Here is a 69,807-nt window from a genome sequence, read left to right on the forward strand (position 1 = left end):
GTATGTGGTTCTGCTGTAAGACCTTAGAAACCTGTGAACCTCTTTTAACTGTTCTTCTGTGAGTACCTTTGTACAAACAGAGCTAGAGCTAGTGTAAGAGGGGGCGTATCTATGGAAAACAATCAATTAATTGATAGGACTAGAACAGTATGTTCATACGCAAATATATGAGGCCAGTTTTGGCCTTTTATTAAAGTCATAATTTGAGATTTTCGTAAGTAGTTTATGGCTTTAGTATCGTGTTCACATTGTAGACTAACTGCCACTGGCAGTTATGTGAATCTCATCGGCCACATGTGCTTGATACAAACAATACGGGGACACACTCTTAAAAATGTTGCTCCATGGAGCTACAGCATAGAGGTGGTCATAAACTCCACAGGTTACCTTTGAGCATAAAATACATAAGTTCCTGTGCAGACGCCAGAATCCTGTGGTCTAAGTGTTGCTTGAGAGGCCTTTTGAATCTCACCAATAACAGCATTGACCTTTCCTTTATTCCCTTCACTTCCTCCCAGGCCCCATGGTGAATGCAGCAGCCCCCTCCAACGCACCCCAAAAGCTGATTCCCCCTCAGCCCACTGGCCGACCCTCTCCTGCCCCCCCCTCGGTCCCCCCTGCTGCCTCCCCAGTAATGCCTCCACAGACCCAATCCCCCGGCCAGCCGGCACAGCCTACTCCCATGATGCCTTACCACGCCAAGCAGAACCGCATTACCCCCATTCAGAAACCCTGCGGCCTCGACCCAGTGGAGATACTGCAGGAGAGGGAGTACAGGTACGCCACAGCCTTTACAGTTTCCTTCATTTCATTTACATTTTCTGAATTAAACGTAAGCTATTTAAAGGTTCTAAGTTACCATATATACGGGACTATGAGCAGTACACTTCTGGAGAGTTTTCTTACTAAATTTATCAATGTTGTGTTCAAAACTTTCAAACAGTGGTACATAATTACCACAAGCTTTTTATTGTATACTGTCTGCCAGAGGTATTCGAAACCATAAACATAGCATGAACAGTACTAAATGAAATAACTACAACTCTGTACCTTTTGCTCCCTTAGGTTACAGGCTCGTATCACTCATCGCATTGCTGAACTGGAGAACCTGCCGGGCTCTCTGGCTGGTGATTTACGTACCAAAGCTACTATAGAGCTCAAAGCCCTCCGACTACTTAACTTCCAGAGACAGGTTCGCACTTCACATTTTTACCTTCACCTGTAACCTTCACAACATCACATATTTCAATGTTTTTTAATGGTGGTAGTGTTAATGATGAGTCCCTGTTTGTATATTTGTCCTTGCGGGCAACTGCCTACAGCTGCGTCAAGAGGTGGTGGTGTGTATGCGACGTGACACAGCTCTAGAGACCGCCCTTGACGCCAAGGCCTACAAGCGGAGCAAGCGTCAGTCTCTGCGAGAGGCCCGCATCACAGAGAAACTGGAGAAACAGCAAAAGATTGAGCAAGAGCGCAAACGCAGACAGAAACATCAGGTAGAGGACAGACACAGCTGCAATAAGTTTAAACGTGGTATCTTCTCCTGTGTTTTATCTTCACTGTCCTTCACTTATGCTTGTACTCTAATCTTAGGAGTACCTCAACAGCATCCTGCAGCACGCCAAAGACTTTAAAGAGTACCACCGTTCCATCACAGGCAAAATGCAGAAACTCACCAAAGCTGTGGCCACCTACCATGCCAACACTGAACGGGAGCAGAAGAAAGAAAATGAGCGGATTGAGAAAGAGAGGATGAGGAGGCTTATGGTAAAACGAAACCATTATGGCACCATGCAGACACAGTTACACAAGCATCGACATTACACACTTACCAGAACACACCCTCCTAAACACTCTGTATACATGTCTGTCCTCCCAGGCTGAGGATGAGGAGGGTTATCGTAAACTGATTGACCAGAAGAAGGATAAGCGTCTGGCCTACCTGCTGCAGCAAACTGATGAGTATGTTGCCAACCTCACCGAGCTGGTCAGAGCGCACAAAGCTGCGCAGGCTCTCAAAGAGAAAAAGAAGAAGAAGAAGAAAAAGAAGAAGGTATGGAAAAGAGTGGGAGAGAGATCAACAGTCTACACCTCCACTATTGGAAAGTCTCATTTTTTGTCGGATTTGTCCTCTGAGCTACAGCACTAGTGTGTACACACTTTGTTTCTGATCATCAATGACTTTTATAACATAAGTAAGTCACACATGCTCTCTGCTGGGATTAGTCATTTTCTTCTTGTCTTGCAGTTGGAGAATGCTGAGGGTCCATCTCCTGCCTTGGGTCCTGATGGAGAGGTGAGCAGATGGCAGAACTTCAGAGACAATAAAATGTATTTAAACTTCCAGTAAAACAGAAGCAGATATTCAAAGTCACTGATTTTGTTTATTAACTTATACACCCACTCTTTAAATCTGCTTGATTCACATTTCAGACATGATTCTCTGTTTTGCTGCTTTGTGTGGTCTCCGTGGAGACCTCCCTCTAAACACAACACAGATCCAATTTCACACAAAGCTTCAGGGAGTGATGCTTTGCTTCTTAGTGCTGTCACAGCAAAAAGCAGCGTCTGCTCACAGTCCTTTGCTCATACAACAGTTTCTGTTCACTATTACCGTGCAAAAAGTCTGGTCAAATAGACTTTCGTCAGACACAAAGCCTCACTAATAAACATACATACATATCTCAAAACTATGGCTGTCGATGCAACAGGTGGTCAAACCTAATAGCCGTTGGCTTTAGCCCATTGCAAGGCCATTGCATGTGTGCATATTTCCTCAGTAATAAATCATCTGTCACAGGTGATGACGATTGGAATGACTAACTACATGATAACACCCCAAAGGGAGAATAAAATATTGTATAAAGTGTTATATTATATTATAATTATAATTATATTCATACAGCATACATTGTATTAAATCATAATTGGGTAGTTGATTGACAGTCTGGTTGTTAAATTGACCAAACACCAGCAGTATTAACAGTTAAGACGATAACTTTCCTCCTCCCCTGCAGCCTCTAGATGAGACGAGTCAGATGAGTGACCTGCCTGTGAAGGTCATCCACGTGGACAGTGGGAACATCCTGACAGGAGTGGACGCTCCTAAAGCTGGACAGCTGGAGACCTGGCTGGAGATGAACCCTGGGTGAGACTGGCTGGAAGGAGGAACTTGTGTGAACAAATGTGTGCGGAAAAATAGGCAGTAGCAGTGGCTGTAGGTGCAGCACTGTCCGTCAGTCTGTTGGTCTGTTGATTGAAATACTGAATCTTTGCAATGACTGAATTGCCATGAAATTCATGGATAAATTCGAAATCTATGGTGACTTTTCATCTGGCATCGTCAACTGGGTTGAACCTTAGTCATAACTTAGATTGATGCTTTATAACATGTTAAAAATGCTAAGTATTACAAGTAGTAAAAGTTAACATTGCCAAAGTTAATTTGCTAACATGCTGAAATACTAAATTTGCATGCTATCTATCAGCTGTATCCACTCCTAATTTATATTAAGGAATATACACGTGCATGAGGATGACGTGTACAGCTGAAATGTTCAGATACAGCGGCTGTTGATAAATTTAATTTGAGTTAGCTTGTATTTTGTCCAGTTATGAGGTGGCTCCCCGCTCAGACAGTGAAGACAGCGAGGAGGAGGAAGAGGAGGAGGTGGGTTGTTTTAAAAGGTGTGTTTGAAGCCAGTTTCATATCCATTACTCCAATCACTGACCAGCTGTCTGGCAGGAGGAAGAGGAGGAGCCTCAACCATCTTCCGCTCTGGTGGAAGATAAGAAGAAGATTACAGACCCAGACTGTGAAGATGTGTCAGAGGTGGACGTCCGACACATCATTGAGTGAGTAAATACACAACTGCACTTGATTGCATTTTTAGTACCGTTTATGAACCACCAAAACAAAACATGCATGTACTCATAAGGTATTATTACAAAGGGTGTCCACCTAATAATGCCATGATTGCATAAAACTCCTCTTGCAGAAATGCTAAACAGGATGTGGATGACGAATATAGCGGTGCAGCTTTTGCCAGAGGCCTCCAGTCTTATTATTCTGTGGCTCACGCTGTCACAGAGAAGGTGGAAAAACAGTCCAGCTTGTTAATAAATGGTCAACTCAAACAGTATCAGGTGAGCAAGCACAACCAGGTCACAGTCGATCTGATTACATGATATTCTCTACCTTGCCATGCACAAATAAATTATTTTTTGACTTGACAAGGGAGGTAAATGCTTTTTCATGTTAGACACACGTTCTCCCCTGCTTGTCTGGCAGATTAAAGGTCTGGAGTGGCTGGTTTCCCTCTACAACAATAACCTGAACGGGATCTTGGCGGATGAGATGGGTCTGGGAAAAACCATTCAAACTATCGCCCTCATCACGTACCTCATGGAGAACAAACGGCTCAACGGACCCTACCTCATCATTGTACCCCTCTCGTGAGCGAATTCTCGTTATCTGCAAACATATTTTCTATGTTTTGATGATTCTCCTCCATCAGGGAAGTTATTTGAACAAACACGGCTAAACTGAATGACAACAGAGCTGTCTCTCATCGGCAGAACTCTCTCGAACTGGGTGTATGAGTTTGACAAGTGGGCACCGACTGTCGTGAAAGTGTCCTACAAGGTGAGTGTTTGCAGCCTCACCCCCCACATTAAATCTGTCTTACCTCCTGCACATGAACACAAAATGTGAGAATGCGTGTTTCTACAAATGCACCTCCTGTATTTTTGCTTGTATCATAAAACGCTGATGTATTAAGAGAAATGCTTCTAACATTTCAGATATTTAAGTTACTTTGCTGTGTTTTTAGATCTTTATTTAGTTTTTTATCTGTCATTTTCTCTCTTTTTTTGGTCTTTTAGGGGTCTCCTGCTGCCAGAAGAGCCTTTGTCCCCCAACTACGCAGTGGAAAGTTCAATGTTTTACTCACCACTTACGAGTACATCATCAAGGATAAACAAGTACTGGCCAAGGTGAGATGGGATGTACCAGCAAACACAAGCAGAAGAACATGCACAAACACACCCAGGCAGTAGTAATGCATAGTGTAATGCTTTGCCTCTATGCATGTACAACCACCAGCTTTTGGCTTAGGTTTTTGTATCGCCTTTCTTAAACATTTAATTTCGCTTGCAGTTTCATTGTGTTTTTGTCTGATGGCTCTAACTCCCTAATTCCCCAAAGACCTTTAAAGATATTTGACCCTGGACCAATCTGACTGCCCCCTGTGCTGCATCTCAGTGTTCTCTCCTAGGTGCTGCCACACACTGACACTGCCTGTATACCGCATCTCCCACTGTCCTCTGTGGTCGTCATGCTGCTATGCACTCATGTAGTCATATAGGCTTCCAGACTGTGCTGACAGGTGGGTGTTGTAGTTCAAGCGGCTAAACGCTTGGGCTTGGAACTGAGCCAGCGTGGGTGGACAAGCGATCGTCCTTTTTGAGCAATTTCTGGTTTTGGTTGGTTTAGATGAAATGAGGCTGTTGTAGTAGCTTTATCCAAATGTTCTCCTGTCGTCTCTACTCGTCAGATTCGTTGGAAGTACATGATCGTGGACGAGGGTCACCGCATGAAAAACCACCACTGTAAGCTGACCCAGGTCCTGAACACTCACTATCTGGCCCCACGGCGAGTCCTGCTGACAGGAACGCCGCTGCAGAACAAACTTCCTGAGCTGTGGGCGTTGCTAAACTTCCTTCTGCCCACCATCTTCAAAAGCTGCAGCACCTTCGAGCAGTGGTTTAACGCCCCTTTCGCCATGACGGGAGAGAAGGTGCAGAGAGGGACTCAGTTGTAGCCACATCTTATTCTTTTTTTTTTTAACAAGCGTTTGAGAGATGAAAACATGCCAGTTGTACAGCGCCTTTCTTGCCAAATAACTTGCAAAATGTCTCTTTTCGTGTATTTTCTCCCCAGGTGGACCTTAATGAAGAGGAGACCATCTTGATTATCCGTCGTCTCCACAAAGTGCTCCGCCCCTTCCTGTTACGCAGATTAAAGAAGGAAGTGGAGGCGCAGCTTCCAGAGAAGGCAGGACTCACTTCTGCAGACAGACTATTATATACACATACAATCAGACAAATGCATATCAGTCCAAATGATCTCCCAATGGATGGGAAACTTCTTTCATCATTCAACTTCCCTCTCCAACAGGTGGAATATGTGATCAAGTGTGACATGTCGTCTCTCCAGAGGGTGCTGTACAGGCACATGCAGGCCAAGGGGGTCCTGCTCACTGATGGATCAGAGAAAGACAAGAAGGTGAAACACTTAAACACTGTGGGTTTTTGGTTTGAGCATCATTATAACTAAACAACACCAAAATAAGGCTGGAAGAAATCAAAAATGTTTTTGATTCTGGAAATTATGATAAGCCTTGATAATATATGACACTAGATGATTTATATGACAAGAGGAGATTTATTACTTGTGACAGGTATGGAGCATATAGAGGGATCCGTACCAGAGAGGGGGTTTGGCTTTCACTCTTAGGAAAGACTTGAACTTTTAGGAAATCAGTGCGTGTACTGTTTTGTCCTGCTGTTTTCATCAGGGTAAAGGAGGCACAAAGACGCTGATGAACACCATCATGCAGCTGAGGAAGATCTGTAACCACCCGTACATGTTCCAGCAAATAGAGGTACGACTGAGGAGTGTCATATAAAAAGACTGTATGTCCAGGTCTTTGTTTTACTGTGTGTGACATGTTACAGTGTCTTTGATTTCACTCCATATTTATATAGAAGATTTGCTAGTATACAAGGTGTTTTTTTTTTTACAGTGATACTTTATGAATGTTGATAATGTAAGTTTCCATATAAGTGTTTGACCGTGTGTATTTGATTAAATTACAGAATTAATTTTGGATTGTTTTACAGGAATCCTTCTCTGAACATTTAGGATTCTCTGGTGGGATAGTCCAGGGGTAAGTGTTCACACACACACACACAGACACACACGCTGTATCCCTTGTAACAAAATCTCCTACCTTTCCGTCAGTCCTGACCTGTATCGAGCGTCAGGAAAGTTTGAGGTGTTGGATCGCATCCTGCCGAAGCTAAGAGCCACAAACCACAAAGTGCTGCTCTTCTGTCAGATGACCTCACTCATGACCATCATGGAGGACTATTTTGCTTACCGCAGCTTCAAGTATCTGCGTCTGGATGGTGAGACAGTTGTGTAACACTCATAGTGTTTGTGAATTTGTCCTTTATTCTCACTCTATTTCATTCATTCTTTTTCCTGAAATCCTTTATTTCCTTCACTTGCTTTGCTTCTCTTTACTACCTCCCTTACATCTCAGGCACTACAAAGGCTGAGGACAGAGGGATGTTACTGAAGACATTCAATGACCCAGGATCAGAATACTTTATCTTCCTCCTGAGCACAAGAGCTGGAGGCCTCGGCCTCAACTTGCAGTCTGCAGACACTGTGGTTATTTTTGACTCTGACTGGAACCCACATCAGGTGTGAAGCACATTCTTTTGATTTAGAGAAGACGCCACTAGTGTCCGCAGAACACTTCCTGTAACATAACAATAGAAATTAACAAAAACGGATACCTCAGACTCAAAATCCAGACTTCAGAATATGACAATCATTGATCACCATCTGCCAGTTTGTTTGAGCTCAACAAAAGAATAGTGGGAAGAAAATAAACCAAAAGAAAATTAACCTTGCACAGTATTTTATGATGTATAAACAAATCCTGCTGCTGAATTCAATTGAAAGTACTTATACAGACAGTGAAAGCAGAAATGTTCAGGTTGATCACAGATATTTCTGCCCACTGACAGATGATTGTAGTTTGTGGTCTACACAATACTGCTGAGGTGGAATTTTGGACAGGAAATGTAAAAGAGCACCCAGCTAGCGAGGGACACAGGTAGTTCACCATCAGCACTGTGAAGGCAGCTCGTCGGTTATGTTTGGCCCCTTTTTTGCTCAGACTGCAATTAAAACAGTACGCTTTATTTAAAATGTATAAAAGTAAAACTGATTTCACTGAGCAAAGACCTGTGGCTTTTACTTTCTGTTTTTCCAAAGTTTAAGTTTATTGTTGGAGCAGCTGATAACAGCCCAGTGCAGAGGAGAATCCAGTCGTCTGTTAAAACCGCAATACATTTAGCTAAAAATCTCAAGTTTTTAGAGTATACACTTTATTTTGAGGTCTTTATGTCACTATATATATATCAACATGTTGGACACATTTCTTGGAAAAAAATACTTCATAAGTAAAATCCTTTACATACGCTTTGGCGCTTTGAACAGTAGTAAACGCACTCTTATATTCCAGCCACAGTTTTCTCACAGTGACATTTGAATCTCTCCTAATTCTCTTTCCCCTTCCTGACTTTCCCAGGATCTGCAGGCTCAGGACAGAGCTCACCGTATAGGTCAACAGAATGAGGTGCGTGTGTTGCGCCTCTGCACTGTCAACAGTGTGGAGGAGAAAATCTTGGCTGCAGCCAAGTATAAACTGAACGTGGACCAGAAGGTCATCCAGGCTGGCATGTTTGACCAGAAGTCTTCCAGCCACGAGCGCAGGGCCTTCCTACAGGCCATCCTGGAACACGAAGAGCAAGACGAGGTCTGGGGACAGGAAGTGTGTCTACGCATTAATGTGTGTGCGTGCACCAGAGACACACAATTTTAAAAAGTGTGCTGTCTTATGCTCTGCTTGCCAATGTGTGTCTGCTGTATTCAGGAGGAGGATGAGGTGCCAGATGACGAGACGGTCAACCAGATGATTGCCAGGAGTGAGGAAGAGTTCGACCAGTTCATGGTCAGTATATGTGTGTGTCTGTTTTGAAGATAAGTTTTAGCTCTTACACGTCCTCACCTACAGCCCTAACTCCAACCAACTAACCAAAATCCTCTTCGTACATATTTGTGTCTTTGCCCCTTTTTTGCCCCTTGTCCTTCCTCTCTCTCCCTCAGCGAATGGACCTAGATCGCCGTCGCGAGGAGGCCCGTAACCCACGGCGGAAACCTCGTCTTATGGAGGAGGACGAGCTACCCACTTGGATCATGAAAGACGACGCTGAGGTTGAACGTTTGACCTGCGAGGAAGAGGAGGAGAAAATGTTTGGACGAGGTTCTCGGCAGCGAAAGGAGGTGGACTACAGCGATTCACTGACAGAGAAGCAGTGGCTCAAGGTGACTGGCCTCAAGGGGAAAGAGCGGAACTGAGAAACAGATGTCTTGAAACAAAGAAATGGTTGATTTGGCTTTAGTGATTTACTTTTATTTTAACCTCACAGTGTGTGTCTCTGGTACAGGCCATAGAAGAGGGCACGCTGGAGGAGATGGAGGAAGAGGTACGTCACAAAAAGACCACCCGCAAGAGGAAGCGTGACCGTGACCTGGATCTCCCTGGTCCCTCCTCCTCCTCGGGGGGACGAGGAAGAGGGGACAAAGATGAAGATGGGAAAAGGCAAAGGAAGAGGGGAAGACCACCTGCTGAGAAACTGTCCCCCAACCCTCCGGCCCTCACAAAGAAGATGAGGAAAATTGTGGACGCTGTCATCAAGTATAAAGACAGGTAGCAGAAAATAGCTTTAGCTGTAGTTTGTGACACACACGAGCAGTGTGAAGTCACTTGATGGCGTGTGTGAAACACATGACAAATCATATAACCATAATTTTTTCAGTTTCGGGCCAACTTAAGGCCCAAAAGAGAAGTGATGTTGCATTTTCTTGGAATTTTATTGAAACTGAGAAAAGTCACCATACAAAAGTCACGTACATTATTGAGTTTTATATATTGACACAATTATATGAATGAAAACATGAAGCTGTGGTTTGTGAAGAAGCTGATGTGTACGGTTTTTCATTACAATGATAACAAATCTACAGTATGAACAACAGCTGGTGAGCAGTAGAGGATCTGAACTGAGAAGCTAAAGTTAAACATTTCTTTTCATAGAAAAGAGTGATGATGAAATCTCTCACTTATAGTGAGAATAAACTAACAAATGTTAATGTTTTGTCTCATCCTGATGATGTCATTTCCTGCAGTACTAGTGGGCGTCAGCTGAGCGAGGTCTTCATCCAACTTCCATCTCGAAAAGAGCTGCCCGAGTACTACGAGCTGATCCGCAAGCCCGTGGACTTCAGGAAGATCAAGGTTCCAAAGAAATGGTTCTTTTGGGGTTAATTTGTCACTGCAGCTGTAAATCCTGTACAAACAGTTGTGTTTGTGTTTATCATTAATAGATTTATTGGTCAGCAGATAACTTTTGTACTTTCTCTCATACACAAAGTGATGCACATGCTGTATTTTCACTGTAGGAGAGGATCAGAGGTCATCGTTACCGGAGTCTGGGTGACCTGGAGAGAGACGTCATGCTGCTCTTCCAAAACGCTCAGACCTTCAACCTGGAGGGATCACTGGTGAGAATCACTGTATACACTGGAAGCACTGGAGAAACCATGCACATCATGCACGGCAGATGACTTGTGTCTGTGTGTCTGTGTCTGTAATCATGGATGCTGAGATCCAGTGTTAACAGTATGTACACGACGGCGATAAGCTGTTTTCCTCCATGTTTCTCAGATATATGAAGACTCCATCGTCCTCCAGTCAGTGTTCACCAGTTTGAGGCAAAAGATTGAGAAAGAGGAAGAAAGTGAGGGAGAGGAGAGTGAGGAGGAGGAAGAGGAGCTGGAGGAAGGATCAGAATCCGAATGTAAGTGTCTGTATGAAGAGAGCGGCAGAGGAGAAACTGTTTAGTCACATTTTATTTCTATGTAGTCTAGTTTTATTTTGTCAGTGGTGAGAATGTGCTGTGATGTCCTTTTCTCACTGTCTTAGTGACTATCTTTCATTTTCATTTTGATGACACTCTTTTTTAAGCTTTAGATTAGTTGTATTTATACCATAAACATGTTACAGCATGTCTATGAGTGTGTCTATGAGTGTGTCTGTGTGTGTGTCTCTGTGTGTGTGGTTGTCTCCAGCTCGCTCGGTGAAAGTAAAGATCCGCCTGGGAAGGAAGGACAAAGGTGGAGATCGAGGGAAGGGACGCAGCAGACGAACAGGACGCACCAGAGCCAAACCTGTTGTCAGTGATGATGACTCAGAGGACGAGCAGGAAGAGGTAACTCACTGTGTGTGTGTCTGTGTCTGTGTCTGTCCTTATGAGAACCAGTACTACAACCAGGGTATTACCCCGGTATTACCCCTATACCACTGTCATAGTCCTGTCCAATGTGGCTCTCCTGTAAGTCAGCATGACACTGTGCTTACCTTTATTGTTGGAAACAGATTAACAGCAGAGTTCAGCTGCAACATAAATATAAAAAGCTTTAAAGCGCTTGAAGAGTATTAGAGAAAGGAATAAGTGATGGATTTGTCAAGGTGAAGACCCGCTTCTTTCCCATACTTCCAGCTGTTCCATAATTACAGCCTATTTCCTCCTCGTCTATCTGCCAGGAAGGCTTTAGGTTCTGCTTTTTTTAGGTTTTAGGAACAGTTTTGTCTGTTTGTTGGTTTGCAGGATACCTTATAAACCTGTTGACTGATTTCAGTGAAATTCATTGCATAGTTATAACCTTACAAGGCAGCTGGCGAGATCACCATCAAGGTGAATATCCATCTCGCCAGGCTGCAATTTATGTGTTTGTTTCCGAACCATAGTAATTCTGTCCAATGAGCGTGTGTGTGGTTTAGATGTGACGACAGCGAGAAGCAACTGTTCATTTGAAACATAGACAGGCTGTGGTTCAAAAACAACAATGGCAGCTCTTAAAGAGTTAGCGCAGATGCTGCTAAAGCCTCAGTTATGTCTGAACTCAAGAGTATTTCTTCAACTAAAGAGGAGCAAAGAACAGTACATCTCCGTTTTGACAGGCCTCTGCAAGAGTTTTACACCAATATATGGTTTGTTGATCTGATTGGTTGATGTCAGCCTGTGTGAGACAGATGGTCCATCCAATCACTTGCCAAATATTTTTGGACGTGTCTGTCCGTTTACAATCAGCTTCTATGGACGACTTCCCAGATGGCTCTCTGTAACAAACCATTTGGCGCTTTGGGTAATGAAAAGCAAGTGATTAGATTAGGTGGATTCTTAAAGTTTTAAAGCAATTTCAAGATGTTTTTCTTATTTCTTCATAATTTTCTCATTAATTCCAGCATTTGCTTGAATAATAAAAATTACACATTTAGTATATGAATGTCTTATCAGGTGTGTTTGATTCTTGATTCTAGTTTTCTCTTTTATCTCTTTTCCAGGAGCGCTCCCCCAGTGCCACTGATGAGGAGTCCTGAACTGTACTGTAATGTGGGAGTGAAAGGAACATAAAGAGATATTCCACCAACTTAAGCACCGCATATACAGTAAATACAACATGCCTCTGTCAACTCCATCCACCCTCAGTCAAACGTCATACCACTGAAATCGAAAGGAGGTTTGCAAGTAAGTCTTAAAGACATCACATGGAAACACATAAACATTCCTCGTCTTTTTCTTTTTCTCTGCTTAGGCTCAGTCTGATGAAGTCTAAACACGGAGGGATCAAATGAGCTTTTTAGCTTCCTGTGCAATTTCAGGAGAGTTTTTGATCTATGTTTTACTAAGAATGTTAAGGAATGTGTTAAAACACTCCTTCAGTGAATCATATAACGGCCTAATCTGTTTAAGAGTGGTATCTATGAAATGATAATCATAATATCATCAGAATAACAATTTAGTAATATATTGTGATAATATTGTGATATGTAATACAAATGGTCGTTTTTGGGATAGCTCCTCCTGTGCTGCACACAGCAGAAAATGCACATTTATTATTCATTATACTGACGGATGGTAGAGAACGCATTGTGTCACAGGCAAACAGAAAACAGAGACCACGGAACGTTTTCTCACATCTCTCTTCTTTCATTTAAAAAGCTGCTAATGGACAACAAGGACAATGTTTTAAAAAACTAACGACCAAAGTGCAGACACAACAAAAAAAGTTTTCTCAATCATACTGGTACATTTTAGTGCTGTTGGATGACGTGTATAACTCTAATTATCTAATTAATATAATGTATTGAGACAGTTTGAACCAAAATAACTGTGCTATTAATTTAATTTTCATAATCAGCCTTTGCTCTTCTTCATCTTGCCTGAATCCGCGTGTAATCTCACATTTCCAAATCTGACTGCAACAATTACAACAGTAACACTTTAAGTCCCTCTATTTTGCATTTATAAACAGTATATAAACATTATTGGGAACAAATAGACCATTACACACTACAATGTATTTGTACACACTATATGTACATTTTAAGCATTTATTAATGTGCAGTAATTACAGTTCTCTTATGAAGACACATTTTATATTATTGCAACTGTGTTGTACCATACTGTCATTCGCTCTCTGTTTACAACCCAGCCTCCACTCATGGGTGACCACAGGAGGTGTTATAGCCGCTGACAAATAATTAATAAATGCTTATATCTGCTTGCAAAAACATTATAGTGTGTTTTAAACAATTTATAAAGTGTTAATAATCTGCTTACATGTTCAAAACAGGGGGACTTGAATTAAAGTGGTTCCATTATAAATAACTATAATAATAACAGTCTTTAAAAGGAATGTGGTTGAATTAATTAAACGCTGACATAACTGTGTTGTTAACTCGCGGATTTCAAACTGGCAGGAACCAGTTAAGTGCAGTAAACTACGCTGAATGTAAACAGAAAATGTTTTTCGGACAGAGCTGTGTTTTCACCCCGTGTGAAGCTACCACCATATTACCTTATTCCTACCTTACATACGACATACGTGTAAACATCAAACCTGATGTTTCTCCTCTGCTTCACTGTGGCGATGTGTTTTCGGAGCCACTGCGATTACCGCGGTGTGTGTACGTCACATATTTGTGCCCGGGGCTCGCTGTTTGAGTTGGAAATGCAGCCTGCTGTGGGCTGCGGGATGTTTCCACACACCTCAGAAGCTCTTTAGCAACTCACCACAGTTATTTGACTGAGGTTTAATGGAGTTGAGTCCATGTCACTCTCCAATATTGTATATATGGTCCGATATAAAAACAACCTACTCCACCGTGCTGCTGCTTTCCTGTTACACTTCCAATGTAAGCACTTATAACTGTTGATTGTAGATTAACAGAATTATGGGGTCATAATTCATCACTGAGTACTGTAACTTTACTTGCTTCTCTTTCAGTTGTTGTATGGTGATTTTATGATTTCCAAATTGTTTGATGTACTTTGCACTTTTTATGTCTTTGATTTTTAAGACAAAGGACCAGAGGGACAGCTGCTCCTCTCTGCTTGTGAATGCCTCATGGCTGTATGGTGTTGGATATACTGTATAGAGTATTTTTAGAGTATAATGTCAATGCACGTGTGTACAGCTCGCGAGTTCAGTACTGTACTTTTTGCATTATGGTAGGTAACTAGAGAGAAGAACATACAACCAAAGCATCAAAGTTTTCTCCACGAAATTATCGGGATCTGTCTGTGTTGTGTTGTGTTATTGTTGCTGGAACTCAAGACCTAACAATAAATCACAGTGAAAGTGAATCTTGTCATTTGTGCTGAAATTAAATAGCTGATTAATTCATTGGTCTATCGACAGGAAATTACGACTGTTTTGATAACTGATAAATGGTTGGAGTCACTATTTTCGGCAAAAATGCCTAAAACTACTTGCTCCGGCTTCCAAAATGTGATAATTTGCTGCTTTTCTTTGTCATATATTGATAATACGAACTGAATATCTTTGTCTTTTAGACGTTTGGTTGAACAAAAGCTATTTGAAGATGTCACCGTTGTGCTCAAGGAAACTGTGATTAGTATTTTTCACTATTTTCTCACATTTTATATGATCAGCATATTAATCAATAATGAAAATAACTGTAGTTACTGCTGTCTTGCAATATATTTAATTACTCCACATGAATTTGAATGTATTTGTTCTGTTCCTAATAGCTAGAGGTAACTGAGGAGGAATCCAAACCAGTCAGTTCAGATTTTTACAGGCTTTATTGGTCAATCTGTCTCTGTCTACTAAAAGCTGCAGGTACACTGAATTTACTCTGAGCCTGAGTTTAAATTTTGTGTCATTAAATCTGTGACGTGTAATGCCCCCATGTGGCCACGAGGAGGAGGTCACATAACAAACAAACACAGTCAATCTGTTGTTACACTGCTGCCTCATGCAGGACAACCTTTTTATACCTCTGACATTTACTGCAGAAGCAATTTGCCTTTAAAATGTCCCTGAAACTTCTCATAAATATAAAATCACCTGGGTATATTGCTTTGGCCTAACTTGACCTCATTCCAACGTTGGTCAATGCCTCCAACATAACATATAAAATCAACTTCCTCCTTGACATCTCATCTCTCAGTAAGGTCATGTGAACTCAATACAGAAACTCTTTATGAGGTTGATATAAACAGCCTTGCTATATCCCTCTTATTTATGTTTATCTCGTAAGTGGGTTGGCTGGCATGGAGAGGAATACGTTGAATTTACAGCGTCTGCTTAGGGGAGGGAACCTGGCACATGTTTGGATGTGTGAGTGTGTGTGGTTTTGAACTGAACTTCGACAGTGAAGTCTGTGTTAGAGGTCGAAGTGTTTGCTCCTTACGGAGAAGAGGGGGAAGGGGTGGACTTGGTTTCCTCGTTTCTAGGAACTCCTGGATGTCTTCAGCAACTCAAAACCAGCTGTTAACATCTGTCGGGGGGGAAGGGCAGGGCAACAGCTCCTGTGGTCCCCAAAACGGGGTCCAGCCTTAGTTTTGGGTTTACGTCTAGCACACAAGAGTGTGTACAGACTACACATGTCACATGTTGTTATTCAGTGCTGGTGAATGTGATCATTTTGAATTTGTTTTGGGCAATGAGTTTTTCTTAAAGCCCTACTCTGCAGTCCCAAAGTGAATACGAAGGATGAGCATTCATGTTATTCAAATATGTCCACAACTGATTGAATTGTTCAAGTCCATGAGCGGAGTTCCCCTCATTGTAACCTGTATACTTCTGTGTTTGAGCAATTAATCTGCGGAGTACAGCTGATGAGTTGAAAAAAGGACATTTTAATGGAATCTATTTGTCGGCGGCAGCAATGACTGCTGAGGAACTTTAGCAGGAAACGATTACATGAATAGATGTAGAAATGTAGAAATAACTCAGAACTACACACAACACAGACATAAAGACACACTCGTGCCCCATGACAATGTGTGTTTCTGTGTGTGTCTATACATTTCTGATGTGTTGGCTTTAACTGTATCTCTTAGAGTGCAGGTACTATTACTATCATCACAACTGTCCTTCAGGTGTGTGTGTGTATGTGTTGGCCCTGAGACTCTGGACATGACTCTCACACGGCTGAGCTCATGTAGTGAGGGGCAGAAAACACACACACAGTCAGTATTAGATAAAGTGGCGCACAGTAAAAACTCTGCGTACGTCTAACCGAGTCTTGTTCTCTGTTTGATGTAGAAACAAGTGTTGATACCACCACGTGTATAACAAGAACTCTTGGACCTGTGCAGCACACTCACTGATTGACACTGTAGACAGGAACAATCAGATATGTTGGCTCAAATTCAGAAAGCTACTGGTTCATTAGAACAAAGTGGTGCTGGATCAGCTGTCCCACATTCAGCAGTTTGCATGTCCAAAAGAATGAGGTTAAGATGACTGTCTGTCCACCTTAGTGAGGGTGGAAGTCCATGTCCAAATCTGCCTGCAAGTTTTCTAATATTTGTCCTATTATGTGCCCCACCCTTGAAGAGCACAGAATTTTTCACACCAATATCTCATTTCATTTTTCTTGGCCCAGTGCAGCACTCCCAATTTTTTTCTTCAAGATAAATATAATTTTTGTAAAGTAATTTCATTTTCAATTTCCATATTTAGCATTTATGAGGTCTTTTTCAGATCTTTTTCAAAGACGATGACTCATGGCCAATATCCTAAAATCCGTACTGCTGCAGTCAGAGGGAATCGTGCCTTCTTTTAAACTTGGTTAGAGATAATACAACAGGCCTTTTTCACAGAAAGCTTTTTCACAACACAGTAGGGGAAGCACAGTTGTAAATAATAAAATGATTGATGTCTGAATTCAATTTAGCTGCTTCCGTTTCAGGGTCCTGCTAGTGAACATGTTGGTTCTCTGTCACACTGTCTCACTCACTTGATAAAACGCCTGTGGTTTTCCTACTGATTTAGTCTTTAACTAACCTGAAAATGTCAAATTTGCCAAACTTAAAGGCACCCGTTTCCCATTTCTTTAATCAATAACACTGTATAAGTTTGGTCTAGACATTAGTACAGAAGAGAAGATCTGACTGACTGACTCTTCAGACTCTCCAGAAACCTGTGTAGTTGAAGTTTTATTAAATCAGGTGTGGAAGGTGTAGTTAGAAATGTGCACACACACTCACGTGCACGCAGACACTTTGAGCATGACTCTCTGTGGGTGGGTTAACAGTGTGTGCAGTGATGGTGGGTGCAGCAGAATATGTAATCTATCTGCTATTTCGACATTCCAGGAATACCTCCCACAGCTCATTCCCTGCTTCTACCAGGAGCCGAGCAAGGTCCTCCCCCTCTCTCTCTTTACACACACACACACACACTCACAAACACAGGGTCGCCTCATGGAAACAGCTTCTCTGTCTGATTCACCTCATAAACATCACCATGATCATCATGGTTGTGTCTTCCAAACCAAAACTCTCTCCACGTCACAGACACTGATCACAAACTGAGGCCGTTGGTCTTTTCAGCATTGACGCTTCACTACTCTTCTGGTATATGAAGTCATAGAGCCCCAGTATGTTTTCTTAACATGATCCAAACTGAACTGAAAAATATGGTGGGGAAATTTAGGAAAGCTCTGAATCATGTTTTTCTGAGGTAAGACGCTTAACTGGAATCTTTGTTTCATTTTGGGGAGCTACATAAATCATCAGAAAGGGAGGATAAGAAGACAGATATAGAGAGCATTTTGTGAATATCACGTCTTTGGAAAACCTAAAATCCTCAGACTATAAAGCATCGGATCCCCAGTAACTCTAAACTGCAGTGCTTCTAAAATTACAGTACAGGTTATCATCTTTCCAAGACACATTTACATTTTGCATCATTACTAATGATGAGATTTTGTTTTGCAAATGTTCAGTTTGCTTTTGACAACAAACGGATGCAGAGACTATGATGACCTGATGTTTTATCTTTGAATACTCTGTGTGTAGTTCAATACTAATAGATGACGGAGCTACAGCTGTGTATACTTTTGACTATTAGATATCCAGACTTCTTATAAGCACATAAGATGCAGCTTCAGCGGATTCTTGTATCTGACATTACAGTGGAAAGAGCTGCTCACATTATGACTAGTTTCATTCTTTTCAAAATATGTAAAGGGTTGACTCACATTTTTCAGTCTGTCTTAAAACATTTCTCACATGCCTACATGTACATGGAAACAGTGCTTATTGTAAGTTATTCTAATTAAATGAGTATTTCCTCCATTGTTTGGATTGGATTGATGTGTTAATAACAGATCAAACTGTAATGACAGAGATATTTCTACTACTTTTAATATAAAAGTAATAATAATAGTACACAGAGTAAAGTTATCCTCCTTTGAAGGGGCACATGGGGCCACTTGGCTAATTTAACATAAAATAAAAAGATGTTTGTAGTCTTACTGCAAAGTTGTTTAGTATTTATACTCTGTGCCCATATTCCTCAGTACCTCACTTCTCCAACCCCAGTTTTGTTTTAAACACAAAACTCAGTAGAACTGATATGTTGAGAGTTTCTCTGTGTATGTGAGTCTGCTGTTGTAGAGGACTCCCCATCTGATTTATATACACAAAGGATTTCTTTCTTTTCTATGTAAAATGATTACAGTGGTCCTGAATCTAAGGTGTGACTGTGGTTTTATGACATTTTGTTTCTTCTGTGACATCAATAGAAAAGCTGCTTCTTCTTATACCGACTGCTGCATCACTAGTTAATATCTGGAGGTGAACTTCCTTTGTTAATTTTGTCAGTTTTCCCACTTCCTTTCATTCATTCGTTCTTCCTCTGACACACACACACACAGGAAAACACACCGGTTTGGGAGGAAGAGATGGGTGGGTAGATTGGTGATGGAGGGATGACAAGTACACACACACACACACACACACACGCACACACACACACACACACACACACACACACACACACACACACACACAATGATACAGCAACACTGTGGCTCCACCCCCGGCGGTGCTCTCGTCCACATTCAAACATCACACCACTGCCTTAGCACCGCCCTCCTGTCAGCCTCATAGAAAGTCGTCAGATGTGACTCGGACCCCACAATATTTTGCTGGCACCCGCCTGTTACGCACAGCCGCAGTGTCCCTGCTGTCTGCCCCCTCCATCTGAGCCAGAGCATTTTTACACTCGGATCAGAGCTCGCCCACTCCTCCAGTACCTGTGCTCATCATAAGTGACTGAGTTATCTTGAAATAAGGACGAATAAGGGGGACAGGACATGTTGGGGATGTGGAGGGGACTCACCAGACTGACCGCATGTTGGTGTCTGCTGATGCTGATTCATTTTCCGCCTCAAACAGGTAAGAAATGTTTGTGAATTTTCCTGCTAAGTACCTCTTACCCCTTACCTCACACAGGGATGCTCCAGTGTGTCGAAGTTGGCGAGGCTGATTTATTTAAGCTGCAATTGATTCCCATGAATCAATATTAATGTAACACAACAAATGGGAAACGCATATTTGTTTCGGCATTATTTGTGTTTTCTCTGTTGTTTTATATATTATACATTCAAATGTTTCCATGAGCTGTTGCGGTGACCATGACCGGTGAATCCGGAAAATCACTTTTACATGAGAAACATTTTAATTCTTAGTTTAAATTCTCCTCTAAAATCAAGAGTTGTTGTAACTACAATAAAGAAATTGATAATGAGACAATATCAGTGATAATAACACTGTGTGGGCGACAATTTCATTATTTATGAATGGAATTTACGCACCGGGTTTTGATTGGTTGATTTCGCTCTAAATGCAACGGAACAGCCAATCACGTCCTTTCGTGCTACCGGTTTCAAGTATCAGGTGGGCGGAGCAAACGCAGAAACAGGCGGCTGTCAACGAGAAAGGGTGCGGCTACACACCATCCTCTTCTCTGCTGGAAGGAGTGGGATGCAGGAAAATGTACATTGTGTGTGCGCGCGCATAAAAATAAGTGAATGTGAATGAATGAATGACTTTTAATTTTGAGCCAATTTAAAAGACCCTACATATAGATATAATACACACTCCACTCTGAAGAGCAGTGAATTAGAAAGCAAAGTTTGTTTATGTGGTACCTCATAAAATGGAAATTATAAAGTGCTTTAACTGGAAGAAAAGAGGAAGATAAAAGACACATAGAAGACATTATAAAAACAAGCAGAAGTGAGTGAACAGCCATGTCAAACAGCAGAAATATACAGTGTACAAAACCAAAAAAAGAGATGCTTTTTGCTTTATGCTGTTTTGGCTTCTGGGCTTGTGGGCTATCACATATCATAGCAAATACAAGGATGTCAAAATGTGCTGTTTTATTTTCATACAAATAACACGTTCGGTGAAGAAGTGAACCAAATACCCTTTAAGGCCAACAATGTGCTGAGAATTAGGCTTCAGCCCCGTTCTGCCAGCCACTCCAGTAATCCCTCAGTAATCTCAACTCTCCTCCAAGAGCTTTTCAGATTAAACTTTTTTTTTTTTTTTTACCCAGTTCTTGGTGCTCATGTCCAGTGGTCACGGCTGCCCGTGTGTGATAGAGGGAAATATTCATGTGTGCTTTATTTCTCTTTGTTTAAAGGTCTGGCTCTGGTTTGTTTAATGTATTCACTTTGTGTTTAGCATACTCCTGAAATGAGGCATGCACTCAGGTCTTTTGTTTCACCGTGGGAGACTAAATTTGTAGTCTGCCGTGACTCATACAGACATCACTGTGGAGTTTCAGCCATCAATCCCACAGTAATACATCTGTAGCATGTCACTAACACTTCATTGAATTTCTCTCTACGTAGTCAACACAAACCTGCTGCGGTAAGATACCAAGCAAGTGTGCAGCAGTTTGATTCAACTTCAGATGCTGACCTCATTATCAAGTCTTGCACTAACTGTCAAGACCCAAAGTCTTTCACTAAGATGGTCAGATAGTTTCTTGGCATATGGGAGTCAAACTAAATTTGGCCAAATTGCTGTCCAACAGTATTAATGTATTATCCAGTGACCACAGTGAACTCACAGCTACAATAAATTAATTCATTAAAATACATTTAATGAATAAATGTATACATTTGAATAAATTACCAGTACAAACCCAGATCCCAAGCAGAAGTGACCGCTGTTGGTCCTCATTATGCATCCTGGTTATTTATTAACTGCTTGGTGTATGTGTGAGTCAATAAACACACCTCTTTGTGAAGGTTTTTAATGTGCACCGAGTGTGTACAGCATGCACTTGCCATAAAAAGACAGGAATGCATTGTTAGTGGACAAAGTCACATGTGGTCACAAAGGACAATTGTTGTCATGCAGCGTTGCGATGACGCCTTGTCTAACCTCTTGAGAGTATCTTCCATTCATTCGGCCAGCTTCTGCTGTAAACCAAGTCCAAGTCTTCACACATTTTGAAGTGAATCGTAGCTGTCCGGTGTGTGTTTGAGATTACAGCCTTACATGGCTGTGTTATGACTGGGTGGTTTGCTGGTTGTCAGGTTCACACTGTGGGTATAAATAGCATCTGAACGAAGCTCCGCAGAACCAAATGATGTACTTTCTGCTTGAGATACTGCTGTAACAGGTCTGGTTTTACCTGAGGTTTGCAGTCCTTTGTTCAGCTTTCTGTCCGCAGGTGTAAAAGTCAGCAGCATGTAGCTTGTAGCTTGGCTCTTAATTTGAATTAAGATGCAGTAAGAATAGCCCCTTTTTTGTCTGAGTGATTTGCAGGTTTTTCTATAAGTGAAGACTCAATTCAATTTTTAAAGTAGCTAAAGTGACCGAAAATGTGCTCAATGAGATATTTAAAGTGCAAAGTAACCTACTTGATTATACTTATTTTTACTTAAAATTCGAGGTAGATCTTAAAATACTTTAAACTAAAGATGCTCAGGACAGTGAAAAGCCAAACTAAAGCTGAACTTTTAACCACAGAAAAGACTTAGTGTAAAGACTTAAAGGGAACCTCCTCTTGCCGAACTGTATTCTTGGGAGGCTCGTGACCCACATGTGGGAGCTGCGGGGAAGATTAGGAGTGGAAAATGAAAACACTGGGAGTCTAAGGGTCAGGAAGTGCCAGCGTTTGACCTACTTTCGCGTCTTCTCGTACAACTTGAATGGAAGAAAGGATCTGAAGACGGGAAAGTGAGAGAGAGTTTCAGAGAAACCTTTTTAATTTGCTTTATAAGTTAGTAATTGTATATATTTCTTTGGAAACTCTATTCCTGGAATGGCTGGCTGCATGCCTGGCCACCCATGTGTGTGAGCGTGGTTTCCTTGAAAGTGTATGAGGTACGCAGGAAGAGCCTCTCAATATCAGCCAAAAGATTTTCCCCCACTAAATGAATCACTGAATCGACTTAAAGTTCCCAAGAATAACAGAAGATGAGATTTTATCAACTTCTCGCTTCTGTTTTTGTTTTCGCATTTTCCAGGTAGGAGGGAAGCAACTCTTGTTGGCAAAAGCCCACTGTTGAGAAAGCTATAGTATCGAAAGATTTCCTAATCTGTCAGACGTAAACTGTCACTTTTTTAGCTGTCATCACTCATGCTGACAGACTTCCTTGTGTTTAGAGTCTCCGCCTCGGTCTGTGGGTCACTGTGGTGATGCTGTTATGAGGAATGCCACTCTGGGACCAATCAGCTTTTGGTGGTGTGATTGTTCAACTCCTCCCATGCTATTGTCTTAAAGGGATAGTCTATCATGTCCCTAGCCTACAGGTCACAGGAGAGACTGGCAGTGCAGAGGTGATGGAGGATGACACACACTGGCTCAGGAGTGTGAACGGGCCCGCATTGGTTTCACAAGCGTCTTGATGTTGATGCCCTCTCTGCTTTGATTGAGGTGTGATCGTCTTGGGTCGAGACCTTTTAGCCCACAGTAAACCAGGGGTCAACCTAAGGTGGTATGGCTTCAAACTTTCAAAGCTTGGCCTGAGTCGTGAAGCTGTTGCCACTTAAATGACAAAAAGAAGTGTGTGAGTCCTGTTCTATACCTGAAATGTGTCAGACCAATGAGTCACGGAGGTGTTGGTTGGGTATTTGCTTTCTTTTCATTCCAGTGACATTAATGGTCGCTACTCCTGATCGTGCACCCGCAGGAGAAGATGCACATAATGAAAACATGTAATGAAGCAGACAAAAAAGTAATCTGGTAGATTTTGGCTGATGAGTGGAGATTCCCATCAAATTATTACTTCATTTCTTGTTCTAACCCGGGTCAGGGAACCACACAGTGTTGTTATCTTCGTTTTGCAATCTCCTCTGAGTTAAGCAAAGAGAAAAAGATGTGGTTTTCACACTGCAGTTATCTGAACTTCAATGGCCTTCAATTGTCATTTTTTTTGTGTAATTTTCTGTTAAACATTGACCTCACACGGATATCAGCTTTTTGTGTTGACACAAGCTCACATTACTACGATGTGTTCACAAGCAGCAAGGTGTAAATTGAGCAGTAAATGCTGATAATGTCAGCAGTTTGTTGTCATGTCACACCAAACTCTGCCATATTTATCTTTCACAGATGCGGCCTTCTCATGCAGCTCCACGCAGTTTAAGTGTGGAAATGGGAGGTGCATCACCCGCAGGTGGATTTGTGATGGAACTGACGATTGTGGCGATGGGACTGATGAACTGCCTGCAACCTGCGGTATGTTATTTTATCACTGAGGACACACAACTTTGATCTGCCTTGAAAATAAAATGCCTTGGGTATTTTGCTTGAAAACAGTTAATCGATAATCAGAATAGTTTCATTCATGAATAGTTCATCATTTGAGTTATGCTTCTGGTTTTTGTCTTCAGCAACCAAAACATGTCTGCAGTCAGAGTACAACTGCGGCGTTCCCATGAACCAGTGTATACCAGAGAGCTGGCACTGTGACGGCAAAGCTGACTGTGTCAACGGGGCTGACGAGAAAAACTGCAGTAAGTTTTATTTAGAAGTGTTTCAGCCTTTCACAGCATCCTTAAACATCACACAAACAATAAAAACTCAATAGAAAAAAACCCCAAAACAACCCTGATGGCCACATAATATTTGCAAATGTGAGATTTAGAAGCAAATATAAGGTTACTACAACAATAACTCCACTCTTGTGTAGTTTTTTTGGTGTGAAATTCATCTCTAGTCTTAAAATCACATTAACTCCTCTCTTCTCCCCTCCTGCCTCACCACAGCAGCCAAACAATGCAAGGCTGACGAGTTTCGTTGTGCCAATGGCCAGTGCATATCTACCACCTTCATTTGCGACAGCGACAACGACTGTTCAGATGACTCCGATGAGGTGTCCTGCCCCAAACCCACCTGCAACTCTCGGTCCTTCCAGTGCAACAACTCAGTGTGTGTGCCGGCCCTGTGGCGCTGTGATGGAGACATGGACTGTGCCGATGGGTCTGACGAGTGGCCGGTTAACTGTGTGGGGAGGCAGCCGGAGAAGACAGCGGTGCGCTGCAGTGCCCATGAGTTCCAGTGTGCAAACGGGGACTGTATCCACAGCAGCTGGCGGTGTGATGGAGGCATTGACTGCCAGGATCAGTCGGATGAGGTGAACTGCAGTGAGTAGACCCTTATCTTCAATATTGACACAATACAGAAGAAATCATGTCAGTGATGATATTCTCCTCAAACAATGTCATCCTATTCTTCCTATTCTGAATCAGGTAATGTTTGATGGAAGGCCTAACATTACTCTCAAGAGCTTCTTTCTCATCTGACAGTTAACAGATAACATGACCTATAGATATTTATGTGTAAAATGTATTCTTTCCCCTTAAAGGGGAGTTTTTCCTGCCACTGTTGCCTAATATCTCATGCTTGCTCATGTGGGGATTCTTGAATACTTAATTTTGAATTCCTGAATCATTTGGTCTCTCTCTTAATTAAAGAGTTTGATCTAGACCTGCTCTTTATGGAAAGCGTCTTGAGATAACGCTGTTATGAATTGGCACTATATTGTAGATTTGTGTGAATAAAGATTCAAGATTGATTGAGTCGGCTTTCTTGGGGTGTTATTTATTCCAAACTTTTTTCATTCCATCCGTCTCCTCTTCTGCAAACCTATTTTCCTCTGATAAATCTTGTCTGACTCATAGTCAGTTCACTTTAATAGAAAACTGAGCCTAACAGATGTGGCCTATTCATGTTTGAGCATACATAATATCCTGTTGCCATCCAGGACCGCCTGCACATACTCTGTAGACCCTATCATCAATATTGACACAATACAGAAGAAATCATGTCAGTGATGATATTCTCCTTAAACTATGTCATCCTATCCTTCCTCCCATCTCTCTCTCTCTCACTCTCTCTCTCTCTTTCTTGTTTTCATCCATTTGTCTTCATTTTTTAGGTCGTCCTACTTGTCGTCCGGATGAGTTCCAGTGTAATGACGGCACCTGTATCCATGGCAGCCGCCAGTGTGACAAACAGCCCGACTGCAGGGACCTTAGTGATGAGATTGGCTGCCACAAAGGTGAGTCTCACTTAGATTCAATCTTGTTTCACCTACACAGTATTTTCTTCCTTAAGACCCATGGAAAAGCAGTCTCACATACCATTAGATTACAGTTAACATCATACTCCCCTGTTCTTCTTCACAGAGAATGCATGTGAAGGCCCCACCAGGTTCAAGTGTCGCAGCGGAGAGTGTATCAGCATGGAGAAAGTGTGCAACAAACAGGGAGACTGCAGGGACGGGTCAGACGAACCAGACAGAGAGTGCAGTGAGTGAAGTCTTATTTTACCATCCACTCAGCAGCCAAAAGTGTAAAAAGTGTAACTGAGTTTGGCCATATGCTCGGCTCCATTGGTGCTCAGAGAAAAAGTTGAACCACATCACAGCCTGGAAAATATGATTGGAGCAGCCTCGGCTGACTGGCCTAGATAGTTTGTGGTTTGAATGAGTGAGTTCACCGTCAATTTGAGCTCCCATTAGGAAAATGGTTGTCATGAATACTATCTCAATGCTCAGATTATCTGTGTCTCTACAGACAAGAACGAGTGTTTGACCGGAAACGGCGGCTGCTCCCATTACTGCAGTGACCTGAAGCTTGGCTACAACTGCTCCTGCCCTGCTGGATACAGCCTGAAGGTGGACAAGAAAACTTGTGAAGGTGAGAAGAGGGAGCCTGATATTTAGTCTCACTCTATTTTAGAATAAGGTCGAGACCTGTATTAGAAAGTTGACTTTGCAAGAAAAGTTTTCAATTTGATGACTGCGCTCTCTCAATTTGCCGCTTGCCACCTCCTGCTTTTTCACCTGCAGACATTGATGAATGTGCTGAGCCGGACACTTGCAGTCAGATCTGCATCAACCTGCCTGGCAGCTACAAGTGTGACTGTGAGAAGGGCTACGAGATCGACCCTGTGACCAAGACATGCAAGGCTGAATCAGGTAATGTTTGACAGAAGGCCTGACCTTACTCTCAAGAGCTTCTGTCTCGTCTAACAGTTGAAAGATAACATGACCAAATAATATTTATGTGTAAAATGTATTCTTCTTTTCTCTTCTGTGTCCTCCAGGCACTGTGCCCACACTCTACTTCACCAACAGACACGAGGTTAGGAAGCTGACTGTGGACCGCAGCGAGTACGTCCGTCTGATCCCCGAGCTGAAGAACGTGATGGCTCTGGACATGGACATGCCTAACAAGTTGATCTTCTGGTCTGACCTGTTCCTGAAGAAAATCTACAGGTCAGAAAGACTCTGAAACTTCGACCTGTGTCTTTGTCAAGTTAGTTCATACAGATAAATCGATATCTTCTCCTATATTATAACTCTCCACCCGTGTCTGTGTCCTCACAGCTCCAAGATAGACGTGGCCGGTAACTCCTCTCACCACACTGTAGTGATTGGCAGTGGGATTGAGGCCCCAGAGGGCATTGCGGTGGACTGGATCCACGGCAACATCTACTGGACCGACAGCGTTTTGAAGACAATCTCTGTGGCAACGACAGACGGCAGCAAGAGGAAAACGCTGATCACAGAAAACCTGGATAAGCCAAGAGCCATCACAGTCGACCCCGTAAATAAGTAAGTGATGTCGGAAAGACTTGTAAATGTGTTTTTCAAGTTTGGGATCATTTGGGCTTTTGTTGATTTTCTTTTACATTTTTTCTGTATCTTCTTTAGTTTTATGTACTGGACAGACTGGGGTGAGGAGGCCAAGATAGAGAAGAGTGGGTTAAATGGAGCGGATCGCATTGCCTTGGTTACAGATAACATCGTGTGGCCCAATGGCATCACCCTAGGTAAACAGAACATCATAGAGACACTGAATGGAAATCAATAACTTTCGTTCAAACTGTGCACTGAGCATACAGTTATCTTGACAAGTCAAATATCTTTGTATTTGTGTGTCTTTTTGAACAGACATGGTCAACCAGCGCCTGTACTGGGTGGACTCCAAGATGCACACTCTGTCCAGCATCGATGTGAACGGAGGGACGAGACACAGTCTCATTTTCAGCGAGGAAAAGCTCTCCCACCCGCTGTCTCTGACGGTCTTTGAGGTTAGTGAGGAAGTCATTGTATCCCCAGATGAAAGTTTTCACAAAAATGTAATTTAATGGGCAGAAGGAAACTTCATGGTCAGAAATAACCATAATGTGAACTATGGTCTGTTTCAAATGAGAAAATAATTCAAAGGAAAAGCGAGGTCTGGCATGAATATCATATAAATATAAATATAAATATAATTCTCAACTTGAAATGAACTGCACTTCACCCTGGTTTCTTAATCTCAACACACACTGAACATTTGCCAGCGTACTTCACAACTGTATTTCAAACCAATCAGTCAGTGATCCAGTTCATGTGTGGTGAGCGTCATCCATCTGAAAGAGTTTAGACGTAGAAAGTCAGAGCTGAGCGTGCCTTTTATTCTCTATAATTTTGGATTAGTGGTGCTAATTCTTAATCAGACTTTATAGTTAATCCATTTGTGTTAACACAAAAAAAAGTCAGCAAATAATGAATGAATCAAACATTGTACTCAAGCAGCATTTCTCTTTTAAACAGGAGAAAGTGTTTTGGACAGACGTGAGCAACAGTGCTGTTTTTAGTGCTAACCGTCTGACAGGAAAGGACATCTCCACGCTGGCGACCGACCTGGAGCAGCCAGAGGACATTGTACTGCACCACAACCTCAAGCAGCCGACCGGTACGGAAACATCACTCAATCTGAGAACAAACTGTTAAGGCTGTATAACAATTTCTAATGCTCACTGTACTTTTCTCTCTTATAGGTACAAACTGGTGCAGAGAGACAAACAGTATGAATGGCGGTTGTGAGTTTTTGTGCCTCCCTGCCCCTGTGATCACCCAGAACTCTCCTAAATTCACCTGCGCCTGTCCAGACAGCATGACCATGGCACCTGACATGAGGAAGTGTGCGATAGGTAGGTGTCCCCAGCACATGACATTAGAAATAAACTGAAATTTAATATCAAATCGTGACCTTATGGATGTCTGCATTTACTTTCCCAGCAGCCACAGTTGCCCCTCCTGTGGAAAAGAAATCTAGCACACCGCTCCCTCCCGACACTGACACCAAGCCGACTATGCCCAGGCAGCCCACCCCCACCTCTACCACCACCACCACCACTACAACTACAACTACCACTAAAACTACCAAAAAATCCACAACTACCTCGCCTGGCCAGCCGGCACCGCACACACAGCAGCCTGCCGCCACTGCTCAAGGTATAAAAAGGGGTTCTGGATAAATGCTGTGTTTGAAATCATCACCAAATGCCTGCAACAGAATAGAGACTAGACAGACACAGCATAACTTAGCATAAAGACTAAAAACCTCTAAGGAGTGTGAAAGAAGCAGTCTGTAGTTTTACAGAGGTTACGTTTGGGAAACATTTGTTGGTTGGTTGCAGTAACTGGATCCACCAGGCTAAGCTAACTATGCTCCAGCTATAGCCTCATACAGTGTTTACCTTACAGAGAGGAGTGGCATCTAACTTTAAGGAATTGTATTAAGAAAACATTGTATTCTCTGCTGTTTCAGGTAACAGATTGGAAGCCGCACCCAAAGAAGCGCCATCATCCCACCCTATCGCTCTCTATATCGTGTTGCCAATAAGTAAGTTCCACATCTGAGCTCTTCACGGTCGTACTCACACACACATGCAATCTAAAGGCCTGTTTCATCTGCACTTATTGTCACTGCTTCCCCTGATCTCACCCAGTGACCTTGAACCGCTCTTTTGCTCCACAGTGATCATCTCCCTGCTGGTCTTTGGAGCAGTGTTGCTATGGAGACACTGGCGTCTGAAGAACACCAACACCATCCACTTTGACAACCCCGTGTACCAGAAAACCACAGAGGATGAGCTCCACATCTGCAGGAACAGCTCTGATGGCTACGTTTATCCTCAGGTATCCTCACTTTAATACCAAGTCATGTCATTATTAATTAAAAACAGTCTAAAACAAATGGGCTGTTGAAATTAATGGATGTTTTACTGCTTCGCTTATTCAGTGTTACTTTTTGTTGCAGAGGCAAATGCTGAGCATGGAGGATGTGGATGTTGCATGACCTAAAGCGGAAGAAGACACTAGCTTTATCTGAAGTACATTTTTTGATGCAAACGTGAGGTAATGAAGGCCATTTTTTTCCTACTGCTGCTGCTTGACAGCCCGTTCCCTCCTCCCACAAGTGATTTCATTTTGTGGCTTATGTTTCTGACCTCAGCACTGTGCCGTCCAAGTCTGAAGAAAGAACTGAAAAAAACGAGAAAAAAAAAAAAAAAAAGTCTTTGAAACTTTAATATGAGAAAATGCAGCATAACTGCAGGAAGTCATTTAGTCAGACCACAAAGTGGTTTCAAAATGAAGGACTGATACACGGTCTCAGAAGATGATGCTCTTAATCAAAGAGCTTTGACTCTTTTGAAGCTATCTGAAAGTTGTCTGTCTAAGCATCTTGTCATTTAACATGTTTCAGATGCTTGCTTACTTTACCACCAACACATCGCTCCTGTAAAACAAGTCACAAGTTCTGCAAGTTTAACATGAAAAGCCTGACCTATACTGTCTTAAGACTAATGTGTGCCTTCCATCCACACTCTGGTAGTTTAGTAAAGTTTATTGGATGTATGTAAATGCCTTACTGATCCCACTACCGCCCAGAGCATCGTCTTTGGTAGTTCATGCCACAGTGCTTTAGGCCCAGGCGGTGATGGCCTCCATGATTGTTCTGTGGCCTTCTCTTCTCAGAGATATCATAGACATGTCTTTACTATCGTCCATCATACTCTGATTTTAAATGTGTACTCTAATGTTGTTATTTTTTGTCCTTTTGTGACCCATCTTCAACCAACGCATCAAAGTGTAGAGAGTCACAGGTGGTTTACATTGTAAATGCAAAAAGCTGCTGAGTTTTGTGAAGTGAACCAAAATGAAGAGATTGTTCTTGAAATGAAGATAGTTGATTCTAGGTGATTGTAGGTGATAATAACACTGTAAATAGTTGCTGTAAATATTTTGTAAAACACACTTAAGTTCAATCTGATGTTGCCTTTTTACATTTGTACATTTTAATCAAAAAATATTGTAAATATGTAAGAGATTCTTTTATTTATTCATGGAAATATATGAGAGAGGGTTTTTGATTGTTGTCATCTGACTGTACATATGTCAGCGCCTACCACGGTGAAATGTTTTTGTTCCAGCAACGTCAGTCTAAGCTTTACATTATACAGCCGTTATTTAACTTATGTTCAAACAACTTCCCACTTGTGTGTGTGTGTGTGCGACATCCTGTTTGATTAATTCCTTCACGGTAGGGATTGACACCTGTAACAGTGTGTAACAGCGTGTTACGTGGTACAGAGATATGTTGTAAAGCCTCTCCTTGTTCCTTAAGCACATTGTTTGTCTCATTTTCAGTGATAAATCACATAATTTATTTTGCATTCTGTTATCAAACTTTTTGTTTTCACTGTGATATTAATGCACATGCTGTAGTGTGCAATGCACGATGTTCTCTGTCACAGAAAAATGTATGTGTGGACAAGGAGTGATGCACATTGCTGTGCTCTTTTTTGTCTGTTAATAAATGAATAAAAGAAAAGCTCAGAAAGTGTCTTTTATTTTAATGAGGGTTTTACAGCACTGTCTCACCCAATCCAAGCCTGACGATTAGATTATATTAGAACATGAAATACAGACTGATTTCAGCTCTGAATGTTTGACACAGCTTCCTACTGTCAAAGCTGATTATTCTCAGACTTGGCACAATGGATGTCCATGAAACCTGTTTATGTTGCCCGGCAACGCTGCCGCCAATGTCCATCTACAACACAACACGACACTAACATGCACGCTGAGTGGATGAGTGCTTAAACTAATTACCATCAGACTCTGGTCCCTCTGCTCTGACTGCCTGAAGAGAAGATTTGTTATCTCATGATGGGGAATTTTATGTTTTAGTGCCAAAGTAAACAAATGTGTTTCCTCTCATTTGAATCATTTGGATGATCTGCAGGTACCATCTGTTGGTTTTGTTTTGTCAGAAAGGCAGTAGGTTCAGTAGTATCCACAGTGGCTTGACTTTTAAATGAAACTCCTGCACTCCTGCACTCCTCATTCCCTGTCAAAGCACAGTGACGGTTACTTTGGCACAGACACAACTGATACATGTGCACACTGTAAACTGTTCATTAGGAAGCTCCCAGAATGAAACTCTGCCTCTGCAGATGATTCTGGTCATGTTATGTATTTGACTTGGACTGACTTGGCTTTGGAAAAGATGACATGAACAGTTTCCCTTATCTCCTAATTCCCAAATAGTATCCTAACCTGTCATTTCATCATGTTTCCCCACAGGATAAGGAGAATATCAACGTGAATGTAAAAGACAACACAAGTCATTTAAGAAAGGGAAACATCAGCTCATGTAAGGATGTTGTTTGAACAGTTCAGGATCACCTGGCACACCCATAAAAGCCTGCAAACATCCTCTCACTAATCTAATAAACACCCTCCATAATTCACGTTAATAATGGTTCCTCTCTCTAAAATAAAAGCCCTGGTAGTGCTCTGTGCATCACAGTGCAGTGGGGGTGGTCACTGAGGAAGCAGTGGTGTAGCATCAACAGCAAGTGGGAAGTGATTTATTTCATATTTATGGTTTTACAATGTTTAAAATTTAGAAACCAGCAGCACAGATGCATTGTGAAGAGTTGTTGGGTAATAATAGTAATAATGATAATAAAAAAGTAGGAAATAAATCGTGTAACTGGAGGCTTGGTTGAGTGCATGCGCAACCTGGAGACTAGAAGAACAGGATTGTCATGTCAGGGGTAATTATGCTGTGAGTGTCTGACCAGAAAAGATCGCTGTCAGACCTTTTTTAACTAGCTGATTTTGAGACTAAAACTTAAAGAGCATCTTTCTTTAAAGTTGCAAAATGCAAAGAAAGAAAGAAAGAAATTGTTATTTAAGTCAAAATTTACTGATCACACACAATGTTTTTGACAAAGGTTTAGAGGCATAAAAAAGCTTGAATAAAGATGCACTCATGCTTGTGAGATGTGTGAGAGGGAGAGCAGGGTTTGAGGTCAGGGACAGGCCGTCTTCAGCGACATGCTACACTGCCATCAACTTATTTCACTGGGAAGCTGTGGTATGTTGTCTGTCAGGATCCACATTCCAGCGTAAAGGACTCCACGCCCAACAGCATCACATCGGATGAAGGCCAAACACTTTCTGTAGTTTGTACATTCACTTTACATTCGATTGTTGATAAAATGGTAATTTCAGCTGATGAGGCTGCAAAGATACTGATGAGGCTAATTGCAAGTGGAAATCTTATGTTTGCAGCATCATTGTTGATGCTTTGCTATTCATAACAAAATTAGCCTGAGTACCACTGTGTGCTAATCCCCTGAGATAAAAGCCAGATACACCTGAGGCTCCAATGACAAACGACACCTACTCCTTGCTATGCTCTCTGTCATCCATTTCCTCACCTCACCTCACTATTTACATAATGCCCGCTGTCTTCCTATTGGCCAGCTGGCAACCAAAGGGTGGAGCTGGATCTCACACCACTGACTTGTCAGCGAAGAGGAGTGTCCTCGAAAACTGACAGTGGAAGGTAGAGGGGGATGGGGATGGAGGATGATATTCCCCTGTCAGGTTACCAAACAGGGCACCAACTGTCCTGATGATAAGGTAACAACAACAGCCAGTTTGGCCTGACATCCTGAGGGCCAAACAGGCCGAACCACGGCGTCTCAAGCTACAGGAGGCGGAGCGGAGGGATGCAACTGATACCTGGATTGTAATATATGAGGATGTTTACTTTAATAAACTGTAAACTTACTGTATTGGTGAAAGGTGGTGAAAGTCATGGGCAGCTCTGTTGGATATCCTGGAGCTATCCCAAAGCTAGCACTCCATTAACAAGGCACGTATCGCGGGATGTCTCACCAATATCTCTTTCTATGTGAGCCACCATGCTGAGCTCAACTGCTCCGAACCCTGAGGAGGTTACAGGATACAGTTCATAGCTGTCTTTCCCACGAAACCATAATACTGGTCTGTGATGGAGCTGAGCTCTTAGTGTTCAGATGCATTGCGAAAAATAATCGTACTGAATGATATTTCGTAAGTGATGACACTAGTGTGATGTGGTAAGTGGTTACAAGTGGTTGATTTATTGGTTTTATTGGACTTGAGGTTTTTGGTACTTTTTCATTAATATTACTAAAATAACAATGTCATTTTATGCAGGAGTAGAACCACTGGGGGGTATCTATTGGAGTAGATAGGTCATTCTACTATCTAATCTTTTATTTGGCCTATATTTGGCCTTATTTGGCCTTTAAGGTTGGATTTTACTTGAATTTTTATGCTCCCAAAACAGTGTTGCTGGGTGGTTTTCTGTCCAATCTGAATAAATAGTTTTGGACTATATTCCAATAAATGGGCCCCTTCTTTTATCAGTCAGCAGTGAGTTCAGTAGGCTCATCTTAAACATGCTGGAGACATCTGCAAAAAGCGATCCAGGGCGAGGTTGCTTTGCTGAAACAAGAGTCACTTTAAAGGGAGCAGCAAGCAGGTTAATTGACCTGGAAGCGCTTCCTTCAGCCTAATATTAGATTCCAATCAACAATTTAACTGGGTCAGACAGATGACAAAAATGGCCATAGATATTCATGTCAGCCCTTATTACCAGGGGCATAGATAGAGATTTTGACCCTCTGAAAGGATATTCCTCTGGGCCTTTTCTTCAATATCATAATCCTGTTGGAATGATTGTGGCTCATCTTCACATGTTGGCCTATGGGAGTGTCACATCCATTTAAGACTCTAACTAACAATTTTCATCTTTATTAAACTGCAGATTATTTTCTTGAATTGTAACTAATTGTTTTGCCTATAATATACTTTTTTTTTTAATGGAGACATTATAATTTCATAAAGCCCAAAGTGGTTTCTACAAATTTCAATTTTCTTTGGACCTTCAGTCCAGAAACCAAAGATAATCATGTCTGAAACCAAAAGAGTTGCCACTAATTTTCTGTCAGTCTGCTTTTATCATGTAATCTCTTTCTCCTTTCAGCCCAGCTATGATGTTATTGGTTGAGTTGCTGCTGCACATTTAAGGACCAAGACTGCTGTATACCGATCCCTGGTTAACACTCAGGTCTTGAGCTAACATGAATTAAGGGACACATGTTAAAATAGCAATGTTAAAATAATATGGTTATATGTTTACAGTAAGGGAATAGCAGAGGAAAAATCTGTCTAACATTACAGCATTAGGTCAGGTCAGATATTGGTTGGAGCTGCAACAGAAAAGAAAAGAAAAGAAAAGAAAAGTCATGTCTTTTCATCTGGCCTGACTGTGAATGTTACCATATGTTTGTGTTGGACCTCGGCCACTATAGAGAGATCCTGTATAATCCAGATCACGAGTCAAACACATACTACATGCAGTTGAAGCTGAAGGGAATAAGGATGATGTTTACATTAGGGAAAAATGCTTCAGACTGATTTGGTCTGTGAGGTTGACATTTAAAACCCAGATATTTGTAGATACTGGAAAAAAGCAACTAAATGCAGACAAACTGGGAAGTGGGTGAAATGAACTGGTGCCATGCAGCACAAATCTGTTTTGAATAATCCTTTAGCAAGGTCTTTACGATGGTCTTACTATAGCTCATATCCTGTGTGAGCACATCGCGGTTAAGGTGTGTCTGTCTCATTTATAGCTCTGATACGATCGCGTCTCATTGGATAAACAGAGTCCAGATAAGGAGAGCCAAACCTATATGGACTAAAGGAGTGAGATATTGGAAAAGACTGACCTCCATCTGGCCCTCAGAGGCACATGTTCACACGCCTCTGTTATGGCAGAGTGTTATTCTTAGTCACTGCCCTCTTACACATGGCTGATAAGAAGCAGACATAAGAGTATGGATGGAGGCTCGGATCTGGGGCATAATGCCACACAGAGAGACCGAGGGGGGCTGGGAGAACTTGTAGAGCAAGGTTTATGGCTTAAGAAGCTCCACAAGCGTGTGATCAATGAGTGTTTCTACAACCCTGAGACCAGTGGCTGCAGGCCACCCCGCTCTCTGATGAAGACAGAGCAGAGGTGCACCTTTTCAAATAAAAACCTTCTACCAATACATTAAGGCTCCTTTACTTGCACGTCAGCTTTTGTACTGCACTATAATAAGATCGACTGTATATTTAAACAGTGGTTTCAGCGTTGGGGGATACTGAAAAAAGGAAAAGGAGACTGAAAGGAAGTTGAAATTTGCAAACTCCCAAAGTATTTGTTTATTCAATATTTTGACCTTTACAGTCTTCGTCAGGCAAACATCCATGTGAACACAGAACAGGCCAGGCCTATATATACAAACCAAAATAGCAGCTCCACCTACAAAGATCACATGATACAAAATGACACCCCTACTTTTTTGCAACGTTTTTTATATATTACAGACTATTCAAACAAATTAATTTACCTTCTACGCAACAGGGGGAGACATGTCACTAAGAAATAAAGTAATTCTGAAAAAGCAAAATATTACTTCTTGCTTTTTTCTTTTTCTACTTCACCAGAGACCATGACAAGGACAGGATCCCTCACTGCCCTCAGTACTCTCAGTTCAGGGTGACTTGAAACAAATTTGTACCCTACATGATCCTTTACGGTAGTTTAAGGGATGTTCATCTACTCTAACAAAGGCTGCAAAGGTACTCTTTTTTTAGGGTTTGGAGAAAAAAGTTTCCCTCAGATACTGAGGCAGCAATGCCTTAAGTCAAGGCCACCACACTGTTGTTGTGTTTAAGGGACTGTTATAACTGACACGGTCTTTGACACGGTTCAGAAATGTGCATAACAGTCATATTTCAAATCTAATTACCTGTTCTGTACTATTTAAAGCCAGCAAGCGGCGAGCTACAATGGGCTACAGTTTTAGATGACAAATGATAATCTGTGTTGGTGTACAATGTTTTTCAAAGGGATTTAAATCATTCAATTACAGTCACATGCATTTCGTATCTGGCCCATATGGTTTTGGTTAATGTTCCAGAATTTATTGTCTATGCAGCTATAGATCTATGAAAAGTTAAAAAAAAACTTCTTGTCTTTTTTATGAGACATGTACAATTTCAGTGAAAAAAATGTGTGTCATGTCACTATAATGCACAACTCTTCTTCAGAAGAAACGTCAACAGCGTTTGGTGAATAAAGCGTGTTCTTCTGGGAAAGAGTTGTGCAACATGTTTTGATTCTGATGGACACTGGAGCTTTGTTGGTCTGGACCACGCTGTGTGTGTGTATGAGTTGTTTTCAGATTCAGACATTTTTCTCTCCACACATTTTAACCTGTCAAAGTAGTAAAAGCAATGTCACTAATAACATTAACAATGTCTCTATTTTATTCAAGTGTCCCAGTAAGTTGTGACAGTGTGACAGTGAGCCAGCATGAACAACACCAGGACCCTGACACTACTAATATTAATAAAATTAAATTAATAACTGGCAGTGAAAAAAAAGTCTGTATTCTGACAGAAACATCACTGAATATCACCACAAACAGACATAAACCATGTCTAAAATGTTAAAAGTCTTTTTCTGAAACTTGATTTTATATTATATATATATATTTTGAATTATATAAATATAAAACACAGGTCACACACTCAAAACTCTCACCAACATGGAGCATGGATGAAACTCACTGCGTGTGCAAAAAGCAAAAACAAAAGCATGAAGTAAAGCCAAGAGATAACACAGATGTTTTCAAAAAGGTGCTGATTTAAATAAAAGCACTGATATACATACAGATAATAGCTTTTCTATTCCAGGGATTTTTTTAATTTCACCTTATTTACATTTCTTTGGCTGTAATTGTGGTGTAATTCATCAGGTGAACTTTGTCCCCATCATTCCTGCTGTGGTCAAAGAAACCAAACGAAACATTTTCCTGTGTAACAGGTAAAACTAAGTCTCGTCAGTCTACATTATGCAAAGGCCTTAAACTCAGCACACACTGCTATGATTTGTGTGTCTGTAGCGCCCTCACGCGGATAAACAGAGCAGCACACCCTCCTCCTCCTCCTCCTCCTCCTCTGTTCAGGTGAGCTGGTGAATGTTTCACCTGCGTGTGGTGACGTCACGGCCTTCAGGAAACAGACGCGGGTGAATCGGTGACCACCTCGGGCTGATGAGTCTCCAGTTTGGATGAAATGAGACGAAATTCAGGCCAGTAAGGACTCGAGTTGGACTTTAGGCTCAGACTTTGACTTTGTGCGCTCTGTTCACTCTTATGTTGGCGCTGCTGTGGGTTCAAACACGATGTCGGCCTCCGCTATATTTGTGTTGGACCTGAAGGGGAAGGTAAGATTAATGCAGGAGCTGACTGTAGATAACTGCTTATGTGGCTTTTGTTGCGACTAAAGTCATAAACCAACCCCGTTTTTATTCCTTCTTCTTTTTTTCTGTTTTGTAAAGTTTCCAAATGGTGCTTTAAGTGTTAAACATTGATAGCGTCGTTAAATATTAATAAAGAACATGCGACGCACTCATTGATTGGCCTTTTCTTCTTTACTTCCGGATGCATATCTGTCAGGTCAGTGGGGACTCAGGCTGCAGCCTTGAATAACTTAAGTGCTGCAGCTCCTGTTCGCCTGCAGCTTTCAGTCCTGGCCTGTGTATCACATTCTTTTTATTGTCCTGGTGCATGGCTCAGTCATCCTTTTCCCTCCTGGCAGAAAATTGTAACCTGACACAAAAGTTGGTGTTACTGAGATGGTGCACACATTAGTGTGTGTGATAAAAGGGTGCGTTATTTGCAAGCAACACTTGTGGGATTTAGTTTGAAGTGATCCAAATAAGCTGCTGGTTTCTGACCTGCAGAAGGCTGTAAGCACCGGTTGTTGTATCTTGAGCAGGTCTGACCTGTTTTGCATCTTTCTCGTCTTTTCTTATCTTTTTCTTTCTAGAGCAATTGGTAATTCTGCACATTTACAGGATCCAGTACCCCCCGCTGAATTATGTAACAGTCTACTGGTGCTGTACCATAGAAAAATTTTTAACTGAATGTGGATCCATCTGAAAATTTAGAATATTAGATGCATTAACATGAATGTAGAATGAATGACTTGTTAAAATATAGTTCAATACTCTTCTGAAGAATTCACATTAGTTGATGCAACCAGTGATGGAGGAAATATTAACATTCTTTTACTTTAGTAAGAATACGAATATATTATGTTTTTTTTCTGAAAAAATTCGTCTTACAAGTGTAAATTCTGCATTTAATGTTACCTGTTACTTTCCAGTAAAAACCTGTGAGTATTATCAGTAAAAATGTATGTAAAGTATTGAAAGTAAAATATGTGATTGATATATTACTGTATATCATTAAATTATTATTACTCAAACAGGATTTTACCATTGTAGTTGGTTGAGGTGAAGCTCATTTTCAACTATTCTGTATAAGACTGCTAACTAATGATTATTCTAATTATTGGTTAATCTTCCGATTATTTTCTCAATAATCTAAATCGACAACTTGTTGTCCACTCTGTATCTACTAACCACCATATCTAGTTTCTGGTAACCGTGCGTCGTCGTTCTCCCCTCTCAGGTGCTGATTTGTCGGAACTACAAGGGCGATGTGGACATGGCGGAGATCGACCACTTCTTGCCTTTACTCATGCAGCATGAAGAGGAAGGGCTCCTCTGCCCCGTGCTGTCGCATGGCAACGTTCACTTCATGTGGATCAAACACAGCAACCTGTACTGTATCCTCGTCCTAGACCTGAATGAAAAAACAATAAAGAAACGTAGTCAGGTTTGAATTATGGTATGAAAGTGTAGGGAAGCGGACAACAGCTGTGATCTTACCTGTAACAAAACATTCATGTGTACAGTGTTCCTTGACCTGATCTCCGCACAGTGGTGGCCACTACGAACAAGAACTCCAACGCCTCCCTTGTGTACTCATTTCTGTACAAACTAGTCGAGGTGAGTCACACACACAAATTTTAATTCAAATGATTGTTGTAAATATTTGTTGTACAGTTTTAGGATTAACCTGTATTTATGTGAAGAGCAGCCAAAGCTCGCGATAATCTAAAGTCTAAAGTCAGGTAGGGCTGATGTCTGTCATGTGTATCGTACAGGTGTTCACAGAGTACTTCAAAGAGCTGGAGGAGGAGAGCATTCAGGACAATTTTGTGGTCGTCTACGAGCTGCTGGATGAGCTGATGGACTTTGGCTTCCCTCAGACTACCGACAGCAAGATCCTACAGGAGTGAGACCCCTCAAGACACACTCGGAGGCTCATGCAGACGTGAACATAATGTGCATTGATAAAGGGCGTGGTGTGTCGAATCACAGCATCACACCATCTCTTCTCATCTCACCTCCTGCAGATACATCACTCAGGAAGGCGCCAAGCTGGAGGTGGCAAAGTCCAAGGTGCCGACCACTGTCACCAACGCTGTCTCCTGGAGGTCGGAGGGGATCAAATACAAGAAGAACGAGGTCTTTATAGATGTCATCGAGTCCATCAACGTTCTGGTAAGATGGGATGTGGGGCCGAATTATTGATTTCTTTAACAAGTCATTCAGAGCTGTTAGCTGCTTCGCTGCAATTATTTGTTAATCACTATTTATAATTCATAAAAGTTAAAATATATTGTTTAGTTTGGCTGTCACTAAACTGCTAAATGTGTTCAAAATCTTTATTACTTGTATGTTAACTCTTGCTAATATTACTTTTATATAGTTAAAGCTAATTTGTTATGCTGAATAGGCCATAATAAAGCAAGTATTGCATGAATATTCCTCACAGTAAGTATATATTCAAGTGAAGTATTAGCATGTAGTATTTTCTTTAGGTAGTTAGTAGTGTCATGTTGTTACACTTTTAATCAAGCTGTTTCTTTATCTATGGTTGTGTCTTCATTATAAGAGGAACATATAGTGTCATTTTGCCTGCGTTTATTGTTTGATTTAAGCGTCTTAATTCAGATTTGATTTATTCAATTACATAATTCATTCAGACTTATTGACCGCTGTGTTGTTTGTTCAGGTGAACGCCAATGGCAGCGTGATGAGCAGCGACATCGTGGGCAGCATCAAGCTGAAAACAATGCTCTCTGGGATGCCTGAACTGCGGCTGGGCCTCAATGATCGAGTCCTCTTTGCTCTCACCGGACGTACGTATGCACACCCATCTGTTGATCCAGTTATCCAGCTGGATATGTAGCGTATCTGTCTGCTTTAGTTCTACGCAAATGAACACCACTGTATTGTTTTGTGTCCAGGTGACAAGGGGAAGACAGTGGTGATGGAGGATGTGAAGTTCCACCAGTGTGTCCGTCTGTCACGCTTTGAGAGTGATCGAACAATCTCCTTCATTCCTCCAGATGGGGAGTCCGAACTCATGTCCTATCGCATCAATACCCATGTTAGTCACACTCAATACATTGTTTTCACACTAAATCATACACATTTGTCACTTACACCATGTGCAACATTCATGGCTCACAAGTTCTATTAGTTACATACTTTTAACAGAGGAAGAATTAGGAATATTTTGAATGAAATTAATGAACCAAACCAGGTTACTGAAATTACATTAAAATTTACAGTATGCATGATTTGGTCATTGTGCGTCTAGCAGTGCAGCTCTGTAAGCCTTATTAAGCCCTGTGGGTTAAATTAACAATGTATGTCTTACTATGTAACTCTAAGAAATCATCTTTATGCTGTTTTAATTGTAAACTCATTTGTAAGGTGAGACCATATCCTTCTTCTCTTCCAGGTAAAACCTCTGATATGGATCGAATCAGTCATAGAGAAATTCTCTCACAGCAGAGTGGAAATCATGGTTAAGGTACTGACTGGCTGCATTTTTAACTACACTAGCAACAAAAACTGCTAAAGCATGAAAGGCAGAAGAAATGAGGCAAAAAACAGCTCTCATAAGATATCCTGTTTTATTGTGTTATACTTTCAGGCAAAGGGACAATTTAAAAAACAGTCCGTGGCAAATAATGTGGAGGTGAGGGTCCCTGTCCCCAGTGATGCTGACTCACCCAAGTTCAAAACCAGCACAGGCCACGCCAAATATGTGCCTGAGAAGAACCTGGTGGTGTGGACCATCAAGTCTTTCCCTGTGAGAAATTCACTACTACATTGACTTCAAATTACATAACTTTCTTTAATGTATATACACCATTGTATTTTACATTATGATCAAAGACTGAAATGAGTTTTATATGTAACTCTGTTTATGCTTGTCTGTCCATCTCTCTGTATGTGTGTGTCATGCATTTGTCTCTCCATCCATCCATCCATCCATCCATCCAGGGAGGTAAAGAGTTTCTAATGAGAGCTCATTTCGGTCTGCCCAGTGTGGAGAATGATGAGCTCGAGGGCAAACCTCCCATCACTGTCAAATTTGAAATCCCATACTTCACAGTCTCAGGAATACAGGTGTGTGTGTGTGTGTGTGTGTGTGTGTGTGTGCGCATGTGTTCACTGGTCTGTGTGTTTATACTGAAGCTCTTCATTTAATGTCAACAACCCAATAAGAATATAGCCTGTGGTAGTATGAGTCAGATCCATCTGAGAGCCTGTTTATTTTGGATCTGATGCCTGTCAGAGCTTGTTATGTTTTGTCAATATCAGTTTGGACAACTTTAAAGCTCACCTGAGAAGATCACTGCGTTGCACAAGACGTCTACAGTTTATAACCCGTGGATAGTCAAGTCAGGCCCTGTGAGAGCTGACGTTGTTGTTGCTCAGATTGACAAACTAGATTTAGTTTTAATTGACGATCCAAATTAATGTCTCCTGCCTCAACACGTGTGTGTGTCTGTCTCACCCGCTCTTTTTCATCAGGTGCGATATATGAAGATCATCGAAAAAAGTGGTTACCAGGCATTGCCGTGGGTCCGGTACATTACACAGAGTGGAGGTACAGTAATGACTCTCCATTAGACTTCAATATAATATGACCAAACTGTTTTTATATAAGCATGTGGTCAGATACACATGGAGCCAGACGTGGAATCACTTTTATAATTTCTCCTTACTTTTTTTTCCTTTTTATTTAGACTACCAGCTGAGGACCAATGTGTAAAGCCCAAGGAATTACTGTATATTCCTCACAAGGACGTCCAGAGGAGCAGCTATTATTGCTTTAACTTGACTGAAAGAATGTCTTTAAATTTTCACCCACTCTATTTAATGTCAGTGATCTTATTTTATGAAATCTGTGTGCAAGTTGGTTTTAATGTTTCTACCACTGCTAATTATTTAAGCATTTAATCAAATTATTCCATTAAAACAATTTGTCATTAGTAACGTTTCTATATTTGTTGTTCCTCTTTGTTTTTCTCATGAGTTTGCAACTCCATATACGGGCAGATTTTTCCCTCATGTTGTAGAAATGCATTGTGCAATCACAGTCGCTAAATTCCGCCTAAAATTAAAAACTCACACCCGCCTTTTTTCCACACTTGCCTCTGGAGAAACACAACCAAAGGTCAGAAATGTGAATGAACTGCCTTTGAAGACATCAACGTATACGAATCGCCCGCTTTCTTCGCGACGGGCTCTGATTGGTCGACTGCTGTTGTTACCACAGTGATAGTGTAGTAACAGAGTTGTAGCTCCGCCTCTTTGACCATATATGGAAGAGCGACACCCTCTAGGCGCGCTCTGATTGGTCAGCGTCTGTCCCGTCCAATGTTTGTAAATTGTAGTCTGGAGACACGGCCGTGTAGATCTCAGCGCGCAAATGTATTTTCTAATGTTGATAAACCTTTCTTGTTTTGATTATATTTAAAATTTACTGGTCTTCAGAAACAGCGGGATAGAAAATCTCGGCGACGTTGTGGATCTTACGGAAGCGAACAAGGTGCGCTTAAAACCTCTATAGTTCCTTCTCTTTTTGAAGCTAGCGGTTAGCTTGGATGCTAATTGTTTGTGTGATTCGCTCGAGCTCTTTCTCTCTCGGTAGACCAAATATTTCCACGGAGCTTTGTTGTTTAAACCTACGATTTGCTAAACTGACCTGCTATAACATTACGCTAGTGTAGTGAAATAACATGGCGTCAACAGGGAACTGAAGCTTACGTTAGCCGGATACTGTAGTAACGTTAGCTAGCTGTAGCCTTGGTAATCTTCCTGAATCCTAGTTTTACCTTTTTTTTTTACTAATCATTACACTTTTTACCGGCATCGCGAGCAGCCCGTGGTTGAGCTTCGGGGTAACTGTTGTTGTACATCTCCTACCGAACAGGCAGAAAAGAGAGAGAGACTATAATGGTCCTTAGTCAGATGGATGCCGGTAAAGCTTTGACGGCGGCAGCAGCCAGAGGGAACACAGGCGAGGTGCAGAGGATCCTGGAGGAATGCAGAGTGCATCCTGATACCCTCAATGAATTTGGCAGGACTGCGCTACAGGTGAGGCACAGCTCCCACAACTGTTGATGCTTATTTACCGAGGTACTGAATGAACATACACTGTAGAAATACGCCAATTCAGCCACTTGTTTGGTTCCAGTCTCCTCTCCTTGTAACAAAACAGGACATAAGGCTGTTGTGAATCTGTTATAGCACCCTGTACTGAGACATGTTTTATGTTAAAATCACACAGAATGAGTCCCAGTACCTGAGACTGCCTGGAAACCAGATAAATAACAGCACAATGGGGAATACCTGATTTTAGAAATGAATATAAGAGGATATACACTTAAAACCAATACATTCTAACACACAAACAACCCTGTTTTTGATCCCCCCTTCATGAATGTTATAGCATTTAGTTTGTTGAAACAACTTCCTGATCGCTTTAGAGGCTGTAGACTGTGATGCTGTTGGACTGTGTTGTTATACTGTGAGGCGTTTCCAATATTTTGTCCACACTGTTTATATAACCGAGGGTTGACTACTTGAGGCTGCAATTAACAATTGTTTTCGCAACCACTTAATCTGCCAAATGTCTTTTTTAAAAACTTCATAAAATCCATAAAATGTCAGAAATGAAGTAAAATGTCCATCACAATTTTTCATACCTCAAGCATCACGTCTCGTTTTTGTCTGACCTAAAGTACAAAAAACCCAAAGATATTCAGCTAACAATAAAATAATTGCAGAGGCTGAATCCTGACAATGTTGTCAGTGACTCAACATCTTTGTTTGTCATCAACGTTATAACTTTCATGAAGGTTGGATTTATTGTTGTAATGGACTATTTATTTCATTTAAGTATAGTGGTCACTGATTGTGTAAAGATACCTCTTGTCAATAAGGATTCTCATATTATTTTTATAAAGATTTTTATATTTATATTCTCTCAAAATGTTTATATTCTCATTAACTCTAAAGCCCAGACAGTTTATTTATTTAATTCTTCCCGCTGTCCCATTTTTACAGATTTTCTTGGAAGTGACTGAAATGTAACATTTAACAGGGATTAGTGATTTGATCACTGTCATGAAACCGATACTTTGACTTCAACTTGTCATTTGCAGTGTTGAATTCACTGTGCACTCTCTTCCCCTCTCCTCTACAGGTGATGATGATGGGAAACTCCAAGGTCGCCAGTTTGCTGTTGGAGAAAGGAGCCGACCCCAATGTCCAGGACAAACACGGGATAGCGCCTGTCCACGACGCAGCCCGCACGGGATTCCTGGACACTCTGCAGGTTCTGGTGGAGTACGGCGCCTCTGTGAACATCCCGGACCAGAGCGGCGCCCTGCCCATCCACATTGCCATCCGGGAAGGCCACCGGGATGTTGTGGAGTTCTTGGCACCGCGGTCCGACCTGAAGCACGCCAACATCAGTGGTCAGACAGCGATAGACGTGGCCCGAGCTTCGTGTGTGCCCGATATGATTGACTTGCTTTTCGCTCATATTCATAGTTAGTCAGAAGTCTGGGTGACTTCAGGGTGACCCAGACCTGAGTGTTTTTTTTTTTTTGCTTCAAACCTGGTGACTTGAATTCATTGCTGTGTAAAGGATTATATTTTTTTGTTAATAGTGGCTCAGCATTAATATGTGACACAGGACATATTGTCTTGGCAGCTTATTTTCAGTGGATGGGTGGCTATATTCAGTAGACACCTCTTTTGCACAGTGCAATTTAGGCACCTTATATATATCTGTTTTTCCCTATGAATTGGGAGTGCACATTTGTAGATAGTTTCCCCAATGTTTTGTAATTATTGCATTATTTCCATTGTGTAACAGTTGATACATTGTATGTGTTTTTAAACATTTTTACAATACTTGACATGGTGCACCCTGATTGCTTTTCCTAGTTTTGTTTCTCTTAATTAGATGTACTTAGACTTTGAATTTACTCTTATTTATTGTTGGAATAGGACTGAATATTCCTGTGACTTTGTACATAGCAACATTTATTGTGATTTGTTGAAATGTTATTTATATAAATACTTTTAAAACAAAAGTGAGATTATTCACTTTACTATTTGAAGAAGAAAGCACAAAATAAAGTATTGAACTTGAAGTGTTGAAGTCATAGTTTTCATTTTAAACCATAACTGATAACAGCTGAATTCTGAGATTTGGAGGCTTTAATAACCTGAATTTACATATGATTACGTATGTTTTTTTTCAATGCAGAGTTTTTATACTTAATATGGGTACAAAATTAATAGGCTAAAGTAAAGTGATATAGTTGTTTTTTGAAATGCTGGTCTAAATGCTTTAAAACAGCATTTAGACTATCATGAAGGCCAGATGTTCCCAGCTTGGGGGACATTATCCCATGAAAAGGGTCACATGGTGGTTAACAAGATGACAAATTAACTTTCTGCAACATAAACATGTTTTGTTTATAAGATTTTTCTGACTTCTCTTTAGTGTCTTTGTGTTATTAGTGTCTTTTTCTTGTGAAATACAAGGTTTTCCCTCTGGTCTATAAAAATTATGTAAATGTCAATAATTAAACTGCTCACACCTCAGTGACAGATGCAACAAGGGGTCCCAAGCAGACCTCGCTTCGAGGGGTCACAAGGCTAAAAGGTTGGGAACCACTGACTTTTTCGAACATTTTTCATATTTTGAAAATCTTTTGTTCGGCTGAAGCTAAAGGGGCATTCGATAAACTACATAAATAACATTTTCCTTTGCATTCATAACGATCAGACACATTTTGCCTTGAGAGATAAAACTGGACATAACTGTTAACAATGTTACACGCATCCTCAAGTGTTGAGCGCCAGACCAAGGTGATTCATGAAGGGCATTTATAATAACTCCCTGCTGGAATGCACTGTGCAGTGAAAACCCTCTCAAAGGTCACACAGATAGCTGGACTGCAGCTCAAAATGAATGAGGGCCCTGTTTTGTTGAGGCTTGTAGGTAACGACGGCACAGTTTGCTGATGTTTGTGCTCAGGGCTCTTATAGTACAATGGCTATTTTGTTTGCTTGTGTGTCACGGGCCAACTTCAGCGACCGAGAAAGGAGATACAGCTCAACTACTGTGCTGCCGAACCACCACATAGAGCCTCATGGTGTCACAGAGAGACCGTGTGTGTTACTGCCTTGTTTACCTGTGCTTCATGTGCATATCCTGTCTGAAACACATTTAAATTTACTTTAACTAAATTTTCTGAATTAATTTGACAGAGAAAATCTGCACTGAACGCTGTTAATTAAAGTAACTTTGTCAACTTTCTCGCTGAAGTACACTTATTACTGCTTGTACTTTACTTAAGTATTTGCATTTTGAGCTACTTAATACTTCAACTTAAATTTTAGAGTAAAACATTGTACTTTTTACACCACTACAGTTGGGTCAATATCACCATAAGGTGCCTTTGAGACTTCCCAATTTCCCCCCAAAAAGGCTGAGATTTTCCATTTAACTTCACATTTATTGTATTAAGTAGATGTTATGCTGTTAGAAATGCATGTTGGTCAAGCTCCCACACTTTTTTATAAATTAACTGCAAGCAGACAATGTACACGCAAACAGCAAAATATGTCAACCCTGTCAGGGACAATTTCAAAGTAGAATAAATACATTGTAATTACATAGTGATTATAAAATGTATATTTTCAGAAAGCTATTTAGTCCCTTTCTCAACACTATGTTTTAGTTAATGGGAAAAGTATTTGGATAGTAATGAAATTAGGGCAACCATGTGCACCCTGTCATGGAAGGCTTGCTGACAGGGTGGACAATTTTTGGCTAATGTTAGCATTTAATGAGCACATGGTGGACCTTCACTTAGCAACATGATTCAGTTAGCAAGCGGACTGTGTACTGTTTAACACATATATTTCGAATTTGTGAAAGGTTTTTATATTAATTGATATTTCACTATGACAGAGTGGACATATTAAGCTTGACAACATCTAACTAAACACCTAATATGATGAAAATTACTAAACATAAGTGTAAATACCTACTCTACAACTAGCCACTGTTTCAGTCTCCACTGAAGAAAGACAAAATGCTGGTTGTGATCTCACTGAAAACATCAGCGGGTTTCTTAAAGGGGCATTTAGCCCAAAATGACAGGGTGGACAGCAATTTCAGGGACACATGCAAATGTTCAATACTATTATGAAAATAGAATATACATGATCAAAATGACTTGTTTTATCAAATAACTTGTTGTGACAATAAAACCATGTAAAAAAAATTGATTTAGTATCATTTAACCACTTATTACACACACAGTGTGTGGGACATGCCAAAATCACGTACATCCAAAGAAAAAAAATGGTATGAAATGAAGGAAACACATTTTAAGAGACATATTATTGTACTGATATGTGTGCAAATCTTTGGTCCCTTATAATAAGATCTCAGAGTTTAATTATTCTGCTACATTTTCATGATGACTGAGTGATTCTGATGAAGACACCAAAGGCACTTTATAGTGATATTGACCCAGTTACTTGTTACTTTGCTGACAAAATTTACACACAAACTCAATAATCAGCTTATGAAATATGATTTGTTGTTATACATTAAAGTACCCTATAAAATATTTGAAAAAGTATTAGTTCAAACGGGCTTCACTTCAACTAGCTACACTGAAATGCTACTTGTATATCAATGCATTGATAATAAAAATATAGCACTCACAGGACATATTTTTTTCTGCCTTGTGAGTATTTTGTTTGATAGTTTATATACATTTTTCTGGTATTACTTCTGGACTACTTCAGTTAACATTTTGAATGCAGGACGCTTCCTTGCATGGGAGTATTTTTACAGGATGGTTTTGTCACTTTTACTGAGGTATGAGCTTCAAATACTTACTACACTTTCTGGATGTTATAGCTTGCAGTCTACAGTTGCTTCTTGTTTTCACCTCCCTTTTTCAGATTTACATCATATCACACACAGGCACCTGCTGGACGCAGCATAGTCCAACCACAGTATTTGATTTTTGGTATTGAACAAGTCTACCGGAGCAGCTTGAGGTTAAATACCTCCCCCAAGGGTACGTCAGCAGTATTTGTCAAAGAGAAAAAAAAAAGTAGAGTAATTTACATTCCCGCCCATGTTTTCCCAGCTCATTTTGAAACAGCAGCCTTCCTCTCCATGGTCTATGCTACCACTCCCTCATCTTGTGTAATAAAGACACACAGCAACAAATGATATATTTTCACCCACATTTCACAACTAAAATAGTTACAAAGCAGTTGTCAACATGTTAGTGACTAAAGCGGCCTCAGACAGACCTGCCTCCAGCCACTAGGTAGAGCTCTGTGACTTCACCAAGCACCAGTGTGGGGGTGTTGCTGGATGTGCAAATACTCTCTGTATAAACATTGTTGTTGTGGTTTGATTTGTTCTGCAGGTGGGGAGAGGTAGAGTGACACTGGCACATTTGCAAGCAGCAGGAAGCAGTAGGAGTAGACAAGAAAAACTACCATTAGTCAACTCCCTCAGCCATGAGCATACACATACAGATATGCGGGAATATGTGATGATGAGGGAGGAGAAGGTGTGAGTCAAGTATCTGATTTTTATTATCTGATGGGAGAATTTTTGCTCCTATTAGAGAGAGAGAGAGAGAATATGACAAAAGAATCAGCTGTTCAAATAAGACATTTGAAGACATCACCTTAATGGTTTTGGTTTTATGTGGTTCTTTGTTTTCTGGACCAAACGGTTAATCAAGAAGATAATCTGCAAATTATTCTATAATGGAAACAACTAGTTAGCTGCAGCCCTAATTCTTAAGAAGTCGTAAAAAGTAATGGCAAGTTAAAGTGGTAAGGAAGTTAAAGGACAGGTTAACGTTTTTTAAAGGTTTGTCTTAATACAATAATCGCGTGCCCATGGGTACATTGAAATGGTTGTTGGGTTAATACAACAACACACTTTATTACTCTGAGTTAGTCAAACCAGTCAGTCTTCTTAGTCTGAAATTTTATCCCCCTGGCCTGTTTTTTCCTCATTTCGTATCCTGTATGGAAAGAAGGAATAATTACAGTGCCCAGTGACACTTTTAATGTTCAAACATTCAATCAAAAGCTATTGGCATAACCTAATAAGTTAGTCAATTGCACAAATAACTATCTAAGATAAGCTTTTGTAGAGGAAGAAACCCTAAAGACAAATTGGTACGATCGCATTTCCTTTATATCAAACCAACCCAACTGTTGTCACCCTTACCAGAAGGTAAAATTAAATGTGATCAGTTGCACAATGCCAACACACCACTAACTGCATTTCCTTCTTCCATCCTGAACAAGGAAGGAGTTTTAAGGCACAATTTCCTGTACAACCATTAGAGTCATAAACGTCCTCAAGCGTCCTTGTGGCGAAGTATGCATCGGCATTAAAAGCAAATCTTTGAAGACTAAAATGGCAGAACATTTTTCTGCTATTAGACATGCAAACGGAGACAGTCCTGTTGTTCTTATTGCTTTGCACACGTGAAACATCTCCTGGCCTCACACAGGTATACTGATATAGAGAGAGTTCAAATTTCCAGACGAGGAGGTAACTTGAAGGAAGCCTTCCTGAAACGTGACATATTGGATTACTGAATCAGAGACTCTTACACCACTGGGAAGGAATGAGGGCCTGGATCTCAGTACAGTGTCTTCCTGTGAAATGTCCTGTGATACATACCAACCTACTGTCAAATCCCAAAGTGTGATTGAAGTTTGCCTTTTATAAAATTTGTTTCTACTGTGGTATAAACTACTTGAGTGATTATAGGTGCTGTATGCTGTTGTGTGGAATCATGAACAGACCTCCAACACAGCTGTTATGCAATTACAGGCTGGATTTTTACCACTATATCACTGGTGTGTGTGGGAATTGACTTTTCCTCTTTGCCATATCAACCAAGACAGTCACTCTGAGGTCATATAACACATTTGATTAGTTATGAACTTTGATGCCAGCGTAAACTGTCTCTGCTTTAATTCACACTTCAGCTCAGTCCATCCCAGCCTGCAGGAACTGCATCGTAACATTTTAAACTTCAGAGCAGCAGACGCTCACATGGAAAGAAGAAGCTTCCCTGTCAGATTTTCCTACTCAAATGTAAATACAGCAAACAAAACTATCAGACCTGCATGGCACTCCACAAGTAAGACTCAGCAGCAGCTGAGCTGGCAGCAGCTGTGGCATTTCAGATTCATGTCGGTACACCACCTCTAAGAAGAAGAAATCACCCCTAACAACTAAAAACAAACCTCTCAGAGACAATACATGTTGTTATTTTCAGGCCAAGCCTTAGTCACCATGATGCAATCACATCTGCTTTGGTTAATGTTGGTGACACACTTGACTGCCACTTTAAGGGAGGTGAAGAAACGGGTAAATGATTGACAAAGCATTGTGACATTAAGCATAAACATAAACAGCTTCCTCCTTTAGGTGCTGTACTCAAATCCATCTGAATGATAAGATATGAAAGAAGAAGTGTGTGGCAGCAGGGGCAGGTCAGTGTATGCTCTAGTATTACTGAGGTATGTCCTGACAGGATAACATTTGTAGTCATGCAAGCCAGGACATGATGGGCACTGCAGTTCAGGCTGAAAAGTGGAAGCAGCGGCTGAGGCGTAAAAGTATGTGAGATGTGTTAGAGGAGTTTGCTAACAGACACTATTAAATCATTTTATTTCCTTGATTTATTGTGTTAAAGAGGCACTCTAAAGGCATCTGCACCACAGTATGATGTGCAAAATGTGCGGTCAAATTAAGCATTATATTTTACATTTTACAACTCAAATTCTAATTTCTCAACAGTGTTTTCTGGAAATCACATTCTGTTCTACCTCCTATTTTACTGTAAAAGTTTAATTGTGCTAAAGAGATAGTAAAAAAAAATGCAATATTGAATTCTAGGAACGCCATTATAATATAATGTAATATAATGTATCTACAAACCATCACCACAGACATCACTTCACTCAGTACATTACTCATCCAAAAGGCATTGTAACGACAACAATTGTATCGTCCTTCTGTTTGTAAATGATTAATCATTGTATCGTGTTGTGCATACTGAATATCACACTCACTTAACTTTTATCCGATTCATAATCCCGTGTATGATTTCAGTCTTTCCTCTATTTGACTGAATATGTAAACAGAAAGATGAATAGCTTTTATTCTGCTACTGAAAGGCTTTTTCTCCCTCCACTTGTTTGGTGTCTGAATAGGAGCAACATGAGCCACCACACTGTGGAAAACACGTCATGCTGTATAAACCTGTCCGACAGGATACTGCACAGTTAGAAATCCCTTGACTTTTGCTTTAAAGAGTCACAAAATGTTCAGTGAACAAAACTCGAGCCAAGTGACAATGGTGGTCCAGAATGATTATGTAACAGACCTTGTCTGAGTTGAGTTGTCTGACCCTGTATTTATAATACTTGCTGCTAAATGTTACATTACAGTGTTTAACTAAAAAAAAAGGTATTTACAGGACACCTACAAACTTTGTAAAGTGTTTATTTGAAAAAGGTACTTTGAAAGAAAATGCATAAATAAGATTTTCAAAAAATGTGCAAATTAGTTTTTCACTTACTGACAGATGTGAACACTCATTTCACAATGACTGATTTTATAAATATGTTTTTTAATGTTTGTTTATCCTTTTGTGGTAAGTTATAGTTTCCCTTTCTGTGCTGTTTTACATGAAAAATACCATTCAGTGATACGGATGTTTCTCCATGCAAGGCAGACCACTATCAGTTACTGTGCGACACTGAGGAAAGATCAGAGTTCATGACATCCCTCAGCTCTACACACTCAGCCATTAGTCAACTTGCTTCGTATATCCGATGGCAGCAAATCCAGCAGGCTGTCTTCTACTATCAGTCCATTGAGATTCAGCAGGGGACAGTCCCCGACCTCCAGAGGTAGCGACTCCAGGCGGTTCCCTTTAATCTCCAGCCGGACCAGCTGGGCCAGTGTGGCAACTCTGGAGCTGAGACACGACAGGCAGTTGTTTCCAAGGGCCAGTGTCTTTAGCCTTTTACAGGAGAAGAGCTCCTCTGGCAGCGTCTCTAAAGAGTTGAAAGCAGCGGAGAAGAACTGGAGGCTCTGCAGGATGCCCACCTCAGGAGGAAGAGAGGTGAGCTGGTTGTGGGAGACGTCGAGGTGCCTGAGTTTGGTGCAATAATACAGCCGAGAGGGAAGCTTTCGTAGCTTGTTCCAGCTAACGTCCAGCGTCTCCAGGGAGTGCAGCTTACTGATATGATCAGGGATGTAGGTGATTTTGTTGTGCCACAGTCGGAGTGTCACTAAACGACGACAGTGCTGTAAGCTCAGAATCTCCTCCACAGTGGCAAGTTTGTTTTCCTTCAGGTCCAACTCCTGCAGATTGTTCAGACTGAAGACGGCACTTGGGATACGCTCCAACTCACAGCCCACTAACTCCAATGAGACTATGTTGGTTAACTTCTTCAGGCTGCTGAAAGCTTGGAGCTTGACACCTTCATTGAAGATACACAACCGCTGTAGCTGCAACGCATCCACGATGCTGGGCGGGATCTTAGTAAGGTTGGAGCGGAGAGTGAGGACTCTGAGAGCTCTGAGCTCTCGAAGGGTGTCCAGAGTGGCACTTTTGGACACCTCATTGGTTAGAGGACCGTTCAGATGTAAGTCCTCCAGGCCATGCAGGGTGTACATCCACATAGGCACCTCTTCTAAACTTTCAAAAGCTAGTCGTAGGACCTTTAAATGTGCCTTGAGGTGGTTCAGAGCAGGCAGCTGGAGCTTTGCTGGACAGTAAATCAGTGACAACTCCTGAAGAGAGTCTAGCTTTGCCACATTAGCTGGGATGATAATGTTTTTAACTTGCTCCAGCTTGAGTGATTCTACTTCAGGAATCTCGAAGACTGTGTCGGGGAGCCCCGGCAGCATTGACAGGTGGAGCTCCAACCGGTCGCTGGTGTTCCTGGCAAGGCGGGTTCGCAGCTTCTTGGCGGTCCACTCGTAGTTGAGGTTGAGCTGATGGAGACGGCTCTCGCTGACCTCAGAGAGAAAGACAGCAAATCTCTTAGAGTAAAGAGCATCATACTGGTCCACAAGGTGCAGGAGAAACGCAAAGTCATTCTTCACGTCCGGTATGTCGTTGATACCCGTCTCCAGTCTGACCTGCTCAAAGGAGTACTCCTTCAGAGGCCTGTGAAACAGCCAGTAGAGGGTGTAGATGCACAGAAGTCCAAACACTCCCACAAAGCAAATATAGCAGTAGGCAAGCTTGGAGAAAAGATGGGCTTTGTTGTGGTTACAGCAATAAATATCAAAACCAGTCAGCTCAGGAGGAACATAACAACGCACTACTATCTCAATGTTGGGTACCAGTACTGCAGTGTAGACAATGATTAAAAGGAACTTGAAGACTTTCAGTGATGTTTGTAGCACATACATGACATACAAGATGTCTGCTTCTTCTACATGTGTTCTGAACTTCTTCACCTTCTCAAACAGAGCTTTGGCCTGCTCTCCCTCTTTCTTATCCAGGACGGACAGGGTCGACTGAGGCTCCGGACTCTTCTTCTCTGGATTAGACTTGACGGATGAGGAGCGAAGAAGCCCCACCGTTTCCTCGTCGTCTGCTCGTCGATCCGTGGGTTCTTTTGTCATGGTGTTCCTCCTCCAGCTAACTAGTTTCTCCTCCCCTCTCTCCTCAGAAACCTCGCTCAGGGCCCTCGTGGTCCAGGGTGAATCAAAGCACTTCCCGAGGATTGTAACGAAGAGGTCGATTTTAGAGGATGTCCCAGGGAACTTGAACCAGAAGCTGCTTGCTACCATGAAGATCATGGTGTGGATCACAACGAGGTACGGAAAGTACTTTGCAAACCAGTGGACAAACCTCTCGTAGCAATAGTGGTTGACAAACACGTACTGGTGGATGTCCAGGTTGTTCTTGCGACCAGACACCTCCTGGATGATGGGGCTGACTGGTTTGACCAGTGTGTGCTGCGACGTCTCATTTTCCCTGTAATTCCGGATGTGGCTGCAGTCGATCGCCTCAGGCGTCGGGCTGGTGAAGTGGCTGGGAAGGCAAGCGATCTTGTCTTGGGTGAGCTGGGGAAAATAGACAAATGAAAGAATAAATTAGGGGAGAAATAGGAAAATAACAGGAATGTGTGACAATGTATTTACCTATGTACAACAGTCTGTTACATGGAAAGAGTATATCTGAATGGACAATAACAAGATCCTTGTATTCACCATCTTAGAAAAAAAATGTTTTTAAGAAAATGCACAGCCAACCTCCTCTAAAAGTAATGTCCTTTCAACTTTTATGCACATTTAAACTGCTGTATACAAATAATTAGAGATAAAACCTGAATAAAGAAGCAGAGAAAGAAAATAACTCCAGACATTCAGGGCAGGAGGGGTCATTGAATGGTCTGATGAGTATGAGATGAATAATGTGCTCCTCACAGTAACCAGATCTCAACCCAATTAATCACTTATGAGCATTTTGGACCTGAAATCATCATCAACATAAGTAATCAGTGGGGGCTCATTCTCATATATATAATTTTAGTTTTTCCTTTAATTTGTAACCCATTCGTATTTTGAGACTTAAGAAATGTTTTTTTTGTTTGGGGCTATTTTAAGCAGCGGATTAAACACGCATTTGGTACTGGTGAGTATTTACAGCAGCAGGGCGGTGTGTACAAAAGACTGACTTAAAATACATTAGAGTTTACATTAGAGTCCATGTTATAACATGTTCAGTGCAACAGCGTGGCTCATTGATGTGTTTTTAATAGTTTTTAGACAAGAATAATGAAGATCTGTGGCACGGAGGGAGAGGCTGTATCAGGCTTTGGTTACTTCTCAGTGCAATCAATTTATTGTTGATTTGTTGACAATAGGAAATACAGAATATCACCAGACTTGGTGATAAACAGATATTTTGCACTACATATATATGAATATTGCAATAAAAACATGAAAATGCCTCCATATGACAAATCATGTAGACCCTATGCTATTTTAAAATGACACAGAAATGATGATCAGACGGTGAGAGACACATTAAGCAGCAAGTTAGTGATCTGAATCTGCAGTAAGTGGGTCAAGAGAGGCAAGTTAGTTCAGTTACACAGTCTGTGTTTTAGCCTGACTTGGAGGAATGACTGTAGCATGTGCCATTAGAAAGAGAGGAAACAAAATATTCCTCTGAGTTACTCTGACATGCCACAATAGACAGAAATGATCAGGTTAGGTTATGGTAGGTTTATAATAATTATGTTGCTAAATCCGTTTCCACCCATAGACGTACATTTAAGGATTTAAGAGCTTCGGATTACAAAGCGGCTAGTTTGTAGGTGCCTCACCTGCAAGGTGCACCCAAAGACTCCAATCATAAGCATAGCAACGCACAGGTACTCTGAGAAAACATCCCACCACGGTTTCAGGACCCGAAACTTTGAGTTCTGCTCTGTGCCGAGGTTTCTGAATTCACCCAATGGGATCATCCTGGCTGCTGCTCCACACTGATGGAAGAAAAGAGTGGCTGTGAACACCGAGGCTAAAATAGGCCTTTAACACAGTGCAGTCTCTGGAGAACGTCTTGTCAAAGGTTTTAAAGTTATATGACACAAAAACGACACATGACAGGATACACAGGACTATTTGACTGACTACAGGCTTTAGTTATCTATGGCCTTGAATGAATGAATGAGCAGTCTGCTGCTCAACTGTAGGTGGGTTCAAAGTGGTCAAACTAGTCTGACAGCAAGGTCTGACCAAAAAAAAAAAAGTTGCCTAACTCTAGTTCAGGAGAGGGTTGGGATACTTTTTTAGATTGTTTCCTTTTAGTTAGTAAACTATAAAAGGTAAAAATGTTCAACCTATGTGATAACACCACAGCATCTAAATCTATAAGTTAGGCTATTTAGTTTCTGGTGTTAATTGTTAAGATGTGACTGGGTAGACAGATAAACAACCCATTGTAACAGGCAAAGCCAGACTTTCTGCATGATTTTAATCATTTTAAACAGTGTCATTTCTGTTTAATTAAAAGAAGCGTTTTGACATCTCGTCCTTAAAGGCTCTGGACTCCATTATTTGTGCGAACTCTCACAAACATATACTGCACATGTTCATAAACAGACATCCACCAACTTTTATCGCTTCAAAATAGTTTGTTTGTCCCTGAAATATCAACATTTATAGTGCAGTTAAAAAAAACGTGTCGCACTCAGCTTTAACCAGGTGAGTTTTACTTACCTGCGCCCGAGGAGGATCCACTGGTGTCCGGTGGGACTGTGGAATCTGTTTTCATCGTTAGAGACGAGCGCACCGGTGTCAAGTTACAAAGAAACACATGACATCCGGATAAAACTTTCAAAATAAAATTGTCCTCAACACGCCAGTTAAGCACTTTTGAGCGCTAACTTTACAGACGCTAAGTAAAGAAAGACAGGCATGAAGTGGCTTATTCAGGGCAATGAGAGCCTCTCTGGTACATCAATATACCTTTTGTCACCAAATCTCTCCTCACAGCTCATATTATTGATGGTAATGCTGTAAAGTCGCCCCAGTAACTCTTTTACTCTGTATTTTCCTTGGTATTTTATTCTACCTTATTATTTTTTATTCTACTCCATTTTTCAGTATAACATACTGTATGCCCTACCATAAGTCACACGCAGATCAGACACCACAGAAATGTGGGAGAAAGTACATGAATTTGTAGCAGTAGTTTCTGTGAAAACACTGTAGGCCATAATACTTTTTACTTTCTCGTGCTGAACCAAAAAGTTAATTTCCAGTACTGCACAATATGGTGATAATAGTACATGTAAGGCCAACGGTGGACTTAATGTTTAAAATGTCCCATAATGGGTGGGTGTTGCCTGCAGAATTTTGGAATTAAACATTTCAAGGAAAAGCATCTATCTCAAACACATTAGGGGAGTTTTTTTTCCCCTACAGGACACAGTTACTACAACATCTCAAACTGCTTCCTGTGTTGAGCACTGATGTGGTCTCAAATCAGGATTATGCCTCGATCCACTCGTAAGACCACATAATCAGGGAAGTCTTCCTCTTGGAAAATGTAATAACGGTCTCTCTCATCCACCTGTCAGGTTTAGCAAGGAAATGAGATGTGTTGTCGGCACTCATGGGTGGTCGACTGAAAGCACACTTGCCATGAGTTTAGATGGACTGAAAGACGGGATAGAAAAAAAAAAAAAAAGGTGACTTGGCCAATCAGTTCTACAGTGAAACAGGTAAACTTGTTCATGTCAAAACTGATAATAGGATACTGTGGACAGACTGGTAAAGGTTTAAAGAGCTTTAGCTCCCTCCTCTGGCCAATGTCGCTTTGAAAACCTGCATCAATTAAACCCACATTTTTACCGACCACATCAGGTAAATGCTTCCTATTAAAACAAATATAACATTAAAAAATAGCAAAGGATATCTAAAGATGAGGACTTGTAAATCATTACATGACATCAGCAATACAATAAACATATATTTTACTTTACAATGTCTTATTGTACAGGGTATTTTTTGCTGGGAAAGAAAATGTACAAAGCAGACCTTAAATTTTCTAATTTCCATTCCAACTACTGACAGACAGGAAGAAAATGTCCCTTTCAAAGTGAAGCAAATGTTTTACAAACATCCAAAATTAGCATTACCAGGCATTCCTACTTTGTTACGATGCATGCTAGTTATTCAAAAACACAACACCAGAGTCCAATTCAATACAAAGCTGATGTCAGTTTAGAGGAACGAGAAAACCAAAAGGATCTGAACAAATAAATAAAAAAAGTGAGCTCTGAAATTCTGTACAAGACTTCTTTGAATATCAATGTACAAAACATCACTTAAAAACCTTTGTAGCTTAAATTGCTGTTACAAATACACTTTTTTAAGCAAGTTTTTGTCATTAGCATACAATGTCTGAACACTAATGCACAAACATGGTCACTTGAGTTTCTGAGGTCTGGTGGAAGAGAAAAATCAAAAAGTCAGCTGTACAGGGAGGTTCTTAATTGTGTCAGTAATTAGTGTTTTTTAGAAAACACATTCAGTGAGATGTTTGAATCCAAGTTTATCAATGCTACAGTATTCCCTTTCCTCTAAACGGTCAAAACCTTCATTCTCTTGGCACTCAGCATACCAATCATAGTGGACCAACAGGCAACACTGAGTAATTTGCTGACACCTTTTCCAAGATAAAAAAAAAAAAAAAAATCCACATTTAATGAACCTACCAGTGGCTATTGGTTAAAGACACATCTGTTACTATGCAGTTATGGCCCTGCTCTTCTTGTACCAACACATGAATCAAAGACTTTGGGCCTCACGCAAGAACCACTTAGATTAGATCTTAAATTGATGTATGAATTATTTTCTTAGGTACAAAGAGAGTTCAGGTATGGTCCAGGCCTGTAGTAGGCCTGTCATTACAGGTATGATTCTGTATCAGCTCTGTAATGACGTTGGCAGGAATAGTAATATTTTTTCCCCGCCAATACAACAACAAATGGCGCTAAATTTATAAAGTGATCATCTCCTGGTTTCCAACATCAGGACCTGAAGCTCCACAGTGTGAAAGTTTTACTCCTGGGTGATGATGTGCCCACAGATGTAGCCTTGGTATAGTAACTTTGGTGTGCCGATTATGCTACTGATTAAATCTACCAATGCGCACCTGCTCGTGAACAGCTGGGATTCATCAGGTGGAAATTTACAGGTTTATGCAGTTAAGAGAATTTGAATTTGCTGAACCTGACTTGGAACATGTACAAGCAAACATCACAGAAAAAAAACCCAAAGAGGTTCAGGATGAGAATACAGAAAATGTTCTTGCAAGAGGCCCGTTGTCATGTATAAGCTTCACGTAGTGGCTGTCTGGGTTAATTTGACCAATTTCCACACATCACACATTGACTCTGTCTGTGTCTTTCCATCGCAGCACCTTAAGTCAATATACTGATGACAGTAATGCCCACAGGCATGGTAATGGCACTTTGAACTCTACTGCCTATGATGACAAATGATTTATTGACAAATGATTTATTTTTTAAACACGCTGGGATCATTTGAATCATTTTTCTGTCCGATTTGTCAGATGTAACTTTTGCGTGGGCTGCTCTTTAAATATAAAGAGCCCTTGATGACTCTTTGAGCCTCTCTTTTGCCTTTTTAAAATGCAGCCCTTTCCTCCCATGGCTCGAACCTGGGAGATAATGGTCCGACTGAGGATTCTGAATACCAGATGTGAGCATGCAGACCGACTGAGGTCTCTCAGATTTACCACGAACATCAAATTTCAGAATGTAGGATCTGGGGTCAGACTTGAGTTGGTGAGTCCGATGCAGATATTCAATTTACCTTTTGTCACCTTATAGATAAGTATCAACACTGCACTTTTAAAATAAAGTGTTACCGATTTTGTTTTTGTTTTTTTAAACTCACACCAAGTGAGATCTCTAGAATCAATGAGGCAGCATGTGTTGTTTCAGCTCATCTCCGTGCGTCTTTATTTTCATTTGGGAAGACAGTGGAGAGTTTCGTGGTGCTCGTCTGTGTATGTGCGTGTGTGACATGGTCTAGCGATGATCCTCATGTGCCTTTGCCGAAGGGCCCGCTGTGCCGCTGACTGTGGTGAGAGCTAAAACCAGAGTTGGGTGACTGATAGGCGGGTGATGCCGTACCATTCTCCCTTTCAGACTGCTGACACTGTGGCAGGTCCTTCTGGCATGGCTCCATGGTAACAGCCACACCGACGCCGCTCCGCCCCGACGTCATGCGCGTCACCTCTGACCAGGTGTCCTTCTCTGGGTCGTAGCACTCCACGCTGTCCAGGAAGGTGTTGCCATCGTAACCTCCTGTAAACATAACAATGATGTTTTGTTGCATGAGTTCAGTTTTGTTCAATTAAACGAATATTCCACTGATTTTGCACCACACAACTACAACATCAAACTCATAATGGACAGTTAAAAAAAATCTAAAATGATGCAGTGGAAACTGAGATATTGTCTTGTAAATGGAATAATATTATGATTAATGACGCCCTCATGATTCACAATACATAGATAAACGTTTAGTTCTCCAGCCACATAATATTTAGTGATGTGTTGTTTGATTGATAAGAGCAGAAAACTTCTTAATTATTCTTTTTTTTTTTTTTTTTTAAATGTGCTGCACAATCTTTTCAGTTTCACCATTCTTTGCATTTATAATAGGTTTTCTTGCAGTAAAATATAAAAACAGATTTGGATCAGTGAATAAATAAACCATCTTGTTTCATGAGCTCATATTAAAATTTAACACAAAAAATGCCTAGACAGCGTAAGAATGTCCTCATTAATATCAGGAACAAATGAGTTGGCCATAACCCTGATGAACAGAGCAGATGTGGTCAATCTATGAGACTAAAATGTGCAGGCAGCACACGCAGAAATGTTTCACTGGCCCTGATTTTAAATTAAATAAACTACGTCTGACAGCAAAATTACTGCTTTGGCTTGAAGCTTTTACTATCAACAGGCAGTTTCCAGTTACACCTCTACTCACCCAATACATAGATGCGTCCATGTAATGCAGTGACTCCAAGAGCACTGCGTCGGTGCCTCATGGAGGCAGCAAAGCTCCATGTATCAGTCTCCACGTCATAGCGCTCCACTGTGTTCAACTGGTTGGTGCCATCGTAGCCGCCCATCACAAAGATGCGATTCCCCAGTGAGCACACACCTAAAAAAAAAAAAAATGGGGTCAAGGGTTAGTTTATTCACACATTAGATCATTTTGTCTCGTTTATGTTTATATATTGGACAAAGTTTGAAATAAGTCTGTTAATATAATCTGTTACATTAGTGCAGTAGCCACTTACACTAAATAAACCTATTAATAAACTTAAATCATAAATAAAATAGTAAAAGCTTAACTTCTTAACTGCATCTCTAACTTTGTCAAAGACAAAATATTGATCCCATTATATACTTCATAGGTAATAGACAGTTTAAAAAAAACATTTGATATCTAAATAATGTAAAACTGGCATATACGTATATTTAAAAGAAAACACAAGACTCATTTCTGCTCTGCTGCTACTAAACCTGTGAACTAAGTCGGGCTGGATGACAAAACAACTTTGACACAGGATCCTGCTGAAATTCCTGTCAATAACTATGATAAACTTTGGACATTTGTACTCGAGCATAATCACGCAGCAGAAATGAATCTGACAACAGACAGTCAATTTGCACTTTTCAGCCTGCACATCAGAACATTTTTTGAGTTACTGGTGATGAAAGTGGCCGTCCTCTGGAAATGAGGAGTAAAAAAAAAAGGGGCACGAAAACGACAGCGAAAGTGAACTTCACTCGTCTTCCAAAGCTGAGGAAAGTGTTGACCTCTATTATAAAGAAGTGGTCTGGATATCTCAGAAGTGATGAAGTATGGTGAGTCCCAACCAAGACAGGAAATTGAAATCTCTCTCCCATCACCTGAAAAGGTCCTGGCTGGTACAAAGAGCAACAGCTGGAATCAAAGCTGTGACACTGCAGTTATATGGCATGTGTTTTCACATTTTATATCCCATTTTGATGTCAATAGCACAAACAAAAGGGCCTGTTGGAACAGATGATAAAACACATATATAACCTTTAGAAATAAGGATGGAAAATTTGCACGGCCAATTGAGAGTTGTGTTGCTTTCAGAGTTAACAAGGCTTTAATTAGAAAGTAGCTTTCCATCTCCTCCTTACCAGCTCCGGAGCGCACAGTGTTCATGGGTGCCATGGTCTTCCACTCGTCCCTCTCAGGGTTGTAGCACTCACAGGAGCTGAGCCGATTGGCCCCATCGAACCCCCCCACAGCGTAAAGCAGCCGGTTGATGACTGCAACACCCACACCGATACGGCGCGTCAACATGGGGGCTACTAACTGCCACTGGTCCCTTTCTGGATCATACCTGGAAAAGACGTTGATTTGTTTCATTATTATTTTCTATTTTTACTTGACATCTCTATTTAACTTGAAAAACCAGAATCCCTGCGCACTGCTAGCCTGTGACCCTGCTAGCCCAGCAGGGCTGCAGACAGAAACATGCTTCCTGTGAGACTCAGGGTGTCGCCAACTGCCATTTTCCACCTGCCATTGATGAATTTCACAGGTTGGACGTGTTCTCTTTTATTATTATTATTTTTTTTTTTACAGTCATTGTGGAGACTCTGGTTAATAATTGATATTTGTCACTGCTCTCCATCTGCGTCATTTAAGGAGCAATGTCAGAGTTTGGGTTAATCTTCAACTGTAAATTATGATTTAAATAACTCACTGTATTACAGAAAACCTGTCAGGTTAAAGTGCCACAGCTGCCTGTCTGGGTTTGAGTCATGCCTTCGCAGGAGGTCAAACACATTAAACACTTGCTGGTGAGACATGTAGATGGGCTTGGTGCTTAACATCCTTCAGCATTTTATTATTGATTAACATTCAGGTTGTTGCTGTCTGACCAACAGTCAAGGAGAAGCTGAACAAACAAAAAAAAGGTCTTTTCAAGTTGTGAATTATAAGATATGAGAAGTGGGTGGTTAACTCGGAGGTTATCTTTTGAATATAGTGAAATAGTGAAACAAGTAAAAATTGTTATTCAATTTTTAGTTTTAGAACACAGAATTATTTCCCTGTAGATAAAACTTCCTCATTGAAGCTTTGTGTGAACTAAAAACAGATTGGAGGAAGTGGAACAAAACCAGTTCATTTCCATGAAGTTACCTGAGTTCTGCTCATTCACTGAATACAGTTGACAGGCCAGAGCATCAACCTGTATTATAAATGTCCTCTGCTGGATCTTAGTCCCATATACTATTTATTTATTACTGGGTCAATACTGTACACCAAACCACAGAAACACATATTGACAATCAAATAAATCTCAATCCAATAGGCTTGTCACACGCCTGCAGTACACTGAAAGTAGTTGTACCTTTTGCTAGTTAAAGGAATTTATTATTATCAACAATAAATCATTGTCAGGAAAACAAATTCAGTATTGGTTTTGGTCTCTTCAGGGTAATTACTAAAGATAATAACAACTATGAAATAACACCAGCCTCTAGCATTTAAAGCTCCATTCACTTACCTTTCCACACTATTGTGATGGATGCACCCATGGGATCCACCAACTGCATATATCATGCCATCGATGACTCCGACTCCGATTCGGTTCCTGGGTACGCTCATTGGTGCACATGGAAGCCAGCAGTTGTTCATGGGATTGTAGCAATCCAAAGCATTCGAGTCCATGTTGCCATCAGGCGCGTTGTTTCTTCCACCAACAGCGTAGAAGAGTCCACTGATCACACAGGCTGCCAGGCCACTGCGGGGTACCTGCAGGTCAGCTAGCCTTAGCCAGACCCCTGAACAGGGATTAAACGCCTCCAGGTAGCTGAGAGACTGACGGAAATAACCCCCCGCCGTGTAGATGAGCTGCGGCACTTTGGGAGTTCGGCAAGAAATTACTTTGGTGGGTTTGTGGAGGGTGAGATCCTGAAAGATCTGGGCCAGGTAGTCTTTACACTGGGGGTCCCACTCCAGAGACTGGAGCTGGGCTTGCAAGAAGTTGGGTGTGAGGGAATGGCAGCGGACCGCCTGGAGTAAGGCCTGGACGTATGGTCGCCGGTTCTCCCTGTCGTAGCGCACCCAGGCCACACATGCCTGGAAGACTTCGGACTCACAGCGCACATTGAGCTCATCGCGGCTGATGAGGTTGACCAGCTGGCAGTGAGACAGGTTGAAGAACTCCTCCTGGGTCGCCACCTACAGACATGAGTGGGGACAAAAACATGTAAGTGTTGAGGTCAGATCAATTAAATATAGAGAAGGATTCCAAACAAATGTATACTTATAAGTGTCTATTAGTCATGATAAAACCCAAAGATGTTCAGTTTACTATCACATAAGACAAAAAAGCAGAAATTTTGAGCACTTTTGCTTAACAGAATTTATTAATTTGTCTAACACCACCTCATAGATTAATCCACTAATCATATCAGTGACAGTTGTGTTGTATTTAATTGTTCTGATCAAATAGAAAACAGGTCAGTAAATACTAACTGAAGACTTAAAATAAATCCAAACTCAAGCCAAGAAGAAAATCATGCCTTCGTGTGACAATTTGGTCAAATGTCAAGATTATTTGGAAGACAAAACATTAACAAGATAAAGCTTATTTAGACTAGCACACAGACTCAATACCCGGGAAATCTGGCTTCCTGCCTTGAGAGTCACAGTACATTTTAAAGCTGAATGCAGGACTTACTTTGAGAAAAACAAATTTGCTTTGGGACAGTGTTTATTTATCTTTCCCCATCTTTTTTTTTTTTTTAATAAAAGCTGATGAAACAAGTTTTGCAAAAACACTGATTTACCATCACATAGCTGCCTAACCTGCCTCTGCCCTGGCCATCTTATCAAATCAAGCCAAAGTTAATTTATATTTAAAACAACCACAGTTGGCCAAAGTGCTGAATAGTGGAGTGCATTCATTGGAGTGCAGATCTCTCCCAGGCGATCCATAGACATAACCATAACCTAAGCCTGTAACCACCGTAAGCTTTACAAGATAATTAATTAGGTTTTTTTTGTCTTAGTCTTTTTTTTATTATAACCTTTGGTCCTCCTTGTGTTTGTAATGGCAGAATAAAGCATGCAGTATAGTATACACAGTAACTGTTTAAATAAAGTTGTTGAGGTTGCGTGTAAGTTTAGTGGATCATAACATAGTGAATATATAATTGATCTGCACATGCTTCGATTCAGGAGGAGACTTTTTCATGGATGTCAGTTTTTGGGCTACAACAAAGGCCAAAATGTGGGCTGCAACAGACTAGGTACAGCCTGTTTTTAGCCAAGACAAATGTCTTTTGCTGTGTGATGTCAAACTGAAGTAGTTATTGATGACTACCGGACAGTTAAGAGTTAAGACTCAATTAGGGTATAAAACAGTTAGTAAAATAGGCATCAAACATTCTGAATCACTGCAACTGCGAGAGGTCATTCAGCATACAAGCATACATGTGAATGAAAACGTGAAGTGAATCAGTGAAGATAACCGCAGAACAACGGAGGCTGAAGTCAAGGTGTTGAGCTCAACTTGAACTGAAAGCCAGCGAGAGGAGGTGGGTCTTCAGCAGCGAACGAACAATCAGCCTATCAGCTTCTCAATATTGAGTGACTTTTCATTTCTTCTGTGCTGTACTCTTTATCTTTTGCAGTCAGGTACGCTCCAACCACAGGTGAACCCTCAGAGCGAGTCTGAATCATAGCCTGAATTCTTGACAGTCATTGCACAAGGACACGGGCCAGTTGTTAACAGGTCTGAAGCAGAAAAGTCTACCCGCAGAAACCACAATGGCACAAGTGAAAGTGTTTACTCACAGCCCAAAACACTGTTTAGAATAACAGGCAGCTGGCCAACATTCATCTAAAGCATGTGACTCCATTTCAATACACAGTTTATGAGATGTCCTGGTAGCCTAATGGTTGAAATCCATACCACATAGGGACCTTTGCTGCATGTCAAGCGCTCTCTTCCCACATTTCCTGTCTGTTTCTACACTGCCAACCGTGGAATAAAAACAATAATGTGAACAAATTGTTCATTATTACAGACAAAACGGTAGAGGATTCATTAGAAATTCTGCTCAAGCTTTACCTGGCTGAAGTTCATGTAGATGTACTCGCGGGCCTTCTGGTGTAGCTCCGTGCAACCAATCTGTTCAGCAAAGTTGGCGATGCCAATGGCGTTGCTGGGGTCGAGCTGCTGGACGAGGAAATCGCAGCAGGCCTTGACCACGCTGTCTATCTGGTACATGACGGCTCCGTTCATCACATGAATCACACACTTCTCCCCTACAGAGATGCTGGCCGTGTAGGCAAACTCGATCAGGCGGTCCATAACCTGGAGGAGCGACAAAGAAAATGCAGGGGAAGAGGGTGAGGTAGACAAGAGGGAGAAGCAGACGGGTGACAAGGGAAAGGGTTGGGGAAGGAGGATGGCATAGGGCAGAAAAGAAGACAAAGTTATAGGGAGGGAAAAAGGAGTAAAAAATAAGGCTCTTATGCTACTTGTGTGTCCATTCATTTCTCCCGGACGGGGACAGACTGATTGGCATGAGCCAACAAGAGGCCGATCCTGCGTCCATGTGAGTATCTACATGAGCCTGGTAAACATTATAGGGTGAGGAGAAGAGGTCAGAGTGTACCTTTCACTGTGTGCACTTCAAATGCACACAGTAAGATCTTAATTGTCAAACATCACTGTGACATTTTATGTTGTACCCTGAAGGAAGAATTTCACGCAGAATTTCATGGATATAATGTTTTAATGATCTGTTTTTTTTTTCCTCATTATTGTAACATTATCTATATATTAACTTTACTGCATAATACTGATAGAGCTGTCAAATGTCTTCTTATGAATATACTGGCGTGTAAACAGTAACAAAGTGGAGATGGCATTCAAAGCAATTAGACATTTTATCACAGATGAAACCACTGTGTTAATTCAAATGGTTTTGAAATTATACAACATTTCCCATAAACCCAGTTGTTCTTGTTGTAAGGATGATGCTACCACGGAAAAGCTAAGCACTGATTTATGTTTGAAGGATAGTGTTTCTGTTCCTGTTTGGCACTGTAGGTATTGGGCAAATATAACCTAGTGTGTAAATGCAACTGAGGTCTCAAAACACACGCAATGATTTATTGGCATTAAAATGTTGCATCTAACACTTTCAAGGCGGTCATAACACCAATCGCCTCTACTGTGATGAGACCCTGATTCATGTTTACTGATGTGTGAGGGAAACAAATCAAATAAAGCAAATCTTTCTGACACGAAAAGACGACACCCGACTCACCTTGGGGTGGATCCCCTCGATGGGCACCAACTCCATACCGCACTCCTTCAGGCCGTTGGTGAACATGGCCCTGAAGACTGGGGAAGAGGAGGCCAGCACCACCTTGTGAGCCACAAAGTCCACCTCCTCCAGGTTCTTGTAGCGCACACGCAGTGTGACGTCGCACAGCTGACGCTCCAGACGCAGCTCGTTCATGATGGCGAAGGCGGCTGCCGTGTGGCTCTCTAGCGTGTAGCTGAAGACGCGGTGGCCGTTGCGCGTGGATGGAGTCACCAGCGCTTTGCATTCTGTCAGGCACTCTGTCATTTCCTACCCGTTCTCCTCCTCCTTACTCTCTTTCTCAAGAACAGCGTGCCGTGTTCTGGGGCATCATTGCACAAGGCGCAGCCATGGGTAAAATAAAAGTTTAAAAAAAAAGAGTTTGATCTGAAACTTGGCAGACGGCTAAGCAGAAAGCTCCCGGCTCTCCTGGATGTGCCTGATATTTTGTTTGTGTGGCAGAGCTCACGTTTGAGTTTGATTTATGTGGACACTGAGAATTTTCTTGCTCTGTTCAGCACTTGAGTCCAGCCATTCTGCTCATCATGGCATTACTAGAGACGTCTACATGAGCTGCCAGTCATGGCTAGTTGCATTTTTACATGTTGTGCTTCCAACATAATCAAAAAACCTGGAGTTCAGGCCTTCTGTGGCTTTATCTGAGGCAGATCAAAGTGAAAGAGTAAAAAGTACTGAATGTTTTTATGACAAAACTCAAAGGAATCTTAGTTCAGCTGTTTGTGTTGTTTTTCTTTCCACTCTCGAAGGAGCTACAGAAACTTGTCAGCAGTGAAAAGGAAAACTGTCCGTCTGTTGGCTAGGGAATCATCATTTGTGGAGTTTCTTGGCCCCAAAGGAAAAAAGAAACACATTTGAAGATTGACCTAAATGCTTGGCAGATTTACCACTGGGGCAGGTCAGCCTTGCATAGTGATTAATCTAGAGAGGAGAACAAAATCTGATTTACTGCTTCATTTTAAAGAGGTAACAATTAAAGCTCCTTTCAGAGGGCTACACTTCTGCTGAGAGCTGCAGAGTCACAGACTGTAAATGAGGCAGTACACAGCTTGTTGACTTGAAAAAATAAAAATGGGATTGAGTGCCAAAAGTGTCATAAGTGTCACTTGGAGCCCTTGCTGGGGGGGGTGGGGTGGGGTGGTGGGTGTTTGGTGGCTTTCTCTGGAGACGCCTTCCTCGAGGTTGCCCAGCTATGGAATTTGTTTGCACCGCTGTGTTTTCTAGGAAGCTGTAGGCTCAGCTGACATCTGAGGAAAAAAGGCACAGGAGACACAGTGAGCTTGTACGCATATACAGTGGTCACACACACATTACTTAGGCACCGAAGCAATTCATAACAGTCAGTTTATAAACCCTGCTGGCTGCCGACAAACACAGAGTCTCATGCAACAAGAGGCTCAGCACCGGTCGTCATCCATCAACTCTGAAAGTCATGATGATAAATAAACTTTTGCTGTCTGACTTGTGGCGCACTCTTCCTGGTGCAGTTCATTGGGGTCAAGTCTTCCGCTTGTTCATGATGAGTATGCTTCACAAGTCATCATAACTCATAAA

General features: G+C 41.2%; 6 protein-coding genes across 6 annotated transcripts in view; 4 read left to right on the forward strand and 2 right to left on the reverse strand.

The window, feature by feature from the left end:
• Window positions 1-12,330, forward strand: part of LOC139223438 (transcription activator BRG1) — a 14,768-nt gene extending 2,438 nt beyond the window's left edge. The window contains exons 5-34 of the mRNA XM_070855350.1: window positions 519-777; window positions 1,066-1,192; window positions 1,323-1,496; window positions 1,594-1,767; window positions 1,880-2,053; window positions 2,255-2,296; window positions 3,018-3,148; window positions 3,613-3,670; window positions 3,755-3,855; window positions 3,999-4,146; window positions 4,292-4,455; window positions 4,579-4,645; window positions 4,885-4,995; window positions 5,556-5,798; window positions 5,942-6,055; window positions 6,179-6,286; window positions 6,579-6,665; window positions 6,904-6,950; window positions 7,025-7,191; window positions 7,329-7,492; window positions 8,388-8,615; window positions 8,733-8,810; window positions 8,966-9,184; window positions 9,307-9,403; window positions 9,446-9,569; window positions 10,052-10,154; window positions 10,319-10,420; window positions 10,584-10,716; window positions 10,988-11,127; window positions 12,264-12,330. Coding sequence (XP_070711451.1) covers window positions 519-777; window positions 1,066-1,192; window positions 1,323-1,496; window positions 1,594-1,767; window positions 1,880-2,053; window positions 2,255-2,296; window positions 3,018-3,148; window positions 3,613-3,670; window positions 3,755-3,855; window positions 3,999-4,146; window positions 4,292-4,455; window positions 4,579-4,645; window positions 4,885-4,995; window positions 5,556-5,798; window positions 5,942-6,055; window positions 6,179-6,286; window positions 6,579-6,665; window positions 6,904-6,950; window positions 7,025-7,191; window positions 7,329-7,492; window positions 8,388-8,615; window positions 8,733-8,810; window positions 8,966-9,184; window positions 9,307-9,403; window positions 9,446-9,569; window positions 10,052-10,154; window positions 10,319-10,420; window positions 10,584-10,716; window positions 10,988-11,127; window positions 12,264-12,299 — 3,920 coding nt within the window. The 3' untranslated portion in view covers window positions 12,300-12,330. The remainder of the gene's footprint in view (window positions 1-518; window positions 778-1,065; window positions 1,193-1,322; window positions 1,497-1,593; window positions 1,768-1,879; window positions 2,054-2,254; window positions 2,297-3,017; window positions 3,149-3,612; window positions 3,671-3,754; window positions 3,856-3,998; window positions 4,147-4,291; window positions 4,456-4,578; window positions 4,646-4,884; window positions 4,996-5,555; window positions 5,799-5,941; window positions 6,056-6,178; window positions 6,287-6,578; window positions 6,666-6,903; window positions 6,951-7,024; window positions 7,192-7,328; window positions 7,493-8,387; window positions 8,616-8,732; window positions 8,811-8,965; window positions 9,185-9,306; window positions 9,404-9,445; window positions 9,570-10,051; window positions 10,155-10,318; window positions 10,421-10,583; window positions 10,717-10,987; window positions 11,128-12,263) is intronic.
• Window positions 12,331-19,403: 7,073 nt separating this feature from the next.
• Window positions 19,404-31,386, forward strand: ldlrb (low density lipoprotein receptor b). The gene is made up of 18 exons (XM_070856357.1): window positions 19,404-19,641; window positions 23,825-23,950; window positions 24,106-24,228; window positions 24,481-24,858; window positions 25,653-25,775; window positions 25,903-26,025; window positions 26,293-26,415; window positions 26,568-26,696; window positions 26,825-26,996; window positions 27,108-27,335; window positions 27,435-27,553; window positions 27,675-27,814; window positions 28,323-28,464; window positions 28,550-28,702; window positions 28,791-29,006; window positions 29,323-29,397; window positions 29,533-29,693; window positions 29,815-31,386. Exons 1-18 carry the CDS (start codon window positions 19,560-19,562, stop codon window positions 29,851-29,853), a joined length of 2,652 nt encoding a protein of 883 aa, XP_070712458.1. The 5' UTR covers window positions 19,404-19,559; the 3' UTR covers window positions 29,854-31,386.
• A 6,570-nt stretch (window positions 31,387-37,956) lies between these two features.
• Window positions 37,957-43,170, forward strand: ap1m2 (adaptor related protein complex 1 subunit mu 2). The gene is made up of 12 exons (XM_070856284.1): window positions 37,957-38,184; window positions 39,437-39,593; window positions 39,749-39,816; window positions 39,975-40,105; window positions 40,227-40,374; window positions 40,889-41,015; window positions 41,124-41,266; window positions 41,624-41,695; window positions 41,819-41,977; window positions 42,172-42,297; window positions 42,706-42,781; window positions 42,921-43,170. The coding sequence occupies exons 1-12, from the start codon at window positions 38,143-38,145 to the stop codon at window positions 42,944-42,946; spliced, it is 1,275 nt and encodes a 424-aa protein (XP_070712385.1). The 5' UTR covers window positions 37,957-38,142; the 3' UTR covers window positions 42,947-43,170.
• A 396-nt stretch (window positions 43,171-43,566) lies between these two features.
• cdkn2d (cyclin-dependent kinase inhibitor 2D (p19, inhibits CDK4)) lies at window positions 43,567-46,343 on the forward strand. Its single transcript, XM_070856292.1, has 3 exons — window positions 43,567-43,726; window positions 44,111-44,274; window positions 45,386-46,343. The coding sequence occupies exons 2-3, from the start codon at window positions 44,134-44,136 to the stop codon at window positions 45,737-45,739; spliced, it is 495 nt and encodes a 164-aa protein (XP_070712393.1). The 5' UTR covers window positions 43,567-43,726; window positions 44,111-44,133; the 3' UTR covers window positions 45,740-46,343.
• Window positions 46,344-52,858: 6,515 nt separating this feature from the next.
• On the reverse strand, window positions 52,859-57,575 carry LOC139225437 (volume-regulated anion channel subunit LRRC8E). The gene is made up of 3 exons (XM_070856278.1): window positions 57,530-57,575; window positions 56,635-56,793; window positions 52,859-55,366 (listed from the first exon to the last, which is right to left on the reverse strand). Exons 2-3 carry the CDS (start codon window positions 56,773-56,775, stop codon window positions 53,081-53,083), a joined length of 2,427 nt encoding a protein of 808 aa, XP_070712379.1. The 5' UTR covers window positions 56,776-56,793; window positions 57,530-57,575; the 3' UTR covers window positions 52,859-53,080.
• Window positions 57,576-60,391: 2,816 nt separating this feature from the next.
• The window catches only part of keap1b (kelch-like ECH-associated protein 1b), a 12,155-nt gene continuing 2,739 nt past the window's right edge, over window positions 60,392-69,807 (reverse strand). The window contains exons 2-7 of the mRNA XM_070827786.1: window positions 68,197-69,500; window positions 66,990-67,235; window positions 64,416-65,092; window positions 63,037-63,242; window positions 61,844-62,020; window positions 60,392-61,152 (exon numbers count right to left, since the gene is read on the reverse strand). Of these exons, the coding sequence (XP_070683887.1) occupies window positions 60,887-61,152; window positions 61,844-62,020; window positions 63,037-63,242; window positions 64,416-65,092; window positions 66,990-67,235; window positions 68,197-68,502 (1,878 nt within the window). The 5' untranslated portion in view covers window positions 68,503-69,500 and the 3' untranslated portion in view covers window positions 60,392-60,886. The remainder of the gene's footprint in view (window positions 61,153-61,843; window positions 62,021-63,036; window positions 63,243-64,415; window positions 65,093-66,989; window positions 67,236-68,196; window positions 69,501-69,807) is intronic.

This window comes from Pempheris klunzingeri, chromosome 3 (assembly GCF_042242105.1).
Source record: "Pempheris klunzingeri isolate RE-2024b chromosome 3, fPemKlu1.hap1, whole genome shotgun sequence".
Classification (NCBI taxonomy): domain Eukaryota; kingdom Metazoa; phylum Chordata; class Actinopteri; order Acropomatiformes; family Pempheridae; genus Pempheris; species Pempheris klunzingeri.

Coding starts and splice junctions, on each gene's coding strand:
- ldlrb (XM_070856357.1), top strand. CDS start 19,560: ATGTTGGGGATGTGGAGGGGACTCACCAGACTGACCGCATGTTGGTGT. Junction 23,951..24,105: donor TGAACTGCCTGCAACCTGCG/GTATGTTATTTT, acceptor TTTTGTCTTCAG/CAACCAAAACATGTCTGCAG. Junction 28,703..28,790: donor CATGAGGAAGTGTGCGATAG/GTAGGTGTCCCC, acceptor TTACTTTCCCAG/CAGCCACAGTTGCCCCTCCT.
- cdkn2d (XM_070856292.1), top strand. CDS start 44,134: ATGGTCCTTAGTCAGATGGATGCCGGTAAAGCTTTGACGGCGGCAGCA. Junction 44,275..45,385: donor TTGGCAGGACTGCGCTACAG/GTGAGGCACAGC, acceptor TCTCCTCTACAG/GTGATGATGATGGGAAACTC.
- ap1m2 (XM_070856284.1), top strand. CDS start 38,143: ATGTCGGCCTCCGCTATATTTGTGTTGGACCTGAAGGGGAAG. Junction 38,185..39,436: donor TGTTGGACCTGAAGGGGAAG/GTAAGATTAATG, acceptor CTCCCCTCTCAG/GTGCTGATTTGTCGGAACTA. Junction 42,298..42,705: donor TCACAGTCTCAGGAATACAG/GTGTGTGTGTGT, acceptor CTTTTTCATCAG/GTGCGATATATGAAGATCAT.
- LOC139225437 (XM_070856278.1), bottom strand. CDS start 56,775: ATGATCCCATTGGGTGAATTCAGAAACCTCGGCACAGAGCAGAACTCA. Junction 55,367..56,634: donor TCTTTGGGTGCACCTTGCAG/GTGAGGCACCTA, acceptor TATTTTCCCCAG/CTCACCCAAGACAAGATCGC.